General features: G+C 45.6%; 2 protein-coding genes and 2 long non-coding RNA genes across 4 annotated transcripts; 2 read left to right on the top strand and 2 right to left on the bottom strand.

Moving 5' to 3' along the window:
• Positions 1–11,550: 11,550 nt before the first annotated feature.
• On the bottom strand, positions 11,551–27,508 carry LOC119399131 (uncharacterized). Its single transcript, XM_037665946.2, has 6 exons — positions 27,216–27,508; positions 23,401–23,600; positions 18,592–18,915; positions 17,367–17,569; positions 15,526–15,815; positions 11,551–11,933 (listed from the first exon to the last, which is right to left on the bottom strand). The coding sequence occupies exons 1-6, from the start codon at positions 27,506–27,508 to the stop codon at positions 11,738–11,740; spliced, it is 1,506 nt and encodes a 501-aa protein (XP_037521874.1). The 3' UTR covers positions 11,551–11,737.
• Positions 27,509–30,158: 2,650 nt separating this feature from the next.
• On the top strand, positions 30,159–33,970 carry LOC119400217 (uncharacterized). The gene is made up of 5 exons (XM_037667219.2): positions 30,159–30,378; positions 30,991–31,026; positions 31,804–31,944; positions 32,737–32,879; positions 33,717–33,970. Exons 1-5 carry the CDS (start codon positions 30,267–30,269, stop codon positions 33,825–33,827), a joined length of 543 nt encoding a protein of 180 aa, XP_037523147.1. The 5' UTR covers positions 30,159–30,266; the 3' UTR covers positions 33,828–33,970.
• Positions 33,971–47,912: 13,942 nt separating this feature from the next.
• Positions 47,913–50,992, top strand: LOC125759374 (uncharacterized). The gene is made up of 2 exons (XR_007416981.1): positions 47,913–48,262; positions 49,970–50,992. It is a non-coding gene; the product is annotated as an uncharacterized LOC125759374 (long non-coding RNA).
• A 5,146-nt stretch (positions 50,993–56,138) lies between these two features.
• LOC125759373 (uncharacterized) lies at positions 56,139–66,622 on the bottom strand. Its single transcript, XR_007416980.1, has 3 exons — positions 66,365–66,622; positions 66,113–66,296; positions 56,139–57,088 (listed from the first exon to the last, which is right to left on the bottom strand). It is a non-coding gene; the product is annotated as an uncharacterized LOC125759373 (long non-coding RNA).
• Positions 66,623–71,303: the final 4,681 nt, after the last annotated feature.

Here is a 71,303-nt window from a genome sequence, read left to right as displayed (position 1 = left end):
AATCAAATGTTTGTTGAATGAAGCTCTGGGTCAATACTCACTTTGATTGTTTAGTGGATACGAACTCGAATTCAATCAGTCAATCAGTTCGTCGTTGTGATATCTGTCACACATAACATGAAAGGGTACGAATTATAAAAAAAAACATAACCTTCTTCCCCCCCCCCCCCCCCCCCCCCCCTCCAATTTTTCTTTGTATCCCGGCCGCGGCAGCCGCATTTTCAGTGGAGGCGAAAATGCTTGAGGCCCGTGTACTTTGATTTAGGCGCATGTTAAAGAAACACGGATGTTCGAAATTTCCGGAGCCCTCCGCTACGACGTCCCCCATTATCATATCGTTGTTTTTTTATGTGAAACCCCAACAATTATTAGTAGTAATTTCTCTTTGTGTGTTTCTTTAGCTCAGCTTAATTCCTCGTAATCATATTAAACCACGTGCCATGTCGGGCGCATAGCCGGAAATATTTGGGGGGAAGGGGGCTGGAGGGTTCAACCTACATTTATGTGTATTCGTGCGTGTGTTTGTATGTGGGCGTGTATGTATATCACACACATGCAAAACTTACTTCAGAAGTGGGGGTTGAACCCCCTTCTTTCCCGCCACCTTAGCTACGCCAGTGCAACATATAACTCGCAGTCATAAAACCACGCAACAATATAACTGCTAATTTATCACCCGAAGCATCGACAATATTGTCACGACCGCACTTCTCAGCCGGTATTGAAGATATGAAATAGGTGTTCTTCAAATGCAGAGACGAGTGGTGTGGGTAGATGAACAAAAGAGACGTAAGGAGCATAGTTTCGAAATGTGCATGCCTATTAAGATGGTAATAAAATGCAATAGAAATTCGCGAAACGATAGTCCTCAACTCGAAAATGTTGAGACACTTCTCGCCAGGTAGTGATCCTCAGTTACCGGAAAAGTTATTCCGCTGCCACCATCATCGTCATCATCATCATGACTAAGCCCACTTCAGCGCAAAGGCCTATCCCATCTTTTGCCAAGTTAAAGGGACACTAAAGAGCAAAACGATTTTTCTCATATCAGTAAAGTACTGTTTCACGATACCAAAAACACCACGCCTGCTGCGAGAAGACGCTTAGTAATCGAGAAAACACGCAAAAACGAAGTGTGGGTGGCGACGCCACCTTGAAGTTTTCGCACCATTCGCCGTGACGACACACGTTTTGACGGCGCTTACTAGGGGCTACGTATAGTTCCTAATCGGCAAAAATGATGTACATTGTCCTCTGAGGGGGCCATAGACTTAACATACCATGTTCGGGGTAATTTTGTTGAGCCAATGGCGCTAAAATACGATAAATACACTTTGAAATCCGTGACGTCACGCGGGCAGATTTTGGCACGAAATTTAAAAATAAAACTTCGAACTTTATTTTCTCCTCTTTCAATAAACCTACGATGGCGAAATTAACGACATTAGAGTTCTGAGATCACAATTTATCGATCTAAACCGATTCATTGTTTCTCTTTAGTGTCCCTTTAAACCGGTCTTGTGCTCGCTGTGGCCCCGTTATCCCCGCAAACTTGTTAATCTCATCTGCACACCTAACTTCCCAGTACAGTAGAAACTCGACGTTACGCGAAGTGATGACCGCTCTCGAATTATTTCGTTAGATCGGGAAGTTCGTAAATTCGAGAGAGGGATTTTTTTCGGTCCTTCGATATCTAAAATTGCAACGTATCGATACCCGAACACTACCGCAGCATTTTATTTGCCACTAATACACGCCTCGGCAGCCCGAACATGAATCGTCTCATGACCGGGCGATACAGGCAAAGTAGACGGTCACTTGAAGCTATGGCAAGCTTCAAGTGATTTGCGAAAACGGGCAGAACGAATAGCGTCATTGTGCGAGCAGGCCGAGTACGAAAGCTGCGATATCGTTACAGCGCTATCAGCAGTGCACGCCCGAACGAAAACGCGTGTCAAAGTTAAAAAGAAATCACTGCATTTCTTGCTAACTTATTTCCGGAAAAGTTTCGTTAAATCAGGTTTGGTGCCATGATAGCTGCGTTAATTCTAGCTTATGACAACACCGAATCTATGGGTACATGTCGGGGAATGGAAATTTCATCGTTAGCTCGGGAAATCCGCAAAAATCGGGTTTTGTCAGACCGAGTTTTATATGCTGTCCCAACTTCGCCATTTATTTGCGCGAGAACTCGTCAGCACGAATATTTGTAAGAAAAATGTGTGTCAGGCACACGAAATTAGGAAAACGACGGTAACGACATAGACATCGGCACAATCCTCAAGAAAAGCTACGCGAAAATTTAAGTCTATATAATGCAGGCGAGAGCTCCTTTGAAAGACATGATATAATTGCTGCTGCTCGCGTGTTTCCATATCCTGAAGAGCCAAAAGCGGAACTGTCAGTAGCCGTCACATGCGTCTACAACAGCTCGGGGTCACGTGACGTACGCAGAAACGTCACCTATGAGGTCATACCACCGCCTTGATATCTGAATGAAAGCCGCGTCAGTATCGCCGTTTTTGCCAGTTCCAGTGGTTAACCTGTATCACTGGGGAGGGATTCGGTAACCAACGCCGTGCCGTTTCCCCGGTTCTCACTACTTTGCCAGCATCACTCTACTGCCAGAACCAGAGTCTATAGCGACGCGCGCAGTTCTCTACCGATGACGTCATTACGTGACGTTTCTACTGAGGTCACGAGACCCCGAGTTGTTGCATGCGCACGGGACGGCGACCGGAAATTCCGGTATTGCGCTCTTTAAGATACGGAAACGCGCTGCTCCCTGCCTCATTCAAATAACAAACTGCACATGAATCTTTGCTCGATAACGAGTTTGGCTGCCCGTTTATTGTAGCAGTTGAGCTGCTGTGGTCGCGAGTTCTTTCCCGGTCGCGGCGGTCGCATTTCGGTGGAGGCGAAATGGTAGAGGCCCGTGTACTGTGCGATGTCAGTGCACGTTAGAGAACACCAGATGGTCGAAATTACTGCAGTTTCCTACTACGGCGCGCCTCATAATCATCTCGCAGTTCTGAAACGCATAACCTCAGATGCTGTTATTTTTACTGTAGCAGTTGAAGGTAGGTCTGCTGTGCCTTCTGGTCACCGAAGACACAATCCGTGTCTTCTGTGTCTTTGTTTAATTTGCGCGGAACCAATTTTCCTTGCAAATATGAACCATTTCGCCCAGCAGAACAAAACAGAATAGAAAAACTTTAATGAAACTTAAGTCACTCTTATGGGGGGGGGGGGGGGGAGCCTTAGTCGAGGGCCCCTCTAGCCTCAGTGGGCTGTTCAACCGGGTCGATCAGAGCTGGGGACAGTAGCGCTTTACAATGCTCCAACGTGTGTTGGTGTCACTTCTGTGTCTGTCAGGTGTGGGGGATTCTTTGAGCAGCCCCAGGAAATGCGATATAGTGTAGGTCCTCCTCCGCACCATGGGCAGGAACCTCGAATGTTCGATCTGTGCTGACGACTAGATCAAACACCAGACCTACAGGCTACACCGTATACGCAGGCGATACTACGTCATGGACCTCCAAAGGCTCGCTCGGAAACAAAGAATGTACACTACAACTGGCCGCTGACGCCGTGTCTACACAGCAGAAAGTTTGATCTGAAACAGAGCTTGCGTACTTCTCCAACACGGCCACACCGCACATTTCCAACGTTGGAAACATAGACGTTGTTTTGCTGCACGTGCCCGATGAGCTGGAACGAAGTGGGCGGCCGGCTGTTTCCTGCACGTGGCTTTCACTGCGCCAAACGGCGGCTCTTATTAGCCTGCAGTCAAATAAACAGCAAAAAAAGAAAGAGTAAGCGCCCGCTTAACGCAGCAATCAGAGCAGCGTGGCCGTTGCCCGTTTAAGCCTCCTGTTTGCCCCCGCGTCACTTCCATTCGCTCGTCTCGCTGTGTCTTTGATGTGCATGGGCCTGCTCATTGCCTTTTTATCTTTCTCACGTAATTAATACTTTCAGACGCCACGTATGAAGAACTGTCTATAAATGCGTCAAATTGACACACTATTATTTCAAAGCACTCGTTATTCTATTTTAACAAAACAATGCCATAAAACGTTGATTTATGTGTGTTATACTAATTAATCCTAATTAAACTGTAATTAAGTATCTGTTTATCCTCAAGTCATTCCTGCTTTGTTTTTGCATAAATAAAATCAAATATCAGGCTTGAAATACAGTGCTAACTCGTTTTCGGTTATGTTCATTTTGAGGAAAGAAAAATTATAGTTTTATCGTGGCTCGCGTGAAGCGGCACGTCGAACTATTCGCCGAACATGGTCGTGCTTTCAGCAAAGCGACCATACTCAAGTACACTGCAAAATGAAGTGAAATGAAAACAAAATTATCACGCAGGAGGTTCAATTCATCGAAAGGTCGATGTATCGACCTTGCCCTTTCTTAACCGCTAGTCGACACAACTAGCAAAAACAAGTGGCGTGCGATAATGCGTACAAAGCGTCTAAAAGGGTTGAAACCGTCCGGAACGGGAAACACTTTGGGCATGGCCGACGAACCCCAGTTAAAGCTCGAGCATCTGAACCACTCCATCAGTGGCTACTGTGCTCGGGTGCTGTCCCGAAGGTCGCGGGTTCGATCCCGGCCGCGGCGGTCGCATTTCGACGGAGGCGAAATGCTAGAGGTCCGTGTTCTATGCGATGTCGGCGCACGATAAAGAACAGCAGATTGTATAAACATGCGCAGCCCTCCACTACGGCATCTCTCATCAACATATCGTGGTGTTAGGACGTAAAACCCCAACAATTATTATTAATAAGCGTAAACATCTTTGACAGAGATCTGTCGAAGATGTTTACATTTAACACCCCCTCCCCCTCCTAAATCGCCTAAGGGGGAGGGGGCCGCCAAGTCTGCCTCATACCTTTCCTCATTCGGTCCTGCCCCGTCATTATTTAAAGGGCAGGGTTACGGCCATACAGATTTTGGGCGATGATGGCGACCGATGACACCTGATGTGGCGTTCCAAGAACTGTTTGCTTGACACCTTTACCCACGTAAAGCCGGGGACCAAAACTTTCATTTTTGCATACATTACGAGGCTTGTTTTCCTTGATATCCGCTCCATTGTCACTGAATTCAAGGGGTGAGACGCTGAGGCGAATCATGCCCCCCCCCCCCCCCCCCCCAACCTTTCTAATGGAGAACCATGCGCAAGCATATGACCAAGAGGCAGGCCATTGGAGCACGATCTTAAAGTGAAATGAGCGCAAATGAATACGGACACAAAGACAAGGCAGACAAGGAAACTACGATCAACATGTCGGTATGACGAACGCTGCACACAAAAGAAAGTATCCAATGTGTACTGAAAGATACAAGGTGATTATTTTAGAACTGTAGAATTTAAAAATTGGGCTGTGGTTTTGTTACAAATTATTCGATTGTAATGCGGTTTGCGGCAAAATATTTAAGGAAGTATGGAAATTTAATGGCCCGTCCCGTGTGGATTTGGTCAAGAGCTTTTTCTGAGGGACCGCTTTATTCCGCAGGTATATAGCCTCCGTGGTCACCAAATCTATCGTCCCCAGATTTCTCCTTATGGCGTTTTCTGAAGGGTCGTGACTATTGCGATACACCTGGGGCACTGGACGAATGAAAGGCCAGCATTTCTAGGAAAATTGCAAGCATCCCTGCCAACCCATTGAGGAGTGTTGCAAACAACATGGAGCGGCAATTTCGGTTATGTAGACGCCAGGAGGGGGGTCGTTTTCAACACGTGCTCTACTGTAAGTGATTATAAACCTTTATCACTTTTACAAGCCCTCGCTGGTCACGTTTGGTACGCCGCATGGCAATGAAAGTTTTTAACAACGTTTTATAGGCGCTAGCCATTCGTCTTTGTATATAACTTCGTGGTTGTCGTTATTTCTTATTTCTTCTTTTTGGGCGTTGCAGATAAAAAAAAAAGCTAGACGGGCCACTAAATTTTAAGCCTTCCTGATTGTCTTGCCGTAAACCGCATTAAAATAGAATACTTTGTAACAAAACTACAGCACGGAAGGAAGGAAAAAAGGAGGAAAATAAGTTTATTGGGTCCTGCAGAACGCGACTACATCCCAATGAAATAGCTAAGTTCTAAAAGAATCACTAGTATATAGGACCGACTGTTGGGCTAGTTGGTCTTACGTTATAACCGTGTTGATCGCAGTGCCTGCCCTCGTCTGCTTAGGCGAGTACTTGTTTGGGCCAGTTGGTATCTCTTTATTGCTACGTTATTGCGCACCGAATTGGTGCATTATTGCTCATTGCTTGTCTGCCTCGTATTTGCGTCCGTCTTCATTAGAACTAATTTCACATTATTAAAATGCAACACCATCTATCCCAACAGTTTGTCCTACGGAGCACCATCTGCCTTTCGCATTTTACCAACGGTGTTCTGGAGGCGAAAATGTTTGAGGCCCGTGTACTTAGATTTCAGCATCAGCATCAGCAGCAGCCTGTCTACGCCCACTGCAGGGCAAAGGCCTCTCCCATGTTCCGCCAATCAACCCGGTACTTGTGCTTTCTGCTGCCACGTTATAACTACAACTTAGATTTACATTTAGTGCTTAGATTTAGGTGCACGTTAAAAAACCCCAGGTGGTTGAAATTTCCGAAGCCCTCCACTGCGGCGTCTCTCATAATCATATCGTGGTTTTGGAACGTTAAACCCCAGATATTATTATTAGCAACGGTGTTCTAGCTGTAGCTACCTCTACATTACCCGCACCAACTCACTGCGTCGATGGTAAACACCGGTGCGCGACGCGGAAAGAAATAAGACTATTATTAGCTTCCCCCGATGTAATAAAAATGGAAACACCGCTTCGTGTGCTAACTCGGGCCTGCCTGTCTTCCCGTCCTTTCGCCCTCTCCATCGGGGCGCCGCACGGGGACTGCTTATGGCCAGCGTTGTGGGAACCATAAACGAATGCGCGTGGCTTTGCTACAAGTGTCGAAAGCACTGAACCCGAGCCTTACGAAAAGCTCCACACGTGGTCCAACTAATGCTGAAATCAACAATCGACGGAAGAAGGAACGTTAAAGGGCGCCTAATCAACCTCTGAAAGTACACAGAACGAGTGCGTTATTTTCTCCTTTTCCGTTTCCGCTCTTTTCGGCCCAGTTCGTGACGTCAGATGTCTGTTCAGTGACGTCATGAGGGCAATAAGTTCTCGATGGCTCCATGTACCAGGGATATCAATCTTGAATGGCCTCCCACCCTGCTTCGCCATGCAGTCGCACTCATAGGCGTGCGCAGGGTTCCCCTTCAGGGGGGGGGGGGAGGCGAAGGTTCGTCGCAGCGCCCCCCCTGCCAATTATGTCAGTGTATGGTGCTGACATTGCGCCCCTCCCGAGTCGCAGCGCTCCCCTCTCTATTACGTCAATGTGTGGGGCTGACACTGCGCCCCCCCCCCCCGCCCGTAGATGAATAGGGGGGCGGCCCCACACCCTGCCCCGCCGTGCGTACGCCTATGGTCGCACTATGTGTAGGGTGGCTAGTCGCACGCCCGTTCTGCCTCGTCTCACATGACTATCGCGCGCGATCTACTGTTTTAATTGGTTTAGTGCGTTTTCGACTGCGCAAGCGGAGATAACAGCGTGTAGCCGAAAAGAGCGAAATCATGATGGGCTCAACGCGTAGTGCTGGCGTTGTCAAGTGCTTTACGAAGAAATAAGTGGCGAGGAAGAGATAGCAGCGCCTATAGCAAGGATAGTGAAGGCGAAAAAGAAATCACTCGCGCCATGAGTGTCGGCAGGATTTGTCTCGGGGGTACAATGCTGTATTGCATGGGGGATGGGGGGGATGCGCTGGTGTGGCTTGGCTGAGGGGCAAGTGCTGAGGTGTGGGGGGGGGGGGGGGGCATCTAAGTGAACCTAAGCGCACTTTAGCACCTAAGTGCCGACGCCCATGGTTCTCTCGTCTTTGAATTCGGAGTGGTCTAGGGGCTCTTGGAGGCTCCAGTCAACGTTTCGATAAGGGGCCGTGTCTTGACAAGGGTTTGTGCACGGGAAACGAGCATTAGTCCTCCCCCCCCCCCCCCCCCCCATACAAGCACGTGGTGATTTGCCGGGCAGGACAGAATCGTCGCGTATTCATTCATTCATTCATTCATTCATTCATTCATTCATTCATTCCTCTCTTTCCTGGAAATACCCAACAAAGTGGACGGGGAATTGCTTCCACCGTAGCTCAATTGGTAGAGCATTGGACGCATATTTCGAAGGTTGTGGTTTCGGATACTGCCGATGGAGAGGGTGTTTCTTCGCTCACTTCAACTCATTTCAATTCAGGTCATAATTAATAATCTACAGTTAAAGAAAGCAATTAACGTCCCCTATGCTTTCCTTAATTTGGAGTATTGTCTGTTGGATTCATTTGGTTGTGGGTATCAAAGAATACGAGCCCCTCGAAAAAATTTCCCTCTCTTTCGTTCAAACATGAATGCATCACAGTCGGGTCAATCATCATGTGAACATCACGTGGGATGCCCATGAAAACTCGATAAAGTGGTCTATAACGCCACGGTCAGGAAAGAGGGAAAGCAAATACTAAATGATAAAAAAAGATTGGAAATTATACGCTATCCCGTAAAGCCTTATTAGAAAACGGCACCTCAGAAAAAAGACGAAAATAATTTTACCACACGAACACAAGTGCTGATTGACAACTGAAGTTTCATTTAAAAGCACATGACAAACATCTACACTCACGTGGCAACGCATGACAAAGCAAGAACAAGCAAAAAAAAGCCGGCAGATCCCACGCATTGTGGGAATCGATGTAATGCGAACAGCCAGCAAAGAGCTGCATACATCGTCTTGTATGTCATTGAGGAAAATGCGTGTCATGGTTTTCATGTTAACTCCTATTATTTATGTTCGTCACACAGTAACGTCGCGCAATACCAACTTCGGGGTCGATCAAGCTAGAGAAACGGCCGCCAGCGCCCCATGAGCGTGGCACGCAAGTCATGCTGTACATGACATACGTGTCATGACTTTCATGTTAATTCGTGTTATTTATGTTCCCCACACGGTCACGTCGCAAGATACCAATTTTGGTGTATATCAAGCTAGCGAAAAGGCCGCCAGCACCCCATGAGCGTGGCACGTAAGTCATGCTGTACATGACATGCGTGTCATGATTTTCATGTTAGCTCGTGTTATTTATGTTCCTCACACGGTCACGTCGCAAGATACCAATTTTGGTGTATATCAAGCTAGCGAAACGGCCGCCAACACCCCATGAGCGTGGCACGTAAGTCATGCTGTACATGACATGCGTGTCATGATTTTCATGTTAGCTCGTGTTTTTATGTTCGTCACACAGTCACGTCGCGCAAAACCAATTCCCGGGTAGATCAAGCTAGCGAAACGGCCGCCAGCGCGCCATGATCGTGGCACGTAAGTCATGCTGTACATGACATGCGTGTCATTATTTTCATGTTAACTCGTGTTATTATGTTCGTCACATAGTCACGTCGCGCAACACCGATTTCGGGGTAGATCAAGCTAGCGAAACGGCCGCCAGCGCTCCATGAGCGTGGCACGGAAGTCATGCTGTACATGACATGCGCGTCATGATTTTCATGTTAACTCGAGTTTTTATGTTCGTCGCACAGTCACGCCGCGCAATACCAATTTCGGGGTAGATCAAGCTAGCGAAACTGCCGCCAGCGCTCCATGAGCGTGGCACGTAAGTCATGCTGTACATGACATGCGCGTCATGATTTTCATGTTAACTCGAGTTTTTATGTTCGTCATACAGTCACGTCGCGCAATACCTATTTCGGGGTAGATCAAGCTAGCGAAACTGCCGCCAGTGCCCCATGAGCGTGCCACGTAAGTCATGCTGTACATGACATGCGTGTCACGATTTTCATGTTATCTCGTGTTATTTATGTTCGTTACACGGTCACGTCGCAAGATACCAATTTTGGTGTATATAAAGCTAGCGAAACGGCCGCCAGCGCACCATGAGCGTGGCACGTAAGTCATGCTGTGCATGACATGCGTGTCATGATTTTCATGTTAACTCATGTTATTTATGTTCGTCACACAGTCACGTCGCAAGATACCAATTTTGGTGTATATCAAACTAGCGAAACGGCCGCCAGCGCACCATGAGCGTAGCATGTAAATCATGCTGTACCTGACATGCGTGTCATGATTTTCATGTTACGACTTGTCATTAAAGTTCGTCATACAGTCATGTTACGCCATACCAATTTTGGTGCACATTCGATGAAGCAAGCGACCAGGAGAGCACAAAGTCGTAGGCGGCTATATAGATAGATAGATAGATAGATAGATAGATAGATAGATAGATAGATAGATAGATAGATAGATAGATAGATAGATAGATAGATAGATAGATAGATAGATAGATAGATAGATATGCTCAAATTCGCAGAAGTTCGCTAAGAAATGCTTCGCATTTAAAAAGTTATCCATTAAGAAACACGATTTATTTATGCTGCAACGCGACAAAACGTCTTGCAACGTATGCAACGCGATCAAAGCCTTTTTGTTTTTGTTTTTTTTTCTGTCACGCAGTTTTCTTAATAATGCGACCGTACCAACTCGCTCAACTGTCAGTCCTACCTGCAGTAAAGCCCTCGGCATTTGCCGTAGTTGTTAGCCCTGAACAGAGTCAGTCAATCAATCAATCAATCAATCAATCAATCAATCAATCAATCAATCAATCAATCAATCAATCAATCAATCAATCAATCAATCAATCAATCAATCAATCAATCAATACAATTTCGTCTATTTCAGAAACAGACAGAGGAACAGCAAATAAAAACTCTTCCGACAGCTTGCCGAGCCCGCTGGCTCTATTGCAAGGATTCACGGCAGCAAAGAGACGGAGCAAAAAGAGCACTTTTTGTTGTGCGAGTTGCAGTATTTGCTTTAACCATTTCAGACGCCACCCATGAAGAACTGTCTGCAAATGCGTCAAATCGATACAACTTTATTTCAAGGCATTCGATATTCCATTGCAGAAAAAATAATGTCATAATACGCTAATTTATGCGTATTGTGGTAATTACGTCTACATAAATTGTAAATAAATATCTATTTATTCTTAAGTCATTCATGCTCTGTATTTGCATTACCAGAATTAAATCTCAGGCTAGTATTATAGTGCAAAATTCGTTTTCGGTTACGTCCATTTCGAGCAAAGAAAAATTATACTTTTGACGTGGCTTGCGGGAAGCGGTACGTCAAACGACTCGTCGAACACGGGAGTGCCTTCAGCAAAGTGACCATATGCAACAGCTAGTGCACTGCAAAATGAAGTTAAATGAAGGCACATTTACTATGCAGGAGGCTCATTTCATCCAGAGCTCAATGTATCTTGCTCTTTCTTAGGCCATATAGTCTATGCAAGTAACGAAAACAAGTGGTACATACGACTGTGTACATAGCGTCTGAAAGGGTTATCGCGCAATAGAACACAATCACGAGAAAGGGCACGGAACAGAGCGCCACCAAAAACTGAAATGTTTGCAGTAGAATACGTACGTATGCTATCTTTCTCAGCGCCTGTACAGAAAACACGTTGGCATGAATTGTGATAAGGTAAGACATGCTCAATAAACTTGTTCTCCGATTGCACATACTACATACCATTCAATGGAATAATAGATAACAACAAAATTAGTCCTGGGCCTCAAGAACTAGACTAAAATCAACTTCGTCGAATTCTTCAGTCCTGGAAGACGTTGGGAACTTGAGGAGCCCGGATAGTCGGCAATATACGGGCTGTGGCCACATAGAGCAGCCCCCTGCTGCTGTGCAAATAGGGCGCGCAGGTCCAGCGGGGAGGCGTCAGGTCGACCGAGTACAATGCCAGGCACGTCGGTATCTCGGATTCGAGGTGGTCCATCAAAACGTGTCGCGCCCTGCTCAAAACGGGCAAAAATAACGCGTCATTTTTAGAGCTTCTTTAAACCTCTTCACTACCCGAGTCCACATTCGTGGACATGGGTCATCTTTGTTTTGCATCTGAACATTACATTGGACGTCTGCATTATATGTGGCACTTAAAAAAAAAAAAAAGCCAAGTCAGGAGGCTGAAACTGGGCTAAATTTCATGGGAACGTGAAACACACCTATATAGTGGAATAGAACTTTAGCAGCCAGCGGCATTTTCTCCTCAGAGGCGTATGCACACAAGCCTGCACCAATGGGCGCGCACTCCAGGCTGACATCATGAACTGGACGGCTCGTGACTCCGCCTTCGCCGAGTGCATGAGCGCGACTATACGGTACGATTTTCCATGCGATGTGCCGGCCGACGCGGCGGTGGGGGAGAGGGAATGGCGGCTGAGGGATGCCATGAAAGGTCACCATTCCGGTTACCCCACCGCCGTGTCGGACGTCGCATCGCATGGAAAATCGTGCCGTCTGTCTCGCCCTTTAGTCGCGGAGGCCATCGGCTGCCCTGCTTCTGTCGTAAGGGCGGGGCCTCTCCAGACTTAAGTTGTACGCGACTATAAGCATCTTAACTTTGGAAACACTTGCGATCAAAATGGGGCGATTTCTGATTGTAATGCGAACTAAAAAAAAAAAAAAGATTTTTCGAATAAAAAATGAGCCATATTCTGCACCTGTTTGAGTCAAACTGGGCCAGATTTATTAAACCAGCACTGCGTCAACAATCGTGACCAGATAAACCAATATGGCCGCATCCAATTTGTTTCATTTGTGTCCTAATTGCTTTGCCATCGTGCCTTTGTTCCACAATTACTTTTTTTCTTGGGCGAGTTGGTACATACTGAATAACACGATGTTGTAGGGCAAAACTCGAATATGAATTGTAAGAGGCCGACTTTCCTACTTCTTTCTGCGTCTTAGTGTTTCTTTTCGAGTTTTGTGATACCGAATCATAACCTTCTTTCATTCCAAGACGGCATACTTGAAATGGGACTCAGCCGAAATGTAAATATTGCGCACCGATCGATTTCTTGAAGAAGAAATACTCCGAAACGGCGTGGAATAAAGCCAGCTAAGAAGCTACGAAGGAGAAGAGCCAGCGAGGATCGGGAGGTGCAACTAGCACTCCTCGACCAGACGCGGTGCGCCGCTCAAGCCAGTGGAGCCCTGGAATAGGGGCCCCACCCACCCGCTCCCTGGACCCCCCTTTTTTTTCCTTCCTCAACAACCGTTTTGATATATATGAAGCATTTTTGAAGGTCTTTAATGGATGTCAAGAACGAGAAAACACTGCCGACAGTCCAGAATGGCGCGCCTGTTGCCTGGAAGGGCCACTCGATCTACATGTCTAGTCATCGCCAATACGCCCATGCAACAAAGGACGACACCGTCGAGAGCACGAGGATGGAGTTCATTTTGTCGCAAAAACACTGCTGTATCGTTCACTCGCTGGCATTTAGACTTTTGAGTAGCCAATTTGAGCTCAAATGAATTGTTGCAATCTATAAGAGCCAAATCAAAATTTTACTCCTGAAATAGTGGGCTATATAGATTCTAGCCACATATAGGTTTGAGGTATTTTGGTGACAGAAGCACACTGGCAAAATATTGTTAGAGCAGGCCCGACCACATTTTCAGTAGCAAAAAAAAAAAAACTGCATTTTGCTCAGTTTCCCTTCAAGTAGACTTGGCTCTTTTAGAAAAAACAAACAAACAAAAAGCGCCACATATCTGAACCACTGTTCCCTATTTCACGGTAAAATATTGCGCGTTGACTAAGAATACTTTTGGCCTTCACATGGTGTAATTTTTTAAGGAAACTCTGGGCGACAAATAAACGAGTTTTCAGTGTCTCTGAGCATTGTGCTGTTGTGTAATTTGCTTAAAGGTGCCCTGCAACCCTCTTTCAGCATTTTCAGAAATGCTGCCGATGGGTAGTCGAGGCTCCTGAGAGCACGCGAGCCAAACATTATCGCAGCAGGCGGCCTGGAATTTACAATTAATTATCAAAATCAGCTAGATATCGCCCGCTCTTCTCTCGACAAATTACATTAAACCTCGGTGATACGATCACAGCTCATACGAATTTCGGGGTGATACGAATTTTTCGTTCGTCCCGGCTAAGGCCCGTTGGCCTGCAGTGTAATGGAGTACGGTTGTTGCGAACCGATTTTCACCCAGCAACGTTTGATACGAACGTACGCTACCGCCCAGGTACAAAGAGGTGCTGTCCGCGCTGTCGCGGAAGACGCGCCAAGCACGTGCGAGCGCGGGAACGCAAGCGTGGGCATGCGCGCTGCACCGCCAAATCGTCAGAATCACGGTGTAAGAAAAACACTTTTCTTACGGTCAGAATAAACCTTCAGAGACGCGTCACGGCCTCCGAGATTGATTGTGTGCGTGAATCTTTGAGGCTCTTATGTGCCTTCGCGTTTAGATTACAGAAGACATTAGCGACATGCATTTTTTTTCCTAACACGTCGACGTGGGCTGCTGTCATTGTACTGTGTTTACACGTGCCTGCCTCGTGCATCAGACATCCTATGAAAGGTGGACGAGGACCGAAAGAAGGCGAGGACGGTCTTGGCGAAGGAGTCATGGTTCACAACGTCAACATGCGCGACCGTTGAGGTCGCACTTGTGCGGGCACGGCCGTAAGTCTCCCAAAAAACATCCCCAACACCTCCACAATAACAGAATCATAACACAGGACCGTGGTTGTGTAATTTTGTGGCCTTGATCCATGGCGTCAAAGCGCTTCTTTTGTTACTTTCGCTGCAGTACTCCGGTGTCATGCAAAAAGCATACTAAAATTCGGAAGGGGCTACTGCTGTCGCGGGTCACAACGCACCTGGTTCATTAATTAAATACGCGCGTACGGGCCGTACATTTACGAGTGCAGGTACGATTGCTGACATCTAAATCTTAACTGACAATCATTCAGGGTTCTTCCTGACGTTGCTGCTGCCCTGAAAAGCAATAAATGAAAATGTACGCCGCTTTCTTTTGTCGCATGCTAATTTTCCGTGCTTTCTGGTGATACGAATTTCGGATGACACGAATATTTTTGGTGGTCCTGTGAGATTCGTATCACCGAGGTTTCACTGTATGCCATAAACCCAAATGACTGCTCCATAGACCCTAAATCCACGGCCATTGGCTAAATTGAGCATACTGAGGGTGCATAGTAACCGTGGCCGCCGTGGGATGCCGCCATATGTGCCCGCGCGCGGGCGATCACAGTGAAAGAAAGACGCAAATTCTTTACCCCGTGCCATCCCTCCCTGCTTAGCTTCCAGCGCGCTTGTCGGGAAGAGACAATAGAGAAAGCAGTTATAGCGTGCAACAAATCTCTAACTCTGCTCGTATCAGACAGATTCTAAAAATTTTTGCGGCGGTTGATTCGTGAGGCAAAAGCTCCTTTCATGAAGCTTTTCGATGGTTACTTGGAAAGGTGTTGCAAGGCCCCTTTAACAAGTCGTCCACGATCGACGCAGGTAGCGAACAGGTTAAACACGCGAGTTCCGTCATTTCCACAGCCACAAAGAAAGTGCTTACTTCCGAAAGAAGGTTTCCCATGTGTCGTAGGCGATAAACTTGCCTTCCGAGCTGGCGTACCAAGCTACAGCGTCGGTTATGTGCGTCACGTGCGTTTGACCACAGACGTACTGCACCGGTACCAGGGACCACGAGTGGCACGGCTCGCCAGGCCTGTGCAAGTGCCGGGGTTGAGAAGGTCCCCGCGTCTTTGTCGGCACGATGGTGTTCGAGGCGTTGTCGGTGGAAGCAGCGTTACCGCCTACTACGTGGAACTGCACGGCCCCAGACAGAAACGACACGCAGCGACCCTGCAAGCGAGGAAGGAATCCAGCTTCTTTTTTTCTTGACTATTCCACAGCGCATGCGCTTTTCACCCTAGCGCAAATGCGGCCATTTGGGCACGTTGGTAATTCACATTGAAGGGAACTAAAAGCGCACGAAAAACATGGACAAAAAAAAAAGTGTCAATATTGTGTAGGTCGTGATGTATTTCTAAACCCTGCGCTTAATCCGGCTCCACTAGCGAGAGACCTGATGAAGTGCGTAGCACGGACAACCCAGCGATTCCATTGGCGCTTGCCACCGCCTCGTCAATCGCGCGCTTGACGAGGCGGTAGCGTCCTCTCTTGAGCGGCGCGGGTATCAGCCGCGTGTTTGAGAAGTATTTCGCGCGATATTAGGCAACGTATTGCAGCTAATTCTTGGTTATTGGTGTGATTTATGTTGTTTTAGGCCTCGCGAGTTCATTCTGCACTGCTTTGGAGTATTGGTAGCCTTGATTTAGGCCTGTGTTGACCACTGCGTGATCATGCGATGCGATGGAGGCAGGCCCCTAAAGTGCTACGCGCGTGAAAGGCACGCGCGCGCGCACACACACACACACACACACACACACACACACACACACACACACACACACACACACACACACACACACACACACACACACACACACGCGCGCGCACACACACACACGCACACACACACACACACACACACACGCGCGCGCACACACACACACGCACACACACACACACACACACACACACACACACACACACACACACACACACACACACACACACACACACACACACACACACACACACACACACACACACACACACACACACACACACACACACACAAGCGAGACATCAACTTTGTGTGTTTTTGCAGCGAAAAACACTTCTAGAAAATCACACTTACTTTACTCAATACTTTTCACCAATTTGTCTGAATTGAGACGGTTGCAAGGCTTCCTAGCCTCAGTCCTCATTTTGGAAGCAACACATTTTGATGGCTGTCAAAGACAGGGGAAATGGCTCCGCCGGTCTTTTCTCGAAACTGACAAGTGTGCGTGTGCGTGCGTGTGCGTGCGCGTGCGTGTTTGTGTGTGTGTGTGTGTGTGTGTGTGTGTGTGTGTGTGTGTGTGTGTGTGTGTGTGTGTGTGTGTGTGTGTGTGTGTGTGTGTGTGTGTGCGTGTGTGTGAGCCTTGGGTAGCATGAAATCAATATCAAGTCGTCGATAAGCAGCGCCTTGTCTCAGCACATTGATCTTCACGCCCCTGCTGCACACAGTTGTTAGTCAGCGCTTGTGCCGCGTGCTTCTTCCCCTCTGTTCAGTTTTCGCGCTGTTTTTTTTTTTTTTTTTTCATCCATCTCACCCTTTGAGACCTAGCGTCTGTCCCCGTGTACTCCCCTCTTGTCTATATTGGTGTACACAGGTTTCTGCCCAGTGTAACGCTCCTCTTCAGACCTTTCGCATACCGATGAATCCACACCAAGCCGCGTCCACTCATATTCTCCACAGTGTCTGGAGATATTTCGGGTGCGCACAAAGTGACCCCTCAAGCTCACCGTGGCGTTCGGATGTATAAGCCTGACGGCAGGCTGAGAGAAGAACGCCTTGACTCCGCGGAACGTGAGCGTCGGTCGTGGCTGGCTGCCGTACGGAAACAGGGGCATCAAGGGAGCGGTGACGCACGTCTCTTCGGGAACGGGGAGGTGCGTCTCAAGCACGAAGAGACTCAGCGGTGTCAGCAGGGCGTCCAGGACGTCGGCTGCGCAAAATGTACGGAAGCTCCAAATATTATAATCAAATGGTTGCAGCGCGAATTCGACACAAGGACAAAAGAAGGCACGAATTAAGAAGGCGCACGCGCAGCGATTCTTTTGTCCTTGCGCGCTGCAACCAATTGATTCTAATGTTCTACCAGCAAGCCCACTTAGCAACTCTCGTTCCAGTCATTGCAACAAAAGAATTGCAAACGAGACAGAAGCTTCAGCGGAAGGTTGCGGGTTGACTGAGAAGCAAAATACAGGATCAGTACGTATATCGACTGAAAAGAAAAAGAAGAACAAGATGGCTTTCGCCTTCGAGTCGTATCAGGCGATTGCATAAGGGACGCTGTGAGCTTTTTATGCAACGTCCGGTCTGCCAAGTATAGTATTTTCCCGCTCTTTTTGTCCTTAGTCCTTCGAGCCTTTCGCTCAGCGCAACTACACTAGAATGTCATACCCAAGGAGGTTTAAAAAGGATTGCTCGAGTGAAAATTTTGCCACAAGAATGAAGCCCTACCCACCCTAAGATGGCGTGCGCGGCTGCCATCTTAGCAGGGCAGGATAGAACTTTAGCGCCAAGCGAAGAAAAGGGGAGCGTTTACTACCCACGCCATACAAGTTGAATATGAGGAATTTTTCAGGACAGATACTGCTAAATGTGCGTCTTTGTGTTGGTGGTTTCTTCAAGGTACGCCTAAGTCCTGGCAAATTTTATTGGAGATAAGTCATCGACACTCATCTCGATATGTTACTTTCGCCGGGAACAACGATCTCTTATTCTGAAATTAACCTAGCGCTTACATTAACACAGAGAAACAACTGTCTCTATGTGTGTGTGTGTCACCTGAAGCCACCTGAAGAGAGCTTGTTTCTGAAATAAAGTTTGGGCAAGCGCTGGCTTCAGGCAAGGCCACGCGAGAGCTTCCACTCCAGCTTTTTCTAAAAACCTTTTAACACCTCCTTGGTCGTACAAATAACAAGCCAAGTCGAAGATTAGCTGAACATTATAAGATTAACTTACAGGGCACGATGCTGGTAGCTGTGCTGTCCAGGAGTCCCATCAGGCGGAGGCCGAGAGCGAGGAACATGCCTTGGTTCGTGCGCGCCATGGTGGCCAACGCGCGACTCAGCGACCGCAGGTCTTTGACGTCAGCGAGCACGTTCAGCATCGACAAACCCGTCATGCCAGTGTTGACAAGCGTCCGATTCAGTGAACGCGCCTGGGATCCGTTCAGATCCTCGCCCGGCGTCTTCCGAAAGTGCGCCCACTCCAGGGAAGGAAGCAAGCGAGTACGGTTGTACACGCCCACGTTGTGCCGGAAGTAGAACCAGGCGCGGTGGCTTCCTGTGCGGTGATATGGAACAAAAAATTACCACGGTTATACTCAGTGTGGAGTCTGCAGAAACAGAGTAGCTGCGGTTATCCTGCGTTTGCCTTGTGATCTTCTGCGTTGTCTTGTTCTGATATTTTAACACGATAGCGTTAAATAGCTCTTTTCGCAGAAATTCTGGTGTTGGTGTCGGCGGTGGTGTCTTTAGTTGTGGGCGAAAAATCAGCGCTGTCCGTGAGCGGCAACTCGAGGTAGCTGCAAATAAGGAAATAAAAAATCTTCTGTTTGAGTTGGACCAAGGATTCAACCCTGTGACCCCTCGCTGCGTGGCGCAATGCGTTCAGCCGCTCGGCCGCCAACCATACATCATCTAGCATATAACGGCGAGCTATTCATATACACCATTTAACGTTGATGGTACGCACATCTCGGAGGTTCTTCAGCGGCTTGAAACAACACCCGTGAGATGGCGCAAAGGGCCAGTGGCCGCGCTTCTAAACGGCATCGTCCCGCCATGTGGCAGCGTTTCGTCGCGCCGCATGCATGGATATTGTATCCGAAGGGCGTCCGCACTTTGGCTTTCCTTGCGGCACAGTTTAGATCTCCACCGTGAAGCGGATCCAGGCTAGCGATTGGGAAGGCGATACGAACGCGGTCCGATAACGCTATCGCGTTCTACTCTTGAAAGCGAAGCTCAAGCGTCCTCCAAGTTTTTAAATGCGAAGCATTTCTTAGCGAACTTCTGCGACTTTGAGCGTATCTATCTATCTATCTATCTATCTATCTATCTATCTATCTATCTATCTATCTATCTATCTATCTATCTATCTATCTATCTATCTATCTATCTATCTATCTATCTATCTAGCCGCCTACGACTTTGTGCTCTCCCGGTCGCTTGGTTCATCGAATGTGCACCAAAATTGGTATGGCGTAACATGACTGTATGACGAACATAAATGACAAGTCATAACATGAAAATCATGACACGCATGTCATGTACAGCATGATTTACATGCTACGCTCATGGTGCGCTGGCGGCCGTTTCGCTAGTTTGATATACACCGAAATTGGTATCTTGCGACGTGACTGTGTGACGAACATAAATAACACGAGTTAACATGAAAATCATGACACGCATGTCATGCACAGCATGACTTATGTGCCACGCTCATGGTGCGCTGGCGGCCGTTTCGCTAGCTTTATATACACCAAAATTGGTATCTTGCGACGTGACCGTGTAACGAACATAAATAACACGAGATAACGTGAAAATCATGACACGCATGTCATGTACAGCATGACTTACGTGGCACGCTCATGGGGCGCTGGCGGCAGTTTCGCTAGCTTGATCTACCCCGAAATTGGTATCGTGTGACGTGACTGTGTAATGAACATAAATAACACGAGTTAACCAGAAAATCATGACACGCATGTCATGTACAGCATGACTTACGTGCCACGCTCATGGAGCGCTGGTGGCAGTTTCACTAGCTTGATCTACCCCGAAATTGGTATTGCGCGACGTGACTGTGTGACGAACATAAAAACTCGAGTTAACATGAAAATCATGACACGCATGTCATGTACAGCATGACTTCCGTGCCACGCTCATGGGGCGCTGGCGGTGGTTTCGCTAGATTTATATACACCAAAATTGGTATCTTGTGACGTGACTGTGTAACGAACATAACTAACACGAGTTAACAGGAAAATCATGACACGCATGTCATGTACAGCATGACTTACGTGCCACGCTAATGGGGCGCTGGCGGCGGTTTCGCTAGCTTGATCTACCCCGAAATTGGTATTGCGTGACGTGACTGTGTAACGAACACAAATAACACAAGTTAACATGAAAATCATGACACGCATGTCATGTACAGCATGACTTACGTGCCACGCTCATGGAGCGCTGGCCGCCATTTCGCTAGCTTGCTCTACCCCGAAATTGGTATTGCGCGACGTGACTGTGTGGCGAACATAAAAACACGAGTTAAATCATGACACGCATGTCACGTACAGCATGACTTACGTGCCACGCTCATGGGGCGCTGGCGGCCGTTTCGCTAGCTTGATCTACCACGAAATTGGTATTGCGCGACGTGCCTATGTGACGAACATAATAACACGAGTTAACATGAAAATAATGACACGCATGTCATGTACAGCATGACTTACGTGCCACGATCATGGCGCGCTGGCGGCCGTTTCGCTAGCTTGATCTACCCCGGAATTGGTTTTGCGCGACGTGACTGTGTGACGAACATAAAAACACGAGTTAACACGAAAATCATGACACGCATGTCATGTACAGCATGACTTACGTGCCACGCTCATGGGGTGCTGGCGGCCGTTACGCTAGCTTGATATACACCAAAATTGGTATCTTGCGACGTGACCGTGTGAGGAACATAAATAACACGAGTTAACATGAAAGTCATGACACGTATGTCATGTAGAGCATGACTTGCGTGCCAGGCTCATGGGGCGCTCGCGGCCGTTTCTCTAGCTTGATCGACCCCGAAGTTGGTATTGCGCGACGTTGCTGTGTGACGAACATAAATAATAGGAGTTAACATGAAAACCATGACACGCATTTTCCTCAATGGCATACAAGACGATGTATGCAGCTCTTTGCTGGCTGCTTCGCATTACATCGATTCCCACAATGCGGGGGATCTGCCGGCTTTTTTTGTGTGGGTGTCTGTGATAACGTTATTTGTAGATTAGAGATGCACGGGAAAGGACGTGTGGGGGCTGTCACATCCGTCCCGGCTACACTAGAGTGTTTTAATGCCGGGACCCCTAAGCAGCTTACGTACGCAAGCACTTGCGTTCCTTTGTATTCTCCTTGGGTGCGACAGGGAGTATAAAGGACCGCAGGAGCGTGCGTACGCAAGCGGCTTGGGGTCCCTTGCACTAAACTTTCTAGTGACTTTAGGTGATATTCACGCTCGAATCACCCTTTCCCCATTCCAATGTGCGGCTACGCTTCGTCCGAGGCAGTTACCACATCTATGAGTGTATCTGTGGACCGGAACGTGACGTGCGACGCGGACACACCTCTGTCGTCAAGCCCAGCCCTAGAACAGCTCCAACGTTAAAGATTTACCCAGTTCCACGCAGTGAAAACCATCGGACAGAGAAGCTGTAAGCGCGCGTGTGTATGTGATTGGCCAGTCAGATCACGTGGTATCGTAAATCCGCCGTTAGATTTGAAACGCACGCGATTACACCACATTGGCCAAAGCGAGATCACGTGACCTGTGGGTTCAGTCAATGGAGTTTCAGCGAACGCCTCGTGTCACGTGATTTCAAACACGATCACGTGATCTACTGGCTTAGGCAATCGTGTTTCAGCAAACGCCTTGCCTCGTGTGATTTGGCCGGCACATCCGATATCCTGCAAAGTGTGCGCTCCCTGTTATGGTTCTCTTACGCGCCCAGGTGTCTTGCCTTGGTACATTAAAATTAATGTAGGCATTTAATTAATGAAAAAGCGAATTGATTTCACGCTATTTTGTGCTTAAAGTTCGCATCATCATCATCACCATTATTTTGTTTTATATATTTCTTTATTCACTCCCACTCTGGTCGCGTGACCCCTGCCACTGCTACCATTTCTACTACTACTACTACTACTACTACTACTACTACTACTACTACTACTACTACTACTACTACAACTACTGTTTTGGGACGTAAAACCTCAGATATTACTGCTACTACTGGCTACCGCCGTCACGACGACAACGGCAATGGGAAGGCTAAGAGAACTTCGCTGTAAAGTCAGTCTGAACCAACTCAGGTCATTTTAAGTATAGGCAATGCGCGAGCACAGTTTTAAATGAAGACAATTCAGCTGTTATAACAGTGGATAGACTACGTTAGCCGACACTAGGTGTCTATCACCGTCCTTCAGGCCACATAAGCCTACATTAGCCGATATTAGCCATCACTAAATATACATCTGTGTCCCCCTGCTCCCCCTTGTGGCGTCGTCTAATGGCAACTTCAGCAATTCGCACCGGTGCGCACTGCGGCGACCCTGTGCGTCGTTTCGACCATAGGTCGGCAAAAAATGTGGAGCTCACTCAGACTCATTCATGAAATATATTTTGCCCTTAGGGCTCGCTCGGACTCAGACTCAACAAAATTTTTCTCAACGGGACTCACTCGGACTCAGGCTCACCAAACATTTTCTCAACCGGACTCACTCGGACTTAGCAAAATTGTTACTCACTCGAACTCACTCAGACTCACGGCTTGACCTGAGTCTGAGTGGGTCGACTCGTGAGTTTGCCGACCTATGGTTTCGGCCAATCATCGCAGCGCCTGGGCGCCACGGTGCGATTTGTCGAAAATGCCATAAGACACTCTTCTTCCATCTGTCTTCGCAAAAGTGTAACCCCCTCTGGGCTACATCTTCTGGGCTACCCCTTCATGGGCTACCCCTTCTGGGCTACCCCTTCATGAGCTACCCCTTCTGGGCGTACCTGCGCCTTCGGTTGCTGGTACGAGGATTGCGGAGCTGCCATCGTAACGAGCGTGAGTATAGGCAATCCAAGTGCAGACACCGTCCGCTGGGTAAACCGGCACCCCTAGTGGTAACCGTGACCCTACGGTGCAGAGCATGGTCACCAGATGTCTCCTCGCAGATGGCGCCGGATTTGGCAACGAGGTCAGGTTCAACTGCCTGGAGATCAGAAAGGATCGAAGGCGAATTGGTGCCCATATCATATTTCTGCAATAAAACCTCGCTGGGTCTCTTATGCATTCGCCTAAGACGACTCGAAGGCGAAAGCCATCTTCTTTTTCTTTTCAATCGATGTACGCATTGATCCTCCCCAGCCCCCCTCCGAAAGCCTTCTGCACTTAACGTACTTTTGCACTGCCTCTAGGATCTAAGGCACTGCAAGATTTCTGCACGTCACCTGGTTTTGCACTGCCTCCGTGATCGGCCCACTTAACCAAGCTACGGTGTCGTGCGATGTCATCGTATGACGTCAGTGTATGTGACGCACGTCCCGAAGTTGGTCGATTTATGACGTCATGATTGCGTCATACGGTGACGTCATCACGCGATGATTGTTTTGCATCATTTGTGTTGACGCCGACGCGGGACGCCGATAGTCAATTGTCGAGTTTGATGAGACATCTAAGGCTCTCGCCTTAATATCCCTAGCTCCACTATGGCATTCCTCGTATATATAATAATATAGTCGTATCGTGGTCTTGTGACGTTAAACCCTAACATATTATTTCGCCTTAATAAATAGCTTGTGCTGTGTAGGGCATTTGATATTCGATTGGTGTTCTCTGCCAACATGAGCCTTTACAGAAATTTTTGCAGGACGCAAGGTTTGAGTTCGGGCTAGTTGGTATTCCACTGCAAACTTGCGTACGGCGCAGACGACAAAATGACAGAAAGAGCGAAAAGGACTTGCGCTGACTACCAACTGCCAGTTTATTTTGAAGAAACATGCATAAATAATTATGTACACGACAAAGAGCTGGTGTTCTTGAAACCGCACATGCGGTATCGTCCGTCTTAGGATTATGGTTACGTTTAGCTTTGTTTGATTATGGTGCACACTGACGTTCTATCGTGTTTTCGCTTGGGGGCGTCCTTTATCTCCTGTACACAGTTATTATGCATGTTTCTTCAAAATACAATATCATTTGGAAGTCAGCGCTTGCCTTTCTGTCACTTCGTCTTTATCTGCGCTATACGCAAGTTTACACAGGAGGATCAGGAGTGGGAATGAAAAAATTTGCAGTGCGTATAGTGTGAAAAACTGGCAGCAACTCAAACGCGAGCACTTTTGCAGTCTCCATACAGTCTCCATACATCTTTCATTGCGAGTTCGACGCGGATGAGCGCAACGTGACGTGTCTTGCTGCGCCTGCATATCACGCACTTTCCGTGACTGGATGGAATTTCCACGACGATCCTTTCTGACCAAACTTGTCTAAGAAGCGTTCCTTAGCTTGTATACAACGGGAAGTGGAAACCGGGAGTGATTTAAAGGGACAGTAAAGTAAAGCGATAAATTAATATAGACTGATAAATTATACTCTAAAACACCTAGTGTCTTTAATTTCACCACCGTAGGTTTATTAACAGACGACAAAATTAACGTGAAAAGTTTTATTTTTAAGTTTCCCGCCGAGATGGCCGATGATGGCGTGACTTATTTCGAAGTGTTTTTATTGCGATAGCAATTATATGGACAGTCTCGGCTCGCCGCCGCCGCCGTCATTCACCGTATGTATAAGTATGTGTATATATAGAAAAGCCACAAAGAAAAATAATTCAGAAAGACTTCCCGACGCGCGGAATCGAACGGGCGACCTCTCGCTTTGCAGCCCGACGCGTTAGACGTTAAACCACGACAGCAGCGTCTTTCAGCCTGCTAACGGCGAGCTATTTATATACACCATGTACTTCAGCATGCTTTCTTAGTTGCCACATAGATGTCGCGATGTGCGCGCGTGTGGCGCGCTTTAAAGATCGTCGCCCCGCACCTGCGAACGCCGTTGCTCTTCGCCCTACAGGGCATGGTCGCCTACATGAGCTTATCTCGAGGAAAGAAGGGGGTGGTGGAGAGGGGGGTTGTATGTCTTGTGCTTTCCCCGCGAGGTCCGCACTGAAGTCACAGAGCGTACGAAGGTCACTGCAGCGGCCGCGTTTGAGAAAGGAGCGCGCTGTTCAAACAAAAATAAGTAACAACTGTGACAATTAGTTCGCGCTCGTCCTGTGTGTACCTGTTCGTTCGTTTCGTGCGTCCTGCTTTATGTTTGAGCAGTGCGCTTCAAGTGTCGAGCTGTGACGTATGATAGCTCGCGCTCGTCCTGTGTGAGTTCTTTTCGTACGTCCTTTGGGCTCGAGCGACGCGCTGGCAATTTCGAGCTGCTTTCCGTTCTTCGCGTTACATTCCAATTTATTGCTATCGCATTCATTGCTTCGCCGTTGCAGCGAAACTGTGACTTCTTTTTTTGATTTGGCCGAAATTTCCTGAAACTTGGTATGTCAAATATCTGGCTCCCCCAGATGACAACGTACTTAAATTTTACCGAAATTCAACTACATAAGCCTTAGTAGACGTCGTAAAACTCTGACGTCACGGCAACTGGTGCGGGAACTTCAAGGTGGCGTCGCCACCCGCGTTTAAATTTTGCGTTTTCTCGCTTACCAAGCGTCCTCTCGCAGCAAACGCGGCGTTTTGTTATTTTGAGAGAGTAATTTACTGATATGAGAAAAACCTTTTTCTCTTTAGTGTCCCTTTAAAAAAAATCACAGCATATCCACGGAGTGAATGATGATGAGTGGGCGAAGCTGCGGAGGTTCATCGGTAAACCGTGAATCTTCCGTGAATTCTGCCCAGTACATCATCACCGACGTGAGATCGGGCGCGTTTATACTAAAGGTTCGATGAGTTATGACGACTTGCAGCTCACTTTAATTTTACATGTACGCTGTGAATTTTCATTGTTTAGAAAACCACTGCTTTAGAAAACATCTGGCGTCTTTCGTTAAGCAGCTGGCGTCTTTTCGTGTTGCTTTAGAAACATCTGGCGTTCTTTCGTTTTGCTTTTACAAAACATCTGGCGTCTTTCGTTGGTTTATTTCATCAATCAACGGCGTTTTGAACAAAATTTTTATTGTTTAATCACGCACAGGAGAAATCTCACCAGGCACTACCTTGGAGGTAAACAATGGCTGCTAATGGGAATGAGAGACAGAAGAAGTCGGCTTTTAGCTAACGCTGCGAATTTTTTATTGTTCAACAACGCACAGGAAAAATCTCCCACCGGCACCACCTTGGAGGTCAAAGCGTAAGACTGGTTACGCACTACGACTACTACGACTACGACTACGAGGGACGAACGGGTGCCGCCTTAAGGAGCTTCGCCCCTAAAACGACCTCTCATGCATGTACTAGATTGCACTAGCTTTTTGTCATCCTGACGTCATTACCGACGTCACTTCCGTCCTAGAAATGACGTCATGACGGAAGCTTACCGACGTCATTTCCACGACGGAAGTGCCTGGCGCGACCAAAAGCTTACCAACGTCATTTCCGTCACAGAAATGACGTCGTGATGGAAGCTTACAGACGTCATTTCGGGACGAAACTGTCTGGCTCCACCAAAAACTTACCGACGTCATTTCCGTCACGGAAATGAGGCCGGTAATATTTTGATGGAGCCCGGCATAACAACTTTCGTGTTCGAAACACTTTACAAGCACCTAGTAACAGTGAGGAATTCAGCTATTTCAGAATAAGTGAGCCATTTCGACGCTTACTCCTTTTCCTGCTGCGTGTTGTTTAGCAACGTAGCTCGGGAGCTTCGACTATCTTGGATGACGCTCGTGCGGTGCTTGACTTTGAAGACACCCATTTCGCCCTTGGCCACGTACAGCACCTGGACGATGACGATCAGAGGAACAGCGCTCACGACGGCTTTCCGAGTAATCGCCCGGCGTAAGAACCGGACCAGGAACGGACGCCGCCTCGCTCTCTGCACTGCGTAGTTCTCGTAAGATGCTCCGGGTGCTTTCTCTGATCGTGCTGGGTTCGCCGGCCTTACTTTCGGCATTTCAGCTTGGTTAGTTGTAGCTCTTTTAACTGGTTCCCCAACGAATTGGCTCAACCTACTTGGAGTTGACATTCTGACACGTCAGCCTGCTCACGCTCTTCTTCTTCCTCTTGTCCTCTGAACGTGAACTTGACTGATGCCCACTACGGAGTGTTGCCCAAGACTCGGGTGGTCACTTTTATAGGCGTGCGCACGGGCAAGCTAGGGGCGGGGCAGGGCAGGGGCGAGGCAAGGGGGGGGGGGGCGATCGCCTCCCCGTAATCACCTAAGAGGGGCGCCTAGTCAGTCCCATATCTTCATTCAGTCGGACTTCTCCCGCCATCGTTTAATGACAGGGTTATGGCCATGCAGGTTTTTGACGAAAATGGCGGTTGAGGACCTCCGATGTTACGTTCTAAGAAGTGTTTACAGTCTTCCTTTAAACCCTGGAAAGCCGGGGACCGAAGACATGCCGTTGTGAGAAGGACGTTGTCATCGCTTCATTTTCATGTTTGTATTCATTGCGAAGTTTTCGTTCTTTCAGACTTGACCACTCGGGTGGGCGGGAGCCGCTGCTGTGCAACTTGACCCTCCACCCCTTGTTAGAAACCCGCACACCCCTGTGGTCGATTTGCTTCCTTACTGCTGCGAGACACTTGAGCATCTCACATTATAGTGTCCCACATTTCTTATGGAGCGTGCATCGCTAATAGAGGAATACAGACTGTATTGTACGACCCTCTAGATTACCAATTTCTTAAAGGATGAGCTTCTCTCGCATCACGATCTGTTTCACAAAACTGTCAAATTACGCCTGATGTCGGCAACAATCAATGTTTGCATCATACGACTCGGAAAACGAACGTTGCTTTCTTCTCACAACACGAACATTTCCCGGGATACAAGTTTCAATGAGCGACTAATTAGCATCTTAATTTTATTGGTTAATGTGAAGAGAGTGTGTTTGTATGTGTACATGTATACATACACATACAAAATTTTAAAAAAATTCGGTGGGGGGGGGGGGGGGGTTTGAACCCCCTAACCCCACCTCCCTCCTCTCTCCTGGCTACGCCAATGTGTGAAACGTCCCAAGGATGCTGACGTAGATGCACGGAAAAGGAAAATAAAATACAAGGTTAATTCAGATAAACATGCTAACAAAGTAAAATGTGAAACGAATGACGAATTTATCTCCACGCTTTCCCGAAGCGAGCATGGCGATAAATGGGGCATTCGTTTTCATGCTTGCCCGGACTAAGCATAGAGACCGCTGCAGGACATGCCACAATAATCAACTCCACGAGTCCTGCTTTAAGAAGGCTTAGCGTTCGAATGCGAATAGTGTCAATCATTCTACGAAAACGCGCAAAATTATTTTTGTCTTCGTACGCCTTTCCGCGGACGTGGCGAGTGAAAATGCAGCTATGTAACATGATACTCGCGAACAAGCACACAATGTAGGTTGTTCTAGCAGAACTGCCCACATTACAGGCTAGGACTGAATACGAGATACTTTAATATATTTGCTTACTTATTAATCATCACGTTCACAAATGGTATGCAGACTATTTTGATATTCCTCGCAGTGAAACTTCTAGACACCGCCATTCAATGTTTATTCGTGCGCCTGCGGTTCGCAGCGATTGTTTTAAGTATAGCTTCTTCGCAAGAGCTATCAGAGAATGGAATTCTCTGTCGGAAGCAGCCGCATCCTGCTCACTCACTAATTTATTCTTAAAACACATAGCCGATATTCTGACTTGTAACTAATATAGCTTTCTTTGCTTCTATGTGATCTCGCGCGTTTAATTTTATTATCTGCTAATATGTCTCCTGGTGCTATTAATTTTGTCCCTTTATCTGTTAGGTTTGCCAACGCAAGATATTTATGCTTTGTCTCCAGAATGATTGTTATCTGTTTCTTTTTCACTCCTCTAATAGCTCTGTTTAAGGGATGAGAGTATCTGTAAATAAATGAGTGAATGAATGAATGAATGAATGAATGAATGAATGAATGAATGAATGAATGAATGAATGAATGAATGAATGAAACCAACTCTTAGCTGTCTACTCTTAGCTAGTGAAAACGCAGCCCGGATCTTGGAATCAAATGTGTGAAAAACGTTCTTGGCTCCTGTACCTATCGCAAAAGACCCTTACAATATCCGCCGCACAACATTATTAGGTCGCGTATCAAAGGCTATATCTAATCGTAGCGCCTACAGAACTCATACCCGAGAAACCGCTCTGCTAGCAGACCTCCCATTATCAATGTTATCCAGGACGAGAACAATAAGTGGCGATAAAAGAAGGCGTCCATTTTCAGACGGTGAAGTTGCAGGCAGTACAGACGAAGCTGGGGCGACGTCTTGTTCTTTGTACTGTCAACGAGTCCCAGGAATACACTACAAATCATTTCGGTCAGATATCTAATTGGACTCTTTCTTTCTTAACTGTCGTCACGTTTCTAATCTAGAAGGAGGTTCTCCAATCTAAATCAGAAATATATCTTCAAGGGTGATGTCATGACGGTTTTACTAGTCCTTATTGTTGAGGGTTTATATCCTTAAACGGCACAGCTCTGCATTTCCACTGCCTCTCCTTCTTTCCGCAACTAAAACATCCGCTGCACGCAATTATAGTAATAAGTAACAGTGACGCTTCGCACGCCCTACGAAGACAATCAAAGGGTCCGCCCATTCACTTCCTTCGAAACACCGCCGCAGCACAGAACTCGCAGCTCACGTTGGGGTGTAGACGCACGTGCTCGCACGCCATGACTACTCCAGGGATTCGTTCATCTACGGCGTGCGGGCTACTCCTAATCTGTTTCATCGCAGTTTACCACGTGTTACCGGCGACTGCCGCGGAAAAGCCACCCGGTCAGGGTAAGTACAGTGCCGACGAAAAATGTTAATCAAAACGGCAAGGTGGGCAAGCTGGTATAGCTAGACTTACCAGTATCCATGGGAGCAATGTTAACTCAACATAAATGTAGTACATCCGGTGTCATATAGCTCTCATGCTAGGTTCAGAACCTGAGCAGTACGTAAAAATTTCATGACCACCCAAAAAAAGGAGGTACTTTTTCAAAAAATTATGCTGCCTAAGGTTACACGTTTACATCCACGGAGATGGTCTGGCGACCTGCGTTTTGTGCAAATTTTGTAGTAAGGACGAGTCAATAATTGGTTACTTCTTGTGTCGTCGCTTCTATCCATTAAGACAAAATGTTCTAATCGGATCACTTCATCGAATTGGAGTGAATCTTTCCACTTGAAATATTGAGTCCTTGTAAGCCTCCTAGTTAGAACACTCACAGGGACCTCTGCGCAGCTGTTGGAATGCTTTCAACAGAATCATGAAGATTTTCTCCTGAAATTCATAAATATCCATATGCTACATTTATCTCGATTAAAGCACGCAGAGCTATAACCTCCGCGCAAAATCTACTCGCCTTATCTTATCTTACATAACTTTACGTTTTTTTTTTCTTGCAGGTCTACAGTGTGATGGATGCGTTGCGATCCTGCAAGGCAAGTACCGCAGTCGGCCTTTATGGCAGCTGTTCTCTGGTCATAAATTATTATCGAACAAACAAAATGGAGCGAAATGCCGACGTACACTTTCGGACGGGGTTGCTTTCAATGAATTCATTTATCGTATTTCCTAGCTATTCAGAACAGGTTGTATTTCCTAACTATTCAGACAAGGCGACAAAGACAGCTTGTATATACAACAGGTCACAGTAGCTTGAGGTCCCCCAGAGGGTACTGGACATCCATCACAAGAAACCACATAAAAGGCTTATCTACAAAATTTGTCACAGATCTTGCGAGACTGTCTTTAACGCTACGCTCCCGGCACTTCCATATTATGAACAGCCATATGCACGTATCACTGTCCCATAATGCAAAGCCATGGCTTTTTTCTGCAGAAAACCGTTTGACACACACACTCTCTAAATCAGTGACGTCAAGGAGAATTAGCGCAGAAAATGAAACATGGCATCTCCGCGAAGCTCTTGTCTAAGCCGACGTCCTTCCGGTTTTCTACCAGACCTGCGAGTAATAATGCTGGTCTCTGTAGCGTCCCAGAAGTGTATTTTACCGATAAAAATTAGCTTGGTATTTTCCTTTAATGTCCGTCTACAATATTGAAAATTAAGGCGAGAAAAGGCCATTGCTGTAATAATGCAGTTATCTGGAAAAAGGCTTAATTGGTTAGGAAATTCATTGGCAATATGGAGAAGGTCCGATCTGTTCGATCTCTATGGTGACGATTATTTCCGGCGCTCATCCACGCATGCGCAGAGCTGCACCCCAAGCTGTCGGCAAGCCAGGGCCGTAAGCGACTCGTGGAAGGCGCGCTGAAGAACCTGTGCAACGCGGACAACTTCGTCGTCTACAGGCACAGCCCTCCCAAGATGCTCAAGGCCTGCAACTTTATCCTCGGTGAGTATGAAGTGAATAAGACGGATGGAAAAAGGTTATCTTGAAGAATTAGCATCAATCGCAGCAATCACGGAAGCGGCATGCTCCAGTTAGAATGCGTCAGGAGTTGGAAGCTCTTCGGTTGTCATGACTTCCCATGACGCTGGTTGCTAGGTTGGCGTTGCTTTGGCAAGTTCCACAATTTGAGAGAGAGAGGAGACAAAGCAAGGAGGTTAAATAGACACACGCCCAGTTTGTACTCTGTGCTGGAAGGGATAAAAGGTGCAGAGATAGAAAAAAAAGGGAGATATATTACTAGTCGTGCGTACGTACACGAAAAGTGCACGTCCAGCCTACGGAGACGGTCATACATAACCCGTTCAGTGTTCCCTTGAGCACGTTCTGTTGGACATATATGACCACTGGAGCAATGTTCTGAAACAAGAATTCTTGAACAAGGACAGCTTGTGTCGATGGTATGCGCAGAAAGCAATGCAAGCATGCGCACTAATTTTTATAAAACCATGCAAATCCTGCTTTGACATTTTTTTTACGAAGCATTATGTGTACGCACCCGACGCCTTCTGTGAACACCATCAATGTAGACTGCCACGTGTCCAATGTTTGCTTCAGAAAGTTGAGGAAATATAAAACAGGATTTGGGACTGTGTTGGGGCTGGGTAAAAAGCCACTTATCTGGGCTCTACACGTAGTTAATTATTAATCATTATTGGTGTTCTGGCCACCTCACCAAAGGTTGATAAAGTTGGCAAATTTAACTTTTTTTTTTTTGGGGGGGGGGGGTCGCTGCAGATAACTACCGGGATGAGCTGACGTCCAGCCTGCACAACTTTTACAAGAAGTACAAGGTGAAGGACAACCTCAAGCTGCAGGCGGAATTCTGCGATGAGACTATCAAGGTCTGCCCACCAGGAATGCGGGACGCGGACATTAGGGTAAGCGCATCTAGGGCTGAGCGCAGGAGTGTTTCGAACATTTTCACAAGTACATCTTGTACTAACATTATATATATGAGAGTCAAGGTAATGCAATGCTGCCATGTTAGAGTTGCAGTAATCTGATGTTGCAATGAATGGGCACGTAAAGTTCACCCGTGAAAGCCATTTACTGGAAACAAAAGGGCAAGGAATATTCCACTAATACGTTCAGACTCTGCGAATTAACTTTTAGGGCAAGTTAAAAATAAAAATTAACTCGGTTACAACCTAAGAAAAAATGGAAGCTCCGCCCAAGGAACCATGGCGCCTGCCCTTCGGCTGTGAAAGACAGTCGTGCTAGCTGGTTTCCGCTCGAACCTTAAGTACTTTTTCTCGGCTAGTGTAAAAACTACGCATTTTAATAGTCAAAGGTTCATCGTTACTACCTAAAACATTACGTTTGGCTGAACAGCGATGTCGAATTCCTGACGAAATTTATTAGGACGTTCAAATTTCCGATACAAAACCAGCGACACAAACGTGTCTCCGTATGGGAAAGTGACCTATCTGAAACACTCAGGATGTGCTTGACGTCATGAAAATGAGTAAGCGCTATTGGACGGAGGACGGGTGGGAGCTGACTGCAGTAAGAATTGACGAGGCAATTGAGACGTGGGAGCTTTCCCAGTGCATGGCACAGGGCCTGGGCTTGTATTTCGTGTAGGCGCAGAGCAAATTTGGGTGAACGAATAATTTTTTTGTGAAATCTGCAAAGTTGGACTGATATGCATGCTCAGGGCCAACCACATGCAGTGTGACTAAAGCGAAAAAGCTAACCCTTTACATACATTTCAGATGAATCCCATTGGCATGAGCGTCGAAGAAGCCAACGAGAAGCTGGCTCAAGGCATCAATGGCAAACAAGAGAGGGTAATCGAACTTGACAACGAGCGGGTCGAGCTATGATCGACATGATGATCGACAAGGCAGTCGACAACCACTTGCTACACAGTGATCTTGCACAGCTTGAGGCTACAAATCCGAAATCTGTGATCCTATGTTGTACCTCACACCTGTGGTCGTTTCATCAACAAATGTATCCCATTAAAAGGTTAAAAGATGTTTAAGATATCCTTTTCAATGACCAAAACTTGACTGGTGCACCAGATTCCACAAATTTTGTGACAATGCTCCATTCACAAATTGAAGCGATGAAAAATCCTTGAACACAGGGTTGTCGCTGGAGCCAACATTTCAACAAGTAGTCATGTCTTCTTCTGCAGAAGAAAAGACCACTTGTAGAAACGTTGGCTCTAGCGACAACCCTGTGTTTAACATGTTTTTCATTGCTTCCATCTTCCACTGCACTTCCGCTTTACTTAGATTCACAAATTTAGTAACATTGTGAAAAAATTGCAACTGCAGAAGCCAATAAGTGCATTTCTACACGGCAGCAACCCAGAGATTGGCTCTATTTATGAGAGATCTGCAACTAAATTTGAAGCAAAGTGACATAGTACACTATGTATAATATTAACATGAAACTTGCTGAGTGAAACGCGGCATCATAACCGAGTATAACGACTGGTACGCACAACTGCTCAAGATAACTGTGTCAGGTCGTTATGAATCTGGATGCCAAAGATAATGTTGGCTCTGATGTAAGTGTTCAGAGTTGAAATGACGCCAACAAGATGCGGAATGAGACAGCCAAAACGAAAATGTCAGCATTACTTTGCTCTAAATTGTTGCGTTCCAATTTTTAAGTACTTTACCTCCGTCATATTTTTCGTCAGACTCTTAAAATGAATATCTGTAAATTTAATTCCAGAACTTCAGCAATAAATGGATTGAGGGAATATAAGAGATAGGCCAATGCTTCTGCCTTTGTCATTCTACACACCTGTGTGTGCCAGAGCTACGATTTTACACCTTAAGGCAGTGGTGCACAATGCACGAAGAAAGGTGAAGTACATACACAAAAAGAAAAAAAAGAAGCAAAGTTTATTCAGATATATAAGCTTCAGCCGACAACAAAGTACAATTGAAACAAAAGATGCTGCATTTGTCTCCATGCTTGCACTTTCTCGTACAGCCACCAATGTACAACACATTTGAAGACTGCGAATACCTGCACCTCATCTGCTGCCTAGTGCTACAGCTAGAGCAGCCATTCGGTATGCCATGGCAGGGTGGCACTAATAGGTTTGTTTAACATTACACAATGTCGCATACACCAAAATACAAGCTCTTTTGTAGCTACAAGCAGTCTCAAGATGTGAAAACAGTAGTGAAAAAAAAATACTTTTGTGCATCACCCAATGTCACTTCAAGACTTCCTTGGCTGTCCTGAACTTCAACTGTCACACCAGTCATGTCACGTGCGTTAGTCATCGCAGATGCATAATTTACAAAGACAACATTCTTAGAAGTGTGGCGCTTATCTGTATGCTACAGCTGTGGAAAGCAATGTGCGAGCACACAGCCAACTGTGCCATTCATGCTGCCTGGTGATAAACACCTGCACTTCAGGTGAGGGAATTGCCATGAATAGATGTACCATGTTTCAGGCTATGTCCATGTCATGAAGGACACGGGTCATGGTTTCTGCAGTAGTGGTTTTTGGAAGGGTTTGGGCACTCACAGAAGATGCCGCTAAAGGCATCGTCTGCTGGCGAACATTCTAGTTGTGATTTGACCATGACCTGTGATGTGCAGTGTGCAGAAACCTTTCACAACAGCAACACAACATGGAGGTGATTACCTGCCAAAGGTACTCAAGGTTGTGCCTGTAGTGTCCAACAAACGACATGACAGGCACGGCCGGCCATGAGTGCTGGCAATCTTGCTATACTTAACAGCTTGGAGCTCTCCACACGAAAAGCCAAGTGTTGCCACTCCGCTCGCTTAAAGACGTGAGTGGCAATTGCCAAGTGCCATTGGTTCTTTGGCAATGGAAGCTTCCAGAGCATGGCAACTGTTGCATGGACAGGCCTCCAAAGCATGAAGGATCCTTTTTTGGGTGCAATAACAAAGAATGAATGATGCTATGTTTCGATGAGTTAAATGCTAGAAAATTGTGCAGAGATTTTCAGAGCTGCCTAAGTCACTCCTGTTATACGTGAATATCTTTTTCTTGTAATGCTGCTTAGACATGTGAGCGCATACTTTAATGGGCCTGACTTGCGTACGAATGGCTTAATATAACACACTATTCACCACAGCATAATACGAAGAGAAAACAAGTGGCCAGTAGAAGCAAAGGAGATTCACAAAGAAAAAAAAGTAGCATCAACTACACAGAACTGTGCAAAAAGTATGACTAGCTGCTCCGCTGAGTTCAGTTTCCTAAAGCACTGAGCGCTACACATGTTGAAGCAATTAACCCAGTGCTCAGGAGCCATGTGTCCTACAATGTTAAGTATATGCAACACTGCTCTTAAACTTCAAGGGGCAGTGAATAAGATATTTTTGTGGAAAGGTTGTAAAGCTTACAGTGACAGCACATCATACAAGAGTTACTCATTTGCTTAGTGAAAACACCTGGTTGTCACCATGCAGCAAGCTACGCTCGTGGCTGCAAAATGAACTGTTACTGCTTTGCACTCGCATTTTGTCGATATCAAAACACCATTCATTGCCAACCTCGACTACGGGCAAGCTCAAGAAAAACGCTTTGACCATATAAAGACAGATGGCGCATGAAGTGTTGAGAGAACCATGTTCAGTTATTACATTTGGGTGAATACTGGAACGCACTTGGAAAAAGAAAAGATAAAGCTGCTGTTTTTTGATGGTTGAATGTTCATACAGTGATGAAAAACTAAATACAAAGCGGACAAGCAATAGAAGTGATCAGAATACCAGTTCCACAAGAACTGCTGCAATAACTGTCATGCAAATGAAGTAGCAACAAAGTGAGTGCTGTTACTATGAGAGACTGCGAACAAATGAACAACTGAGCCAATGTAATTATTTAAAAGTTGTCAAATCTTCAGCTCCATGCCAGTGATGTGGCACTACTTCTACTGCTACTAGCAGCTATGCAAGACCTTCAGGACCAAAATACACAAGTTAACATAAATAAGCAAGATGGCCACAATTTGATCAGGTCCTCAACTTTTGGGGCATCACAGGAGTGACCGACCCAACTCGTTTTGGACACCCTTCGTGACGTGAACAGAATTCATCCTCTTGCAGCCATTAAGTGCAAGCAACTCTGGTAGCTAGAAGCACCGCAGTGAGTCGTGTACAAAAAGGTTCCCAGATTTATTCTAGCAGCATGCGCTTTGCTTGATGAAAGGAAGGACACAATGCAGTCGCAGCAATGGCAGTGGTCATGTTTTTTTTTTTTGGTGCTCCAACTTTGATCCCTACTAACTGGCGTGTGAAGTAGTTTTCAAAGTGCATTTCTTCCCTTAAGCTTAGCAGTAGCTCCATACGTCTGCTGCTTGCGTGCCTACCCCTGGTTTGCTTTACTAGCCTTAGAGTTTCTGTGGAAGAGCCGAGAACTAGACCTGCATTGCACGACAATCCGGCAGCAGAGTGAATGTTACAACTTGGACAAAACTATACAGGCTACCATTATGTTGTTGTCACTGAGGATGTGAGAACAGCTTTACGGAACATTATTTCTCTATCCTGTATTCTAGTTAAGATCTGTCTCCCTGGTCTAAAGTGGTATCTGGTTCAACATGTAAACGTTAGTATATGAGCTTTTCAAACTACAACGGTCACTAAAGCCCTCTGTATCAGAGCTTTTGATGGGGCTTCAGGTTTTATGAAACATTGTCTTTTGCCTTGAAGGGCAACTCCGGCATTTCTACGATGTATTAGGATATTACCATTTTGAAGGAAGTAACACCGAACCCCCTGCAAACACATAGGGTGGTTTGATTTGCTCGGAAACTAATCAATAACTTAAGCTAACGAAAAAGCCTGGTGTCAAAAGTGAAATGGGTAGCTGCTTCATGTAACGTTTGTGATGCCATCACAACCTACCCCACCGTTGGGTAAGCACAGTAGTACATGTAATGCTAGCACCAGAATAGAAAAACAGGCTATGTCATTCAACGACACCGTGAGCTATGATGGCTCTTGGAAGCTTGAACGTGGTGATTTCAGCAACAGTTTAAGTGCTGAAAGGTCGCCATGAAGGGTGAGGTAGGTTGTCATGCCACAAACGCAGGGTGGGCGCTTATAATTTCACATATTCGAGGGCATGATTTGGGAATGCGCAGCCGGTCTTTAATATTAACTTTCAAGATAACTAAAACAATTTATAGTTGTATCGTTCGGCACAGGTCATCGAAATATTAGAGAGAACATATAGAATTTTATTATGACATCAAAAAATCGCCGGAGTTGCTCTTAAGTTCCTGTGGATTGATGCTTGCTTCAGAAGTAAGCGCATCGACAGTGAACAATCAATTGTGAATTTTCGTAACCTGCCAATTGATGCCCCAGAGAACTTCTGAGACAAGCAGACATAAGAAATACCCTATTGGCACTTTGAAGAACGCAATGCTTAATCAGTCCATAGTTTCTGAGAAGCACCACGTTTAGAAGCTTACTCTGGCCTGACAGCAAGCCAATCAAATGTATTGTCATCCTGCATGTTGATTAACATCAGGGTGTTATATTTTCTCTGTCCTGAGTGGAGGTGTACGTACTCAATCTTTCAACATGCTGCCGGATGATTGTGGCAAGATGCAGAGACCCAAGATAGATATACAGGAAATAAGTTTTCTGTGCTGCACTCAATGAGCATCCAAACGCTAAGAATAGACACAAAAGCTGAATGCAGTGTGGTACGGCACATAAAACTGCTCTGATAGTGCCAGCCACTGAATGGGAAGAAACTGCAACAAAAGACCGGCAGGCTTCACATAGAATTGGAGCAAGCTGCTGATTTGCTAAGAACCCTTCACTAAGCAAAATGTGACTAGCACTTGCTAAAAGGTCCCAGGACCAAAGTAGTGGCTCGATGCTTATCACTGAACTGAACAACGGCCAGGGTAACATAGTAACTGGATGTGAAATAGTGACTATGCTTAACCGGTGCTAACAAGGAAGTTACATGCACCAGTCTTACACAAAAAACAAGTATGATAAAGATTGAAATATAGTGTACCTAAACAAGACACAAAGAAAAAGGGAGCGTGCATAACTTGCATTAGTGCGTACATAAGGTATGCACAAATGCCAACAATAAATCATAACAAAAGCATCGCTGCAATAAATATACTTCCATGCATTTAATATACAAACTCAGTGCATTGAAACTGCAGCAACACTTGCAAAAGTGCTAGCAGGCCCTCTTTCCCTCTGAAACTGCCACTTTGAGCGTACTAGTGTACTGCACAGGACAGTGCACGCAACTGCATCTCAGGTTCAACCACATGTACACGATTTGCAAGCAACGACGGCATACTTTTATCGCCATGGAAGGTGATACGTAACCATCACCTTTCTTGAATGACTGGTTTGTACACAGCCAGAAATTTGTTGATCCTAGCCTGGGAATGGCCTCAGTGGCTTTCACTGGTAACCCCATTAGTGTAACGCGGCAGCACTCAGGCCATCGAGCTAAATTCAAATTCGGTTTCGCTATTATTCTGTCATGACGAAAAGAAATGACAAGCCCTCGCTATGTCTGATGTCGTGATGAACACAAATAGTTGAGATTTTCATCGTACGCTTTGAAAGTGTTAGGCCTACGGCCCCAGCGAGAGTCTCGAATCCATTTCAATTCGTACATACAAGATAATGCAACATTATTTAACACTGCAGATGTGGAATGCTTTTTTCAATGGCCGCAATGGCAAATTAAAACCAGATCTGGTGTACTTTCATTAAAATGATGGCCCTGAGCAGCCAATTTGCAATTCTTTACGGACCTATAATTGTATGTCAATGGGTAAGAATTATATATTCTCACTACCTCTTTTTTGCACTGTCACATCCATATGGTTTTCAAATCATATCCATTCATTATGTGGTCGCATGACAAGGTCTACTGTATCATCTCTCGCTGCTTGTATACGGTGTGCATGTGGCCACCTGATGAGCAGTATGCTCTTATGACCTTACTACAGGTACATGACAAACTTTCAGCTGTAATGGTAAAATGCCAGCAAAGTAATTGCTGCAGTCCAGGTTCTCTTGCAATCTTATCCACGTACAAAACATGTTTCGATAATGAATGAACTATTTCAAGAATGACGCAACAAACTCCAACTTTTGCCATATGAAACTTGTACCAGTCTTAAGCCATTGCCTTGCACAACCTTAGGGTACCTGAAGATTACAATTCTACACAGTAGTGTCATTCTCAAGTGAAATCGGCCAACGTTCACAATGCTGAAATGTTGAATGTTGAAAGCGCACATATAACACACCCCTCCGTGCAACAGCTGAATTTGAACTCACTAAATCTTTAAAAAATGAAAAAAGAAAAGCAGATATTAGAGAAGTCTGTACGCTAACTGACAAATATGACAGCTTTGTAAAAGTGGTTTGCTCTAGATAGAGCCAGTTAGACTCCAAAGTTGCACTTTTGAGCTAGTATGTTCTTGCGACCCTTAGTGCAAACTGCTCGCTCGGGAGGAAGAAAATTTTCACGTACAACTGGCTGGGGCTCATTGACGAGCATTCTCCTGTCGGGTGTTTTTAAAAACCAGAATACATTTTCTGACCATTTTCAACGAAATTCTGGGAATGGGCAGCAGATTAATGTATGCCGGCCTAATGTATGTTCTGTATGCACGAGGACGAGCAACATTCTCAGAAAATGTGGTACCAACCATAGAGTTTCACAATAGTACAGTAGAGGGAAATCTGGCGCTAGTGTCTCATGGGGGTTGCAACACGTGACGCTTCAGCCAGCATGGAAACGATGGGCGGTACATGAATTTGCCTAAGCTTCGTGCTTTCGGCTCCATGTGGCCTGCAGCCACTTTGTCGCAAGATGAAGTTTGGCAATAGTTAAGCAGTCCCACTTCACTGCCTTGACTTATTTAGGCTGACCAATTCAAGTTGGCTCATGAGGTTTACAACAAGCCGTTCCTTTATCCAAAACAAAAGCCGAAACACTACGATAAGCAACGCCGCAAGTGCGTTCGAAGCCGCAAGCACGAAGATTTGGCAAACCCATGTACTACTACTCATCATTCCCATGGTGGTTGAACGATCACAGCGCTGCAGTTCCTACAAGTAACTATTGTAGGAAACTCTATGGTACCAACACTGCTTTTGCTGGAAGGGCTCATGGTGACCTGCGGAGCGAGGCTCCGGAAGTGGGAAGAGAGTCGACGCTGCTGCGACTGCTGCAAATGTTGGGAGGCGTTTCGTTCCGGAGAGTCCCTTGCCAGCCTGCTGGTTTCAGGCGAAATAATAGTACGGCCAGAAGAGTACCAGCAAGAGAACCAGGAGGCCGGCAGGAGGAGTCAGGAGCGCACTGATGTCCTCGGTTCACATGATGAGACATTTGCCTTTCTCGGCCCACGGGTTGCTCTTCTTGTCGGGGGCGTGGATTAGTGGGTCTGTCCGCTCGTTCTCCTCAATGTACTCCCGCAGCCTGCAATCAATGAAAGAGATGTGCAAGTGGGACGAGAAAAAAAAAAAAAGAAAAATGGATATAATAAAAACCACACAGATGAATGTATATGCAACGTGCAACTTGTGGCACTGGGAGACCTGGAGTGGCTGCCAAAATCGTGCATCGAGCACCCAGATCACACTTATCCACATCTGCCAGTGAACATTGAAAGATGCACGGCGGGAGACTGTGCCAGAAGCCTTTTAAGCACACATCGCACAAATCGATTAGTAACACTACGGCCAACTACCACTCTGTGAGTTCTCCTGGCAACTAAGGTTGATGTCCATGGTGGGAACAATGTTGTCTACTGATTTTGATTGATGACAGAAGTGACGTGCGCTTCTTACCCTATTTCGACCGGAATTTTCTCGCCTTCGTGGGGAAGAGGGAGATATTGTGTGGAGTTGATGCGAAATGACCAGTGTTTAAAAAGTGCCCACCTGCTTCAAATCGACCAGTGCAAGAGATTCGCCACGACAGAGAAAAGAAATATTGCTCCAGTTCGGCCAAAGAAAAGCAACATTAAGGTGTACACAGGCGTCCACTGTTAAAGGGAACATCGGAGCGTGTGGCGGCAGCTCGGCGCCACCGCCGGCCGTCGGCTGCAACGAGGTTCGCGCAGACGCAGTGAGCACCGTGCCCGGTGCTCTTTCGTCGCGTCAGCGGTTCGCTTCGCGACGATTCGCAGCGCGGAAGCAGACGACGAAAGAGCACGACTCACAGCGCGCACTGCGCCTGCGCGAAACTCGTTGCAGCCGCTGGCCGGCGGTGGCGCCGAGCTGCCGCCACACGCTCCGATGTTCCCTTTAACAGTGGACGCCTGTGTACATAAGCCGACGAAGTTTCCGTGCACCTCTTCACAGTATACTGCACTTAGCACCCGACTCTCCAATGAACGGTTTCTCATTCTGCACCCCTGTCCTCGTCTGATAGTGGTGCAATAAAGTAAAGCGGCACATGGTGCTGCAGTTGTAATGTGTACCCTTGGACATGGCTGGAACATGGTTCATTGCTCACAAATATGCTTTTCAATAAAATTTTGTCACGAGTACAGTGCTCGTCCTGTCAAATTACTTACTCGTGAGTGTCTTCATCTTCAGTGAAGCTGGCCAGGCAGTGCAATGAACTACGAATCTGAACCAACCTGCCCACCCCTTTATTACCCTGCAATGGCCCATTGGTCAACGCGTCTGCCCTAGCGTGGCAGGTAAGGTGTTGCAATACGAAGCTTGAGGACACGAGTTTGATTCTCAGTCACAGAGTGACATTTTCATGGGAACGAAATGCAAAAATATCTGTGTCCTTAGATTTAAGCGCACATTAAGCAATCCCAGGTTTATAATTGTGGACTCCAGACAGGACATGACACCCAGGAGTTCTTTGACATGCACTGAAATGTAAGCATGTGGGCATGTTCCCCACATTTCGCTTCCATTGAAAAACTGCCACCATGAGCAGGAATTGAACCCAGATCCTCGTGTCTAGCAGTGCAGTGCTGTAGCCACTCAGCTGCCACAGTATGTTGAAGGATGCTACATGCAACGTGTGCTATAGTAGCAAATGGCAGAATTTTTCTGTAAGCTTGCAATACGAGTTACTTTGTACTGCAATCGGAGCTACTGCACACAATGCTTGTCATTTACAATAAGAAAGGGTGCAATATCAAGCCAAGTTTTTCCTACCTGTACAAAATCAAGTGCATTCCTTTACATAACTTATACCCAAACATTCGGGCCAATGATTAAATTGCAATGCCACAGTACAGAAGCCCCTTTGCCACATTTAACGGCACACTCAACAGCATGGCACGTGTCGCTGATGCTATACAGCAGATAGCAGGCAATGCAATATTTACAAAAACTGAATTGAAATTGCGACACATACAATAACAAAAAACAGCACACGTTCATGCATGTATCTCACAAATTGGCCTTGTATGCAACGCTATAATACACAATTAAGGCAATGCAAATTAGCCACACATCTGATTATTAAATTTTTACTGAGAATCAAAGTGGCGCCCAGGTAAGTATAACCACATATTACGCGTTCACGCTGTATTGCGTATAAGGAATGCTTCTAAGGTAACATTGTAAACAGCTCAGCTATGTTCTGGCATATTTGGCTCCACAAAATGCCATCGCCTAACCTTTAGCCTTGATATCTTCATAAAACAACAACGACAGAAAGATGGAGTCAATACCATTAAAGCTTCGTCACCTGAGAAAAGGTCACAATGCAAAGAAAATATGGCAATAATAAAATTATAAAAATTAAATACAGGCGTACGGGCACTCTTACGGGTGAAAGGAATCATACAGCGGAATTTTGGCACGGAAAAAAACGAAGACTAGTACAGCGAGATGATGAACCGCCTGTGAATAAAATTTCGCCGAAATTGCAGCTGTTCCTTTATTTATAGTTCTGTAGAGGTAGATGATAACACATGGACATGAACGTAGCCTACGTCAGAATGCCGGTATAAATCAACAAACCGCGAAGAACAATGTCCTTGCGACTGAAACGAACAAACAAGCAAAACAAAGAACCCCAGACGAGATCGGACGACACAGAAATCACGACCTAGTTCTTCAAATCCAATTACGCCGAAAAAAAAAAGAAGGAAGAAATCTTGCACCAGACCAGTCCTAGCCGAACGTACGGCTTCGCCGCACTACACCAACACCGTGTGGCGCAGCCAATCGTCCAGGGACAAAATCCCGAGACGAAGCAACAAGCCCGCCTCAGTGGTAACTCAAGCGTGACATCCACAGCTCGTAATCGACATCAACTTCATTATGCATTCTCACAGACACACAAGCCGAAAGCAAGCGACCACAAAGGCGCACAACAATCACTCGAAATGACTAGACGCAAATTTAAGTGGTCACGCGACCAACATGCAACGCGGAACAACTAACGTGCGAAGCGTGCACAGTACTTCCGACAACTAAAAACTGGGATCAACAGCGGTAGACACAAAAACATGCGTGAAGAAAAGCAGAAGAGCATTAACAAAAGGGTGCAGCGAGGTTCACTTCACGTTCCGGCAATAATAGCTGGCCCGGCCTGGCGCCCAATCGATCACGACGAAACCACGGAAAAAGGCAACGCTATTACGATTCCAAACGCGAACGAAGTGAAGGCACACTTCGAGATCAAGCATTTCTTTTTGCAATTACGTCGCATTTCAAGCGACGCTATCGAAGACTCGACCATTCCTCGACAAATGGCGTTTTCTCGAAAGGATTTTTTTTTTGTTCCATCCCGGTCGAAAGCACGCTAAACCATTCGCCGCCTACACGCCCAAGCCGGGTGGTGTAACGCATAAACTGCAACACCTAAAATGGGCCACTTAGGCTCGAAGAAAAGATACGATGAGGGTACTTACGCCTGGATAGACTTGGAAAGGGGCCACCGTTCCATCTGTGCCTGATACCGGAGGTTCTCGATCTGCTTTTTGATGCTTTCCTTATCCATGGTGGTGTAGGCGGTCGTAGCTCCTACGTGCAGGCTCGGATACGCCTTCCCGTGTGAACTTTGGGTCCCTGGGCCGTTCCTGATCTCAGGGGGTAAGCTGTAAGCGTGATACGAGAAACGTAGGCACTGGCTTGCGATGACGGGTGTGGCGTCCGAGAACACCTGCGGGGCTGACGTCCAACGATGATGCTACAGATGCCGTAACCTCGCTACGAGATCCAGGGATCGAGGGCAATGGCGACGGCTAATCTAGTAATGCAAAGGAGCTGTTGCAATGGTAGCGCATCTCTACGTACGTGAATGCCGGCTGAGAAAATAGGCGGCGCCCTCATCGCGACAACTATCCTCCGAATAAACAATGCACATCTCGGAGGCTAAGCTTTTTGACACTTCATGGTTGACCGCAAGTTTCGAAAATCTTCTATAGCTAGCGCAGTTAATTAACATTGCCTAAAAATATTCTTCTTTAGTTGATGAAAATTACGAATGACTAGCTGAACTTAATAGGATTGCAGAAAAAAATGATTTCTGCTTTAGCTACGTTAGCAACTTGACTAAAATACACATACGTGGTGCCCAAACTCACGCCGGCCATGAAAACATGCTCAAAATAAAAGTGTACAGATGTGCAGAAATTCTTTCAGATGTTCAGAAGTGTACAGAAGTTCTGATCTCGACAACTTTCCTCAGACTAAAAAAAAGAAAGGCAAATCTCCGAGGCCAAGCTTTTGGCAATTCATGGCTAAACAAAAATTACCTACAACTACCTTTATTATCATGTCCTCTTTGACTATGCTAGAAACTTGAATACATACAAATACGTGGCGTCCAAACTCACGCCCTTCATGACAACGTCCACAGAATAAAACTGCACAAATCTTGAAGGCCATTATTCTGCCAGCTGGATGTGGCAGAAACGATATTGGGAAACGAAACCATACGATAGACCGTAGACAACATTATCTATTAGGCAGAGACTGCTGCGCCGCGCGGCGCACGAGCCACCCCCACACAGAAACGGCTGCTGCGCCGCACGGATGTGACGTCATGCACTTTTCCGGTTCGGCGCTTCGTTTGAATAATAGTATATGGTTTGAATAGTCGGGAGTGTCTAGCATTATGTCTAGACGTAACAATAGAAGCTGTGAAAGTTACGTCCAGACGTAAAAATGAAAAATGTTAAAGTTACGTCCAGCGTGACTACAATACAAAACCGGCTTGTTAAACCCTCCGAACTGATCGGCAGCTGTGGCGTAGTTAGCTAGCGCAGCACATAAAGGACGGGTAAGGTCGCTGGTTCGAGCCCCTTCGCAGTTTGTTTTATTTACTTTTTTTTGGTCGCGCTACTATTGTTTTTACATTTGCGCCTTCTCATCGGCCTCCCGTCAGCCTGACATGCTGCTGGTGGTCCTGTCCACAGGCCCTTTGATGATGACCCTCGCAGAAGTGGCTATATTTATTATGATAAAGTGTTTTGCGAATTAATGCTCTTAATCGGCGAGACGCAGGAGGACACGAAAAGTTCAAACGCAGCTGGCTGCATCAGTTTCTCCGGCACACGCGTCAGGAATGTTGATTTCCACGGTTTATCAAAGTTTTGATGACAAAAAGGCGGACTGCAACGTAGCCACGCCGAATATGCAACAGGAAATTTTTTTTATGTCGCTCAACATACCGTCACCACCTGACGAGGTAACCGGCAGGCCGCTTCAAAATACTGACGTGCCAAAGTAATGCTATAGGCGATTAGCACTTGATAAACGATACCCAAGGGCAAGTGCCAACTGCATTAGCCCATCTACCTACAAAACAGCTTGTCTGCCTTGCTGAATAACACGCACGGCCTGTGACAGCACGGGAGCATTTCCGTAGCAACGGATGAGAACGGCCGTACTTTTTCTCACTTAGCAAAACAGCCTGCAATGCAGTAGCTTTGTCCTTCGGAGATCACAGGCTTCGTAAGTACACTTCGCAGACGCAGTGGGGTTTCATGCATGTGCGTCCGGACAGTCACACGCGAACTGTGCAAAAGCATTTATTTCATCATCGACCTTGCCCTTCGCGACAAGCAAAACTCGGCGGCAAGGACACTTTTACCTTCCACAACAACACGCTTGGCATTGCAATCTAGAAAATGCAGTACGTCCAACAACAATAATCCACACTTCACACTGAGAAACTTTATGGTGCACACACTCGGATGAAGCTGCGGCGCGGTGGACGGCCGCGCTAGCTCCAACCTCCACGATCAACTGGGCATCCAGCAATCCCTTCAGGCAACGACGACACAGGGTCTTCGGTCCTCCTTGGGGGCGGCCTAGGCCCAGGCCACGAATTTGCCGGAGTTTTCAATAAGGTTGTTACCACCACCACACATCGCAGCTCCCATCTCTGCCACTATACCTTTCGCAGCCGCAGCGCTCATGGCGCCCCCTGTATTTAAAATGCTTGTGATATGTGCTTAATTAACAAATATAGGCTAATTGACTCGTGAAACACCTGTTTAGTAATATTTTTGTAAATTTAACGTATTATACAATAATAGTTTATACATTCAAATAGCTTTAAGTAATAATTTTTAAAGTGACGTCACTTCCGTGCGGCGCAGGAGCCACTTCTGTGTGGGGCTGGCTGCTGCGCCGCGCGGCGCAGGAGGCGCTGCCTATCTATTACCGTTGTAGTATAGTGTACTAGATTTTGTAGATCGTTGTATGTGACGTGTTTTTACCTATAAAATCACTTACTCTGGGGCTTTTTGCCACACCCAGCAAGAACAGCCATAGCCTCAAAGATAAACATAATTTTGTTTGAATAACAGCCATTCTGCCCTCTCGTCGAGATGGTGCGCTGCCCTGCGCAGCTCCCGCCTCGACGATCAGCTATGGGCCATCCAGCAAGCCCGCGAGGCGGCGAAGAGGCAAGGCCTCGACGTCCCCACGTGGGACATGCGTTTCGCCGGAGTCTGGGCTCTCTCGCGAACAATAGATGACGTCACTGCTACGTCACTCACGTGTGACGTCACTTGAAGACTTTTTTTCCCTAAGTTAGTTTTGACTTTTCCCCGTGTCGCCACGGAGTGCCTAGTATGTCACGTGCTTGATGAATTTCGTCCCTAGTGTCCTAGTGTCGTCTTCACCTCCGCCGGCGCTGTCTCCGCGCACGTGTCACGAAGTGTCGTCGGTGTCGTCAAGTAGCCGCAAAAGTCAATACTCCCATGAAATGCGACGTTTGTGGCGTTGGCCTGTCTTCACTGGAAAAATATGTGGAGCACCACATCGCAGCGCACAAATTCGCCAGCAGGCGTTCCACAAAGATAAAGGTGAGTACCCACCCTGTTTTCAGTTTATAGTTGTTGGAAAAGACAGTGTCAGTGCATTTTTATCATTTTTTGTGGTGAGGCTGTACAGCACATGACCGCTTCCACGTGCATTCACTGTGCCAGCTAGTTATAATTCGCATGTGCTTGTCGCGTAGAAAAAAAAAAAAGAAAACAAGTATGCACAGAGGCACTAATTTTCACAATTTTGCTCGATCACACTGAAAGTACTGCCGCTTGCGTCGCTTTTTTGTTTTCCCTCTAAAAACAAAGCAGAGCAAATATGTCCGGTGGATACATGATGTGTTGAAACAGGTGAGCGCACAAGACAGGGACAGTGAAAAGGACACATAGAGCGCTACTTCCAACTAACATTTAATGCACTACACTCATCACGTGGTAACATCGAGTGCTTCAGAACAAGACTATCAAAAAAAAAAATTAATTTTTTTTCTTCCTTACGCTTTTTTTTTTCTCGCTAAAGATTACAGGCGGTAACGTGCCCATGGAAACAGGGCGACAAAGCGAAAAAACCCTTGATACCATACAGAAGTTTTTGACCGAGCTCATGAATGCGTTATCAACGGCAAAAACGGCTGTGTGATAAATGCGACATGAGATGAACATGGGTTTTAACAAAAAGCGGGTCATCCAAATGAAGAAACAATGATGCGGCTGAACAAAGGAGGCTGTAAAAAGGTATTAAAAATGGCCTTGAAAAGGTTAACACTTTAAAAGTGAGAATAACAATAAACGTTTTGCAAAAACGCAGACTCTTTCTTCGAGAGTGACACAGAGAGCATGCTGACACAGCTGGGTCCGAGCTGTTCTGCACATGATGCATCATATATTTCTCGAGCTATGACAGCCTGGTCAAGAAAGGGGGTACAACCGCAAGCTGCACAGTGTAAGGCCATGTTGCCGTCAGACTTTTAAATTGTTGGCGTGTTCACGCAAGCGATCGTTAATACATTGGCCAGTTTGGCCTATGTAAACACATCCACAAGAGAGCGGAATCTTATACACGATGCCACATTTGCAAGACAAAAACCGCGTGGTGTCCTTCTTGCAGCATGTCAGGCCTTTCACTGTTCACGTTTACACGCTTGCACAGGCCTCCAAAGTTTGTTGGGGGCGGTAAGCACTACACTGACTCCTGCGCACCCTGCAGCCTTCTTAATCCTATGTGACACTTGGTGCACGTATGGGATAACAGCAGTTTTTGTCCCATCTCTGTTTTTTGGAGGCACATCACTGGTTTTCTTGAGTCTGTGCAACAAGGTCTCCGCAAGGTCACACAAAACTCTGGAAAACGTGTGCCCTCGAAGAAAGATTTTGTGTTTTTGCAAAACCTGTTGACTTTTATTGTTCTTACTTTTTAAGTTTTAACCTTTTAAAGGCTTTTTTTAATACCTTTTGATGACCTCCGCTGTTAAGCCGTATACTTTGTTTCTTCATTTGTATGACCCATTTTTGTTAAAACCCATGTTCATCTCATGTCACATTTATCACCCAGTCGTTTTTGCCGTTGATAGCACATTCGTAAGCTCGGTCAAAAACTTATGCTTCAGAAGTTTTTCAGAAAGAATATCAGTGCACTGAATGAGATCCCCCCCTTGGCTACGCCCCTGTAATCTATGTCTAAGGCCTTTGAATTATTTTCGTTGGTTTAATGTCTCTCTCTGATACTATGTTGTATTTGTATTACAGAATTCAGTGAATGGAAAGCTCAGGAAGAGGCGAACTGTTGGTTTGTTCTTCACACAGCTCCCAAAAAGCTGGCCAGTGGGGAAACGAGGAGCCACTACTACTCTAATAGATCAGGAGTGGCTAGGCCAAAGGAAGGTCATGGTAATCGTCGAGAAAAAAGTCAGGGTACCTGCAAGTCCGGTAAGATATGTCTTTCATTTATTACTGTGACGAAGAAGGAGAACACTCAGAGCCCGGCACCTGAAGATATCACCATAAATGTAAGGTACCAAAGAAAGCATTATGGCCATAAAGCAGAAATTAAGCACTTGAGGATGAGCGACAAAGAAAAGGCCAACGGGGTTAACCAACGTAGCAGAGGACCTGGAGCGTGGTGTGCCCATGAAAACCATATTGAATAATATAAGAACATCTGTTGGGGGCATGTAAGCTGAGGCCAGCACATTTGGCAGAACGCATAACTTTGCATAACATCAAACGGCAGTTTCACATTGCTGCTCCTGAACAGTGTCACACCAATGATGCTGTCAGTGTAGATATGTGGGTGAAAGCAATGTAAGACAAAGGTGAAACACTTGTCTGTCTGTATAAGGCACAAGGTGCAGTGGACCCAACTGGTACTTTTGGTGCAACAGATTTTGCCCTTGCTTTGATGACAGAGCCACAAAAAGAGCTGTTAGAAGAATTGGGCACGGGCACTGTGTGTCTTGACTCAACACATGGAACTACAGGGTAACAGTTTGAGCTGACCACTCTTCTAGTGCTAGATGAAGTGGGATAAGGTATACCTATAGCCTATTTCATCTGCAACAGAATGAATGAGGAAAACTTGGCAGCTTTTTCAGGTCTCTTGAGTGTGCCATCAACGAAAAAGTGGCTGCTAAGACATTTATGTCTGATGACGCCTCACAATTTTACAAGGCATGGTCGTCAGTTATGGGTGTCCCTCAGCAGAAACTTCTCTGCACCTGGCATGTGGATAGGAATTGGCAGAAGAAGATACATGAGTTTGTAGAAAAACAACTGAGGCCAGACGTGTACCACAACGTGCGACTCCTTTTAGAGTTCCTTGACCAGCAAGAATTTGAAAAGTATCTTCAATCATTCCTTGACACTGAGGAAGAAAAACTGAGGGATTTTCTGAAGTACTTCAAGGACAACTATGCAGTTAGACCTCAAGAGCGGGCCTACTGCTTCAGGACGAGGGCAGGTATCAACACCAACATGCACCTTGAGAGCATGCACAGGACGATGAAGCACAGCATGCTGGAGGGAAAGAAGAATAAGCGTGTTGATAAACTAATTTCTGCACTCATGGACTTGACATATCATTTTTTGATTAAGAGGGCAATCCAGATGATCAAAGGGCAAGAAGTTGAGTGCAGTTGAAAGGTACCACAGATCTGGCACTGAAATGGCAGGTTGTGCCAAATTAAACAAAGACGGCACGTGGACTGTGCCATCTCAGTCTACTAAAGGGCACTCTTATACAGTGACAAAAGTCGGGGATGCTGCTTGCTGTCCCTTGAGATGCAATGAATGTGCAGTGTGTGCGCACCTGATACACTTCAAAGTGTGCAAGCACATTCACTGTGTGGTCATTGCTAACACATTGTCAAGCACTGACAATAACGACTATGAGAGCCCACCTGAAACAGTAACTGAAACGAGTCGGGCATTGCACATAGTGCAAAGCATTGCAAAGCTGGAGGCGGCCACAACAGTGCCGAGCCAAAAGTCATGGATCGATCTCGGCCGCGGCGGTCACATTTCGATGGAGGCGAAATGGTAGAAGCCCGTGTACGTACGATGGCAGTGCACGTTAAAGGACACCAGATGGTCTATAGAACACCAGATGGTCAAAATTTCCGGAGCCCTCGACTACAGCGTGCCTTTACCTACCTCGTGGTTTTGGCACGTAAAACCCCAGAAATTATTATTATTATTGCCAATGATGACCACATGCCTCAACAAATATGAAAAGTACTATGTGTTGATGTTGGCACTGGACCGAGGTTTCCACTAAATATAAAATTTAAGGCACTCATATGTCTCATCTGCTCTATCTGACACAACTGCTGCTGTAATTAATAATTGACTGGAATGCAAAGTGTTCGATTGGTGAATGTGCTGACCTGCCCATTTCTCACTTATGATTTCTCATTTCAGATATTGTATTACTGATTGTAGAGGTGTTAAATGACATTGATTTCCCAAAGCTATGGAGGAACCAAACCAGCATTTTAATAAAGCCTTATTGTCAAAGCTTAACCTGGTTGTGTCTTCCTGTGTTGATAATGCATACTTGTGCATGCGGTTTCTGCACTACATTCATTACAGTAATGCAATGCAGTTTCATTTCAAGCCACGAGGACAGAGTCAGAATCGATTTAGATCTGTTTCTTTCTTTATGAATGCTTAGATTATTATTGTTGTTATTATTATTATTATTATTATTATTATTATTATTATTATTATTATTATTGCAGCGGTATTTGCACACGTTTTCTGGCTGCGGCGCGAATCCTTTATTACAGAGGAGAGCTCGATCAACATCGACATCGTCTGCAATGGCGGATTGTTTATTTGCAATTTGCAGCGTTTGCGCGATGTAAATTGTTCTTTCGCTAGTTTCTTGTACGCGGTAATGTTAACATTAACGCTCGCTATCGAGTTTAGGGTATGTCTTCTCACACGTGAAGGTGTGGTGCCTTTTTCACCCGTGGATATTCGTACTCGACTCCGCTCGCCCACCATAGCAGGTGAGGTCATTGGTAAGATACACGTTCCGATGCAACTTCCAATTCAACATTGTGCTTTGTATGAGTGTCATGCTCTGCGCTTTTGATAGGTATCGAGCTCTTTGATAGTTAACTTGCGCTAGATGTGGTATCGAGCCAGTCGAGCTCTGAAAAATCATTTCCGATGATCGGGACACGATCGTGAACGTGCATGAACGCGCGGGTACCACACAAAATATAAGCTAAAGCTGTGCAGCAAATTCAGATGTACTAGGTATTGCCGCAAACAAATATTGCTTTGCTAATGGGCGTCGATGACTGCCCAGCCCTCCCCCCCCCCCCTTTTTTTTGTACATACATGTAAACCGTGATTTCAATTTGACAGCTTTGCTTTGAAGGCGCTTTTAGTGCTATAATGGAAGCGATAGCTTGCTTTTGATGACCTCTGCGCTGTCAGTGCATCAGGACATTGCATTATTGATAAGACAGAATTGTTCACGTCCAACAACCCTCGCAACGTAAAGCTTTAGAAAATTCTTGCGCTACACTTGCTCGTTTTCACGAAAGGGGGTGTTTTTGGAAGAGTTCAAGCACCCTTGACCTAAAGACGCTGATTTCTTCTTATCAGTGCTAGAGTTACTGACTACGCTACCTAAAGGTAGCATATGCAGTAACTAATCAGTGCCTGCCAGCAGCGCACCAATTGAGGGTGTGTTCTGTATAACTTCGTGCAAAAAAAAAAGGAAAAAAATCAGAACTAAACTCACAGTAGAACTTGCTACAACTGAGCTGCAAGTCGGGTTGAACTTTCGATTCAAGTGCGAGCTTTCATTCGACTACATTAAACCCTTTCAGACGCGATCTATGAAGAACTGCCTGTAATCCGTCAGAGTTGCACATTATCTCAAGGGACTCGACGTTGCAACAAAAATATTGTCATGTATGTGCTTTATAGTAACTAATCTTGATTAAACTGCAATTGCATTAAACCTGAAGTCATTCATGTTCTGCTTTTTGCAAAAATAGAATGAAATCTCAGGCTAGAAATATAGTACTAATTTTTCTTTTTTTGGTTATGATCATTTCGAGCAAAGATAAATTATACTTTTTAGGTGACTTGGAAAAAGCGGAACATCAAACATGGTAGTGCCTTCTGCTAATTGACTATATTTAACAGTACACTGCAAAATGAAGTTGAAAACAGATCTATTACACAGGAGGTTCAATTTATCCACTCTTAAATGTATCTTGTTCTTTCTTAGCCACTAGTCAACACGACTAGCAAAAACATGTGATGTAGACAGTTGTATACAAAGCGTCTCAAACAGTTATAGAAAGAATGGTGTGCTAAAAGCTGCAGCAAGACAGAGTACGACTTTGCGAAACTGCAGTCGTAACTGCCGCCGCTTTAGGTTTACAGGTTGATCCATCCACGGCTTGGATGTAGACCATACTTAGAAACTAACTCGGATGATACCGTTGTCACATGGTGCACTGCTGATCGCAATTAAGCCCAATCAGGGTCAAATTTCTCAACAGTGATTGACTCGTTTCTGCAACTTGCATACAGTAAATCACAGTAGAGAAATTCTACCCAGTCAGGTCCCATCGTGATCAAAATTGACAGTATGACACCCATAATACATATTTGTCTGGGAGGCCAACTTTTGGATATACAGGTCTTACTAGAAAAGAAAAACTAGATACATTGTTCGATAGCAGCCTATTAACATGTTGGCTCACGCACTTTTTCAAGCACATTCAAGACGTGGCATGAAACTCTTGCTAAACTCTTCTCACTCAGTTTGTACCAATCAGCTTATTTGCCATGTTATATACAAACAGATGCGGTCACCTATAGTGCACACTATGGGCTCACCTTCTTGAGCTAAATTTTTGTGACGTACAGCCTGACACTTAGAAACACCATGTGGCTCTCTTGTTTGCAGTTCATCCGCCTTGGTGCAGTTGGCCTGCATTGCAAACTCATAAACGGCATTGTGTGTTGCTGCCATGTCTTCCGTTACTTTCTCTCAGTAGCATGAACGAACGATCCGCACCCGTTTTGTCTGCACTACAACGGAGATGCCTCAACTTCAGCCTATGTTAACCCCCACTGCCTTTCAAGGAACTATGTCAACAATGCCAGCACTATGTGCTGCTGGGCCTCATAACATAAGCTTGCTCAGTGGCACAAACTGTCCATATACTTTTGCCCCACAATGCAACTGTGCCATTCTCAGTGGTCCGTATTGGGAAGCACTCCAGATCTACAAACACTATGATGTGGTGTTGGCTGCTAGAAAATGACTCGTTTATAACAGCGGAGTTTTGCACAACATAGAAAGGGTTATGAATGTAAAAATGGCCATCCACTCCCATTTGTTGCACAAAGCTACGATAAAATTCATATGGATTTCTCATAAAGAACAGCATTTTAGTTGGCGAAAAATTTGACATGGTCCACAGTTTGAACTCGAGAACGACTTTTTTCGGGGTGGTCGCTCTACCATTTAAGCTAACCAGTATGCTAGTAATCAAAGTGCGAGGGCAAATTCAGTTTGAAGCGCATGGACACTGAATATGACAAATGAGTTCTGTGGAAAGCACAGTAGGTATAAGTAGCTTATAACCAGCTGCAAGTAATGTTTTTTCTTTCAAGTTTGATTTTCATAAACAGATATTAACGCAGAATCTTCTGCTAAAAGCTGCTGCACGTTTCCACAGGACCCATTTGCCACATTCTGTGTGCTTTGACTTTTCAACTAATTGGCCCTTACACTGCCCATTGCTAGCCTACTGGCTATCTCAGTTGTAGAGAAACAGCCCTGGAAAGGTGTTGGTTCCAGGCTTGAGCCCAGGAACAGTACGAATTTTTTGTCTTCCTTTCTGAGAAATCAGTATGGATTTCCTGGTAGCCTTGTACAAAACAGGTGGATGGCCATTTTTCAATTCAAAATAACTTGTTCTCTACACAGATGATGTATGCGAACACAACTGTGATGCCTTGAATCATGTCTGGACGAGCTGGGCTTGGAGCATGTAGCCAAATGTGATGGTAGGAGCTCCAAGTGAATGTTCTCAAATGTTCATTGTTCCAGTGCTCCCAGAACGAGGAAAAAGCTGGGACACAGCACTGTGTGCCTTGGCTTCTTTCCTCGCACTGTGACATAATGAAGTAGTACCAACTAGCCCAGTTCATTGCGCTCTAAAATGTGTTTAGCTACTTGTGATGCCGTTCAGACCAATCTGCTTGGCACATTCACAGGTAGCAATAGAACAGAGGGCTGCCGAGATAGCAAAGCCATAAATGCAAGGCCTGCGCGTGCACATCTGAGCTTGCAGAGATAGTGTCCTGCATAGGTCACTTGCTTGATGAATGTGCAATAAATGCAATTTTTTGGGCAATAAAGGTGTGATGACATATGCAATTTCTACATTTATTTGCTGCAATACAGAAACGTTCTCGATTTGTTCGAGTAGTGATTAGCATTTATGAAAGATAATTAATGCAAGGTCATGCTATATGTATTACTTTCAATTGAAAGACCCTGTGGCACAATCTTAATTATACAAAAGTAATATACAGCCAGCAGAGTCAACATGCGCCGTACAACTCCTCTCAAGTTTCAAGGAGGCTATCTGGGTAACAGTTGGGAGCATTCGCAACCAGCCGGACAACACATGGGTGGCCCTGAAAAGGGCCGTTTCATGGCAGGCAGCATTTGCCAAGTTTTAGTAAGGTTGAAAGTCGGGTGAATTGGTGACAGAGCATCTGAACATGTAAAGCAGCGCACAGAAAAAAGACACAAGAGGATTAATATGATTCAACAGGACAACTGTTGCACTTGCCACTAGTTTATTCTTTTAAAAAATATGTATATAGTACATACCCACAAGTGCACCACATGCAACAATGACTTTTGCTCATAACGGTGCTTAAAAAAAAATTTGAATGTTGTGCACTTGTGCATATGTGTATTACCCCCTCCTTTTTTTCCCTTCAAAATAAGCTAATTGCAAGTGCAGTGGTTGGCCTGTTCAATTGTATTCCTCCTTTCATTTCTTGTTTTTGTGTGCTGCTTTACACATTAAGATGATCTAAAGCAGTCTTGGTTCATGTTGGGAAGGTAGGCGAAGGAATTTGCTGCACTCGCAGGACTTCGTGGCCTTTTGTGTTGCAGTGGCTGCACTTCAGCAGCCTGTAGCAGATACCCAGCTCGCTGTGTCCATGTGACTTCACTCCAGGTCCGAAGTCACGGGCAAGAGACCTGACGATTTTGGCCAGCTGATCGATCCCTTGGCCTCCGTGCACATGGTACCCATCAATTGCTAAGAGCGCACGTCGTGGCTCTTTCGAGGAATTGAGAAACCGATGCTGTAGGAACAAAAAAAATTAGTGCAATTAGGAAAAATGTGATGCATTGAGACAAGAAAGAACTTGCAGATCAACTGAAGTCACTAAACAAAAAGAAAGGGAAGTGAACAACATGGGACCACAGCCTACAGTTTCATAAGATAATGGAAAAATTTGGCAACATAACGTGTTGCTAGTATGCTGCGATGTGAAAATTTTTCACTGCTAGATGGGGCTCAGCCGGAACTTTTGAAATCAATACACGCTCCTTTGAATGTTTGCATTGCCCCTGTATATGTGGCTTCCACCAATATCACAGCTTGAAATTACATAGCCATCCACCCCGTGTGTCAGAACGGAACTAAAACAAAAACAAAAAGATATTTTTGGCCGGAACGAAAATAACAAACGTTATCTATTATTTCGTTCCAGAGTGAAACCGAAATATTTTTTATCAGTTTTCAGTTCCCGGGAAAACCTGGAACAACCGAGGTCATGCAACGTGAGCAATAATACATATGTCAGGGTATAGTGTTAGCGCTTATCTCATGCAAGAATTCCAAAGTAAAGATGTTCAAATTTTATGAAAAATGAAAAGAGTGGCAACCAGAGCTGTTTATATTAATGCAAGTGGACTTTCGTGTGCCAGTCACACTAGTGTGGAGAGGGCATTCTCGGTGCTGAAGTTTGTTTTATCAGAACAGCGGTCTTGCACCCTCGATGACGGGCTGCTTCTGAGAAAATGCTCACTCCCTTGACACAAAACATAGAACCTGCTCAGAAAATTCGTAATTCACTTTTGAGAAATTTAAATACAGTAACTTGGAAGGGTGCTAGTTTTGAGGTTTTGTGTGGCTGGCCCAGAAGCCCCCCAGGGACGAGACCAAGACAGACCAGCAACTATCTTTACTCTGCCGAGCCTCGTCCGCAACTGCCCGCTGCCAGTGGCTGCTGAGTGCGAGCTGCGAGCGCACCATCGCTCATCATTCTCTTCTTCTACGGCCAGCACACTCGCAGCCACCGCTTCTATACTGCCCCCTCCCCTCCGGTGAAACTGGGGAGGAGGGCGCAGTAGCCGCTATCCTTGGCCACAGCGGACAGCACGTGGCGTGCACGACCACACGTCGGCACGGTTCGTCCACCACGTAACCAAGGTCCCGGTGTTGTCCGTGGCAACTGGGGGCTCCGGGGCTCCGCATCCATTTTCGGGTTAGCAGTCGTCGTGGCAGCCGCCTTGCTGCCACCGTTTGTGGTTGCCTGCTCTTTCCTGTTGCTGACCTCTGGTTCTTCCTTCCTATAAGTGTATAGAAGCGTATAGACAAGTATAAAAGCGGCGGCTGCAAGCGCGTCGTCCGTAGAAGAAGAAAACGAACGAACTCGCAGCTCGCAGTTGTGGCCGAGACTCGGCGGAGTAAAGATGGTTGCTGGTTTGTCTTGGTCTCCTCCCTGACGGGTTTCTGGGCTTGCCACAGCCACGACACCCCACATAGCTCGCGCTAGTCTGTAGCAATTCGTCGTACAGTTACTTGCGCTCCTCTGAAGAATGCGGGAAGAACGTGTTTTACCCGTCCCACGTTCTTAAGAGGAGCGCAAGTTTACCACAAATCCTATGTTTTTATCGTTACTTTACCTTCAAATTTTCGCATAAAAATAAGAACCGTTACAAAACATTGTTTTTTTAGTTCCGGAACAGAAACTGAACTTTTTTCGGTGGAACGAAACTAAAACCGAAGCGAAAAACATTTCGTTCCGACACCCTGCATCCACCATTGCGATGAATCACTACTGAAAGCTGACCAACCACCACTGAAGCTATAGTGACAGTACTAGAATATGTACCGTACTTACTCGAATCTAGGCCGCTCTCGATTGTAGGCCGACACTCGAAATTCGCAAGGCCAGAAAAAAAAAAACTTGATCATGGTACTCGAATCTAAGCCAACCCCCCACTTTCGCACATTGTTTTTTATAAAAAAACATCAGCTTAGATTCGAGTAAATATGGCACATGCATTTCAGATTAAATTAATGGTTGCCTGCACATTTGTATAATGCCCCAACTGCTTTGACACTAATGCAAGGAAGCAGCAGCCAACGAAAATAAATATGAATATTTCAGCCTGCCATACATGGAGAACACGTGCAAGCATCCAATGTTCATATGTGAAAGACAACAGTGTTAGAGGAGAGAGCCTGGTGCGGATAATAGAAGAATTTTGACACAGCAAGCCTGTGATGTACACTTCACTACATAGTCAAAAGTCTGATAAAAACTTGTCAGATGGGGAAGGTACCAGATTAATATATTAGAACGCGCCTCAAATTTTTTAAAAGTACATAAAATTGATGCTTCGGGACCACTATGGCCCCATTGCTCACACTAAAAAAAGCATCAGTGGGGCGCCTATGTATAGCCTATGTGCCACAGCGTGCAGGTAGGGCAAATTACCAAATGTACAGCTAGTTCCACATTTTTCCGATTTCATAAAGATTCCATGAGCAAACATGAAGATTACTACTTTGTAACAGATAGAGTGTATTCAGATAACATCGGTGCATGTCTGTGGACCCCTTTAATTTCGCTGAAAAAAAAAAAAATATTTTGCTGTATGAGTCCCTAGGCCACGAAACCAATGTTAGTTTTGCGAAAAAAAAAAATTTGCCTAAGTCAAAAAAATTTGGACGGAAGTCTTCACTCAGCAGAACTGCTTTTCGCGAATTTCCCGAAAATACGATTTTGACGAGATCCTACAAAGAAATTATTGCAGCTGCGAGTCAATTTTTCTTGGCTTACTGTGAGTAACGTGCATTTATAAAATGTTATGTTGCAGTTCTGTTGCCCATAACTTATGCAAAAGAAGTTGCAAATACGGCACCCATTGCTCAATAATGCTCTAATTTCAGATTTTTTCACTCCGCGTCTATAATACTCGAAATTCCCAAATTTTCCAGAGATTTGCCACGCATTAGGTTAACCATTGTGCTAAGTATGATTGCCGAGGATGATGTCAGACGCAAACCATAAATGCATATGGTAAGAAACGTCTCTAAAAATAAAATACTTCAAAATTCAGTTTAAAAAAAAGGCCATCTTCAATTTTCTTTAAACTCCCCAGAATTAAAGCCAAGCACGTGCTCTAACTTAATCTCTAAAAACATGTTGCATTATTTTTGTTAGATAGGAGTTACAAAGCCACCAAAGTGTCCAAATTGACATCAAGTTCACACACAACCACTTAAAGGGGTGGTGCCATCAAATTTGTGGCTTGTGCATTCTTTGTTGCAAACATTTCTTATTGATCTAGGAAGCATGAGACACACTCCCAAATTCATGTATTCTCTCGAAACTATTTCACATCGCCTTATTTGTATGAACGACTTTCGGTTTCGGTTTCTGGGCGACAAGTTGGACACCGACATCACCGTGTAGGAAGCTAGAAAAAGTGCACCCACAAAGTTGTGACACATGCAGTGCTGCATTGTCTGCTCTCGCACACAGATGCAAGCAACCGTCCGGACGCCTCCAAAACTTGCTAAAATCCTCCATCATCCGCAGATGGTCGGCGAGCTTTCAACAATGACTGGTAAAACCCGTTTTGTCTACGTAACCCAACAGCAGCACCACATTAGTGAAAAGATGTTGCGTGGAGTTTTGCACAAAACTCTCCACAGAATGGTACTGCACTGTTAAACGGAACGTCTCAAACAAAGGTGAAAACCACCTAACGTTATGGAAATTGCAAGCAGTATTGAATCCATTGCAAGAGACTCTTGTCTGCTGAGACAGTCATTTCATAACAACTGACCTACCTTCATTTTAGAGACTAAAAACATGAATTCACTTCACAAGTGCAACCAGTACTTGCTGGAAGCAATCCACACTAACCAGCTGCTGAACTCACTGAATATTGGCATGACTCTGCTGCTCACTACCCGAGGCCAGCAAATGCTGCAATGACATTGCTGTGCCTATAGTCGGGTACAACTTTAGAAGACAGGAGAGGCCCCGCCCAGATGACCGAAGCGCAGCAGCCAATTGCCTCCGCGACTAAAGAAATAGTCCCGCTAGGCATGTTAGGCATGTTCTCCGTCGGCGGGGTCACCGGCCGTCCGGCTCATGACGTCACCTGAAGTGCGCGCCTATTGGTGGAGGCTCGTATGCATCCGCCTTTGGGGGGAAAATGCCGCTGCCTTCTAAAGTTGTACCCGACTATAGCTAATGAAAGCTGTGATGTTGAGAGGGTTCTTTCAGCTGAGGTACAGAGTCGTCCACTTCCACCTTGAACACCGCACCGTGCGGCCAGCACTCCGCGGAGCGCCTCTCTTGGTTGCTTGGGTAACTAGCGCGTATGCGCAGTGACAGCTCTAGGCGGAGCCTTCGCCGCGTCGTCTGCTAAAGCACGGCAGCTCTGCCGAATTGTACTTGCTTTGCGGTGAAGCTAACTTCGCTCTTGCTATGCGCATGCAAATCCAGCATCCGGCATGGTTAGGAAGAAGCGAAGCGACTGCACCTTGTTCCGTCTAGCTTTTGCTGCTAGTGTTTTCTTTCATTTCTGGATGCGATCTCACAACCAATAAACCTCGGTCCGTGCATGAGTAAACTTTCACAGCCGCGCTTGAACTCCTACAACTAAGCAACTCGGCTCCTTTGAGCCCAGTAGCCAGAATGTTCCCGCTGCTCACGCAAATGTTTTTGATCAGCTTCAAAGCTAGGCGCCGCAAAATTGGCGATAAATGCATGGTAAGGTCTGACATAACAGCTTTAAATGTGCGAAAGTTTGGATTGTTACTCGCCTGAAAACAAAAGGATGTGAGCAATTTGCCAATTTCAGAGAAGTTACATTACATTCAGGTGTTATCAGCACTGCTGCCTTCATGCGCTAGCGAATTTAACTCGCCAATAAGCCGCCCTAATTTGCTACTCATTTGCAACCATGCTTATTCGTACCATTCATGCAGAAAAATGAAGAAGCATTCTAATAGAGTTTTCAGCTGAACTCGTATCACGCAATCAGTTCACCAAAGAAGCGCCGCTGACAAATGATTACTTCTGTAAGCAGGCGCTGAATAAAGCTTGACTCCCTTTTTATCGCTAGGTGACCCAAAGCACCGCGTATCGCTTTATATATTTCTTGGCTCAAAACTTTAGCACGAAGCAGAAAGTTTTCCGTGAGCCTTCAATTCACAGCGCAATATTTTTTTATTGTTGACTTTGTGTCGCCAAACTTTCAGCTGATGAAAACAACCGTGTGAGTAGCGGGAATATTCTAACTGTACGGCACAAAGCATCTGAGTAGCTTAGTTGCGGGAGTGCCAGCCCGGCTTGGCGATCTTATGCACGGGCCAAGGTTTATTACTTTTAAGATCGCATGCAGAAAAAGAAAACAGTAGGTAAAAAAGCAGTGCGGAACGAGGCGCAGTCGCTGCGCTTCTCGATTTCCATGAGATTAAGTTACCTTCATCGAAGAGCAAGCGCGATTGGGCGGAGCCGCTGCGCTTTAGCAGACGACGCGGCGAAGGCACCACCTACAGTTGTCACTGCGCTTGCGTGCCCCAGCCGCCCGCGAGAGACGCTCCGCGGAGCGTTGGCTGCACGGTGCGGTGCTCAAGGTGGATGCCTCTGTACATCCAAAGGTGAGACAGCTCTCGAATGAAGACCAACATGCTGCACACGCAAATGGCAATGTACGTTAACAAGGACGCGTAAAAAATCGGTGATCAGCTTTTTGTGAATTAAATGTGTCTTTTCCTAGATGTTATCAAGGCTCTTTACTGTCCTTTTGACTTATCAATTTGTGTAAATGTATTTCATGTAGCATTTCTAAACTAAACCCCCCCAAAAACATGCAGTTCAATGATGGTTCCACGAAAAATGTGATTTCTCTCAAATTACCAGCTTGAAAAATAGCACCCAATTTTTACCCTCTAATTTGAAAAAATATAAAACAAAAACAAACCACCGTAGTTATGCAATTTGTGTTAGAATGCTTTGGCTTCCTGTGCGACACAATTTGTACAAACCTCACCACCAGACAGGCATAGATGAGACTCTGGCTAAGAACATGTGCAAGGTTGTAACCAAGCTGATCATTGCGCATCATAGCAACAATAAGGCCATCGTCATCACCATGACCAAAAAATAATGAGCCACCGATCAAGACAACAAATGTGTGTGTGTGTACCTTTCATCACATTTACCACCAATCATAACAAGAAACGAGTTCATACATTTGTTCATATTTGTGTGTTATGTGCTAGACAGCTTCACTGGTAACCTGCCTTCACAAAATGGAATGGCTCGAAATTTTTATCACAATTTTACGCACCAATTCAGTCATACACACAACACATTGTAAACAGTGGTAGTTTAGCACAATAGCAATAATACACCAGCAAACGAGCAAGGCCTTATCTATAAGAAAGGAACATTGTGCTTATAAAGCCCCTGTTGCTGTGGTTCGTGTTTGTGCACTCAGCATGTATACGCACTGCGCATAAGCACCACGGCTTGACACAGGTTGCCAGTTCCCTTAGTCACAGTGATGGCAAAGCCGCCTCTCAGCAATCACTCCTTTTGCCTTATAAAAAGCATAGAATAAAGTGGGGATGCCTAATAATATAGACTGTAATATCAAGCACGAATTATGGTGCATGTAAAGAACAGAAGACTGTACAGCAATCCGAATGGCTCCTTTGCACAGTATGAAGGCCTGTCCACCAGGCTGCACAACAAACCGGTTTTTGCAACATTGAAACACATTTTAAAAATGCAAATCCTGTTGAAACTGCAAAAAGTGTGCTAGATTCTATCACTATAATTTACGGTCCTTCCATTTCCACTAGGATATGATAGCACGTTCTAGCCAGTTAGTTGTCTGTGTTTCTAACTTAGAATTATTATGTTTAAGCTGTTGCATTAACGTAGACAGAACTTTCAATGGCAAACTTGTAAGGCATATTGGGAAACACCCAATGGCTCTCTATTGATGAATAAAAGGCTTTTACAGGGCTCTAAAATTGCCAAAGCTCCGAACGAGTGTGACTATTGGTGTTGAATCCTTCGTCTGAGGCAAGCTTTGAGATTGGGCTAGTTGCTAATCCATCTTCAACAAAAAGGGTAGGAGTGGACAACAGACAAAGAAGGGAACAAAGACAACCGTTCCCTTCTTTGTCTATTGTACACTGCTGCACTGTTTGTTGACGATGAACTTCGTTTGAGGTTTCTAGTCTCACTGATATAAGTCGTATCAAAGTTCATGCGTGGAATTTTGTAGATTACCCCTGGTAACTTTTATTGCTCCAAGAGGTCTTTAACATGTGTGAGCTGTCATGTTACCTAGTTTTTTGGCATCTGGGAAATTCTCACACAATTAGTGTAAAAAAACCTTGCAAGTGACTCGCTTATTCCCTGCACCATGGGATGCCCACATACTTTTGTTGTTCCCGTTTGTCCTCCCAAAGAATCAGAGTGCTCCTTAGACAAATAGTTTCCAGGAGGTTACCCACAAAATGCGTGAACTGTGACACATCCTACATTAGTGGAACGAAAAGTTCAAACAAACAACAAAACACCATAAAAAGTGCCTTGAGAAAGGCAAGACATGCTCAAACACTGGTGGATAATTATTCATTACTAACCAAGCGATTAATTTGGACACCACTGCTCTAATCGCAATGAAGAAAATCTTTATACATCTGATCTCAAATGTGGTATGTGTGCAACTTACTTTAGCTGTACATGTGTTGACCTACCCAGGATATACACCAGCACCCACTGGCACCTAGGCCATAAATAATCACCCTCTTCGCATTCTTTATTGTGAACAAGGGGCCCATAGTGGTTCTGAAACGTTAATTTTAATTGTTGCCTTTTCAAAAGGCACCTCACATACATGAACCCATTTCGTCGACAGGTTTTCATTCGTCCACTGAAACAGATCGAGATAGCAGTGACTTGTGGGCTTTCATTTATTCAAGGGTAACAAAAGTTACCTAACAACGTCATAGTGAGTTGGTTGTCACTGAGAAGGTGCGGACACTGGCGGTTTTCTGAATTTGGTATCACCACATACTGATGTTTCAGTCAAACATTTCTTTTCCCATGCCTTGAAAACACTGTCTTACTCTATTAGTGGCCTTCGGTGAGAAAGGCTAGGATGCTTGTGTCACTACCACTGCCATTGTTGATGAACCATTCCACGGACACTGGAATGGTTTATCAAAATTGTCTCTAACATACGAGCCAGCTCATGTGACGGCACATGCAAGCCATGTATTCTCAAATGCCTCTACTAAAAATGGCACCACGTTGCCTCACTCCGCTAAATCTAAATACTGAAAAGCATCCTCACTGTCCATGTATGTCACCGTCTTAAAGAAAGGGCATTAAATTTCAAGGCCTTGTTTTCCACTGTGTATAATGGCCACATGCAAGATCACTAAAAGGTGTGCACGTGCTTAACGTGCATTGTCACCTTCATTTCGGTATTTTCCCTGTATCTCAACATCGTGTGAACGCCTTGTCAATAACAACAGTCAGGTATTTCAGATGAACGCATATACACGGGAGAAAATTGCTAGGAGCACTTACAACTAAGTTTTAAAATTCGTTAGAATGCGGTGCGGACGGTACGCATCTACATACCGCTTTAAGGCCGAGACAGACGGTACGATTTTCCATGCGATGCGACAGCCGATGCGCAGGTGCGGCAGCCGGAATGGTGGCTGTCCGATGCTATGAAAGGTCACCATTCCGGTTTCCCCTCCGCCGCGTCGGACGTCGCATCGCATGGAAAATCGTACCGTCTGTCTCGGCCTTGAATCGGGTCTGTTGGCAGTGCAGGTTTACCGTGCAGCAATACGGATATGCCATACCGTCGTGGTCGGCATGTCAGTACTTTAACCCGCAAGACCTCTACCGCACCACTTTACCGCAAGCAATGAGCAACTAGCGCGGCTAGAAAGTTCTTTAAAAAAGCTGCGTGCCGACCACGACGGTACGGCATTTCCCTCAGCGGCGCGCACCAGTATGTCAGCGTAAACTTACCTCGGCGTTTAAGATTCGAACACACGGCAGGCGTTTCAGCGTAGCCGTCAGCTTGCGGTTCAGCAAGCGCGTTTTCTTGATCTGGCGCTCTGCATCGGCGTCTTCAGAGCTGGAGCAACGTGGCAGCACTTTGAAGACGTATACACCACGGGGGCCACATCGTCTGCAGTTGCAGAACTAACTTCTAAAATGTAAAGAAAATACAACCTTCAGTGACTGATGCCAAGCATCTCACAATTTCAGAATACGTACCCCTATTCTTGAGGGTCCGCGTTGGCACTGCAAACGTCGTTACCACCAACGTACAAAACGACAGTCTACGCGCTGAGAGTGCATCGCAGAGACGGCCTCAGCCATTCGCACAGCGTCAAAACCACCAAAACTAAATGTGCAGGTCTCGACGGATGTTTTCAAGTGAAGGCGACTCCTGCACACGCAAAGAAGGCATAACTCAAAGCCGGCGACTGCGGTGAGGTACAGGTGAGGGTACCGAGTAGAACATAGGCAAGTAAAGGCTGGGGACAAGGCCGAGGAATCGTCGGATCTTTCCCTAGCTACAACAGTACCTGTCTAGGGGCAGGGAGTACCTCCCTGTGGTAACGTCAGATCCGGTTTCGCGCCAAACCGGGAGAGCCCCGACTCCGGGGATACGCTTTCCACGTGGGAGGCCTAGGCCAACGAACCTAAATTGCTGGTTCATAATAAAGTTTATTCCTCCTCCTCCTCCTCCTTGAATAACAGCCATTCAGTATGCATTCATCATGGCATTCATTCAGTCATCAAAGGCATGTGGCACATTTGACACTTGCGACGCCCTCTAGTTAAAACGCAGATCTTAGAGGTCATAGTTTTGCTTCTTACAAGCGGCAGATGCAATAGATGGCGTCCTAAAGTCGACGTTCATGACGTATTTAACTCGCGCTGCCGCTTTCGTCACATGATGTGAAAAGAACAATAGGTTTGTGTAAATTACATAGATGTAATTTTAGCTGAGACATGGGTGAAATACGTCATAAACATCAAGCCTCAGAGATGCGTTTTTTTATTCCCAAGAACCCGTTTTTAGGGCAAAAATTTGTTAAGCAAGGTATTTTTAGTCGCCAATACCATGGCCAATACGAAGAATGTTAAACAAAGGAGGCACGTATTGCCATATATTTACAGGATATATTTCACGCGTAGAACTTGTAAATATATTACAGCACGTGTTTTTCTATTTTAAAACCTTTGGTATCGGTGACAAAAAAATTATCTTGCTTAACAAATTTGTGCCCTATTAATGGTTTTCTGTGGATAAAGAATTTCTGAGGCTCTATGACGTATTTTACCGACGCCTTAGCAGCAAAGCATGCCGCGCTCCTAACAATGTGCGTTGTTGATCTCGAAAGCCACTTGCACTTTCTTCTTTTCACACATGGCGGCGTACATAGACTTTATTAAGTATTAACTCTATGGCGGCGTAAAATGTTTTCGCACGACAAGTTTGTAAAAGGTCACGTCAGTCACACATTCTTAACAACGGACGGCAGTGCTACCGCAATTGCCGATGGCGGCAATTTTAAATTTCATGACGGATATTTACACAAAAGGGGGCCTATTTTCAACTCTGTTTCGTGCACATAATCGACAGGCATGTGCAATAGATCGTGCTTCGGTACGTATTGGTTCACATTCGGCACAGCAGTGTCGGGCGATCATACAGTAGCTTAAAGGTACTTGACTAATGCTTAATTACTGACTGCATACGGGCTAGTCAGTTCAAAATAATGTCCAGAAACCACTTGCATGATGCATTTCGGCAAGGAGGAAAAGGAAGCACAGTATGAAATGCGAAGCATTTCTTAGTGAACTTCATCCACTTTGAGCGTATCTATCTATCTATCTATCTATCTATCTATCTATCTATCTATCTATCTATCTATCTATCTATCTATCTATCTATCTATCTATCTATCTATCTATCTATCTATCTATCTACGGGATCGGAGGCATTGGAAGCCTTCTTCAACAGTGGTGGTTTTGCAGTGCCTCCGGGATCGGCCCACCTTTGACCGCGCTGCGATGTGATATGATGAAGTCATCATGTGACGTGATGATGACGTCATAGGGTGCAGTCATCACGTGACGATTTTTTGCATCACTCGTGTTGACGCTGACGACGACGGTCACTTTTCGCGTTTCATGAGGCACCTCGCCTTAAAAGATAGTGCCGACTTGCAGTTCGTGGGACTCTGCTTTCAAATGACAGCGATTTTATTAAGCACACACATTGCCAGAACCCTCGACGTCGTAGAATGAGCAATGCGCTTGCTTTTCAGGAGAACGCCCAAATGAGCACCGATTGCTTCCTGTACTTTCGTCGTAATACTTTTCCGAAATATCGCCGAACTTTGTGGTCACTGAGAAACTCTCGAACATGTTTTCTCAAACTAGCCAACTTTTAGCCGTTTGTAATACTTGAGGTAATTTTATGGAGGAACATAGAGAATTCGCTACTGGGAAATGAACTTTAAGCTGTTGCAACAACGCAGTACTGCTCCCACTAAAACGATGAGGTATATGAGGGCTAACAAGCACCAGAATCATTTCAAGAAATGGTTGGCTGGTAAGCAGTAGTGCAACGCGTGCTTGGGAAGCACATTAGTGTTAGAGAATCATCAGCATCAGCCTTACTACGCCCACTGTAGGGCTGATGCCCCTGCCATGTTCAGCCAATCAACCCGGTCCTGTGCTTGCTGCTGCAACATTATACCCTCAACCTTGTTAATCTCATCTGCCCACATAACTTCCTGTCTCCCCCTACAGTCAGGAACACAGTCAGTTACTCTTAATTACTAGCGGTTATCCTGCCTTCTCTCTGCGTGCCCTGACCACGCTCGTTTCTTCTTGATTTCCATTAAGATGTCCTTAACAGGACTTTTTTTCCCCCTTAATTGAAGAATATTTTTCTTTAAAGGGGTACTGACATGAATATTGTCAGTTGTTATTTTGCGTCAAGTGAAAGGTTAAAAACCTTCAAGAGCCTAGAAAACGTAGTGCTTATCGCGAGTGCACCCTCAAAAAGTAATTACAGTATGTTTTTAAAAGCCAGTTTCGGTTCCGACTGTACCCTGACGTCACAACACGGTATGAACTTCTCGTCACGTGCTCGCACAATATATAGTGACGTTGTGCGTCACCAACGTGGCTCCGTTGGTGACGCACAAGCAGCCATCTTGGAAGTTCTGATGACGCACAAGTGGCCATCTTGGAAGTATTGGTACCTATACGTCATCACAACTAGCCAGACTGCTGCGTGAAGTCCCCAGAATTTGTACTGTAGCCTGACGTCAAGCTAGTGTCGACGTCAGTAGGTGCGCCATGGAAAACTTCACTTTAATATCAACTTAAAATATCTCACCAGCATTTGCTGAGCTTCACACTTGCTCAGAGCCGTCTCTGCATACAGGAGATTTGTATGACAGAGTAAACTCGCCTTCGAAAAAAGGTGTCAGTACCCCTTTAATTGACGACGCTTTTCTCGGTGCCCGCGAACAGTATAAAAATGCGAGTGACGCAAAACACACACACACACACACACACACACACACACACACACACACACACACACACACACACACACACACACACACACACACACACACACACACACACACACACACACACGTGGGTGACGTCTGCACAGTTCGTATGTACACAGTGAATAAACGTAGATGAAAGTACTAATTGCTACGCTACTACAGTTGGACTTGAACTATAGGAGCCTCTAGGTGTGGCCTCTGCCATTAGCTCTGGCAGCGCGCCGGAGCTAATCGCGCGGAGTCCACGCTGTAATACCGAAGCCCAACGCTTCACGCTACAGGCGCTTTTTTTAAATGTGTAAGCATTGTATAAAATCGGAATATTACCGTGGCCGTAAAGTGAAGCGTTTGTAAATGAAAATATATGTAGGGGCATATGCAAATTGCCAGTAGATGGGCAAGAAAGGTCAGGTCCTAATAGAGTAAAAAAAATCAAGATCTATCTTTATTAGCGGTTCGCTGACTAATCAGCTCTCGAGGATAACTGGAAAGTTGAAAAATATTGGGAACATCGAAAAAATAATAAAAATAAATAATTAATTGACAATAAGCTAGCGATTAAAAAAAAAGGGTAACGTTGTGTATTCGGACTTAGCTTGATAATTGCAATAAGCTCTCATAATAAACCATTGATGAAGACAAATAAACAATTACTTAATTGCTAATTAGTCTGTAGTGAAATTAACTTGTAAAATATGGTAACTGAAGAACTGATGACAAATTTTGAAGATATTCAAGCTTATTCTTTGTTCAATATCACTTATGAGGTAATTAATAATTAATTAGTGATGAGAATACATTCGAAAATTTGTGGGGTTGGATCAAATTTGGTAATGTTGACAAGGTGTGCTAATGCAATATCATTGAAGATAAATCATTTTGAATTACTAACTAATTAGTCAGCGATAGATATAACTTGACAAATCGAAGATGGAGAAATAATTGAAAAATAGGAGAATAATCAAGGTCATTATTCGAGCTGGATAGATTACTAAATATCCGCTTTTATCTTTTATAACTGGTCAGTAATGAATATTGTAGCGGCACGCCCTCGCTCCCGCTTACAGCGACACGAACTCCGAGCGGTGCGCTCCGCTCGGAGTTCGTGTCGCTGTAAGCGGGAGCGAGGGCGTGCCGCTACAAATATCATTGGAACAATTGGTGTAATCAAATCTATTAAGTTCAGTAAAGTTAATTAAGAAAGAGTGCGGCGAGGACCATGTTGAGGTTCGCATGCGTCCGATGAGAATCGATGTCGCTCAAATAAGGTCTATGCAGAACTGACGAGTGTTCGATCGCGTTCGATCTCAGTCCTATGAAGGTCAGATGCAGTTGCAACGATCGATCGCATAATTTTATGAGAGGGGGATTTCAACATTGGCACCTTGAAAATGTTTGCATGCATCAGGATGGTATCCAGCGCTTATACCATTTATGCGCGAATTATGATCGCACAACATTATTCTAAGGCAATCGATCGATCTTACGCCACTGCCGGGCTATACATGCGATGCGCGTCGCGTCTCCCATCTAGCCCCGCTGACATGACACGTGAAAAAAGTGCTGCGACAGCCACGGAGTTTCATACTAGCACACTAGAGGGAAACCTG

This window comes from Rhipicephalus sanguineus, chromosome 7 (assembly GCF_013339695.2).
Source record: "Rhipicephalus sanguineus isolate Rsan-2018 chromosome 7, BIME_Rsan_1.4, whole genome shotgun sequence".
NCBI lineage: Eukaryota > Metazoa > Arthropoda > Arachnida > Ixodida > Ixodidae > Rhipicephalus > Rhipicephalus sanguineus.
Note: the sequence above shows the minus strand (reverse complement) of the source record. Positions and strands in the feature narration are given on the sequence as shown.

Bases quoted from the DNA above. Each gene is read 5' to 3' on its own strand.
- LOC119399131 (XM_037665946.2), bottom strand. From the start codon at position 27,508: ATGCCGAAAGTAAGGCCGGCGAACCCAGCACGATCAGAGAAAGCACCC. The intron at 23,601-27,215 runs GTAAGCGTCGAA...TCTGATCTCCAG, and splicing joins AACACGCAGCAGGAAAAGGA to GCAGTTGAACCTGACCTCGT. The intron at 17,570-18,591 runs GTAAGTTAATCT...CATTTTGCGCAG, and splicing joins AGCTACCAGCATCGTGCCCT to CCGACGTCCTGGACGCCCTG.
- LOC119400217 (XM_037667219.2), top strand. From the start codon at position 30,267: ATGACTACTCCAGGGATTCGTTCATCTACGGCGTGCGGGCTACTCCTA. The intron at 30,379-30,990 runs GTAAGTACAGTG...TTTTTCTTGCAG, and splicing joins GGAAAAGCCACCCGGTCAGG to GTCTACAGTGTGATGGATGC. The intron at 32,880-33,716 runs GTAAGCGCATCT...CATACATTTCAG, and splicing joins TGCGGGACGCGGACATTAGG to ATGAATCCCATTGGCATGAG.